Raw genomic sequence first — 72,089 nt, 5'->3', positions numbered from 1 at the left:
GGTCGGCAACATTTCTTCGCGAAATGAAATGCCCCAGAATGCTATTCAGGTTTGTGAGGTTTTTGATGTTTGGGGCATTGATTTCATGGGACCCTTACCCACTAATGATGCCCGAGTTGTACTCCGTTTTCTCAAGAGCCTTTTTGCTCGTTTTGGTGTCCCGAAGGCGTTGATCAGCGATAGAGGAACTCACTTCTGCAATGCGCAGATGGAGAAGGCATTGCGTCGCTATGGGGTCACCTAGCGGCTTGCAACCGCCTACCACCCACAGACTAGTGGGCAGGTAGAGGTGAGTAACCGGGGGATCAAACGTATTCTTGAGAAAACGGTTGGTTCGAATCATCGGGATTGGTCCGACAAGTTAGATGATGCATTGTGGGCCTTCCATATAGCCTACAAGACTCCGACCGGTTCCACACCGTTTCGGATGATTTATGGGAAGGCCTACCACCTGCCTGTTGAGTTAGAGCACCGTGCTTCTTGGGCCCTACAGAGGGTCAACTTTGATATGTCTGCCGCAGAGAGCACTCGTTTCCATTAGTTGCACGAGTTAGAGGAGCTGAGAGATCACGCTTACGCGCAGTCATTTAGGTATAAGGAGCGGACGAAGGAACTGCACGATAGGAAGTTGAAGGATAGCAAGCAGTTCAAGTGTGGGGATTTGGTTTTATTGTATAACTCCCGGTTGAGATTATTCCCGGGAAAGTTGAGATCCCGATGGTCGGGACCGTTCACGGTCACTGAGGTCTTCCCGTACGGCACCGTCGAGATAGAGGATAAAGGCGGGAAGTTTAAGGTGAACGGTCATAGACTGAAGCACTACATTGGAGAGCCGGTGACTGATCAGACGGTCGAGGTATTCTACCTCGACGCGCTCTCCGAGACTTAGACGCGATGGATGCACACTCGGGAGACTGCCCGAGTTGTAGAGTTTGTATTTATGTATTTGTGTGATGCTATCTGTTTTCTTTGTTTTTTTTTTCTATTTCAGGTTGTTCCAAGATGAAACCGCTCGTACTTAATCTCCATTCGAGTCGGTTGATTTAAGGAGTATCCTATATAAAAAAAATAAAAAAAATAATAAAAAAAAAGAAAACTATGTTTATTTCTTTATGTTTTTGTTTTCCGTATTGTACGCCGCTACATGCAAGCGATTTTGAGTTTTGCAGGTTATATTATGCGCATGGTAGCTATGGTGGCGTTTTGGAACAGGTTCTCCCGAGGTTGCGGCCGCGAATGAAATGCTATACGGTCGTTTGGACACTACTCAGCTATTGAATATTCTGCACACAAACCAGGGGAGTAACCCGTTCTTTGTTTTTACTCTTGTATATTATCTTTTTATTTTATGTTTTTATTTTTATTTTATTTCTTTTCCTTATCCTCATCGAGGACGATTTCGTTCTAAGTGTGGGGATGGGGTTTATTTTACTTAGTTGTAGGAAAATTTTTGAAAAAAAAAATAAAAAATAATAATAATAATAATTTTTGAAAAATTGTCCCTTGAAATATGTTTACTCTACGTTAAACAGGAAATGATATTATTACCGAGTAGTGTTTGTTTCATAATCTCTTGGTGTCTTTTAATATATATATATATAATAAATAAAAACAGTGCCCGTTAAACCCGCACGTAATGTATGGTAACCGAACGGTTTAGACTCAGTAATCGTGTGTCGGTAGGCTCAGCCTTTAAGAATGAAAGGGCGGTTTGGTTGTTGACCTAATTGAACCTTTTAAATGGCCTGACTATAGTGGGAAACATCTTAGGGGTTTTGTTTGTTTAACTAAGATCGTGACAGGACTGGAATGAAAAGTCGGGTCATAGTCAAGCCTCAAGTCGCATGATCGTCTGTATATTATAATCTTTTGTATATGTGTCTATTCCTGTGAAGCTCCGTACTTTGTTGCGCGGTGGCGCAGACCTGAACGTTGATGCTAGCAGAAGACAGTTTTGCTCGGCCCTCTGTTGCGCGGTGGCGCAGACCTGAGCCTTGATGTATTTCTGTAGTTTCGTCCAACATGGTACAAAAAAAAAATGCAAAAAGCCAAAAGGCAGAGAAAAAAAAATATTTTAAATCAAAACCACCATGAAGGAAACCACTGTCGGTCGATCTTGACCAAGCTAGAGTTTATAGGTTGTATTTGAGTCGAAATGTTTTAATCATGTGGCGATAGGTTTAAGTCAAGTTGGGGTGGCTCGGCCCGGTAAAACCATAATGGAATTGGTGGAGTGGCAGCAGGGCTTTTAGGTGTGGGTTCCACTTAGTCATACAAATTAATAGAATCGTCACGCCTTATCTGTCTCGGTAAGTATTAGGGGCATGGGTTTAAAGTGGACAACAATACCGGCAATCGACCTGATCTGGCTTATTAGGTGAAAGTTGGAAGGGGTAACAGGGTACTTGTTATAATACTTTAAAAAGAAAAAAATATATATTAATAATAATAATAATAAATAAATAAAACCAAGAGTTGTCGGTTGAACTTGGGTATGATCCTGTGTAGTATTCTTTTTCAGGGACGAAAAAGTCTTAAGTGTGGGGATATTTGATGTGTTGTAAAACACTCGTATTTTCTGCACGTTTTATCTACGTATTATATTATATTTTATATGTTTTAACTCGTTTTAGATAGGTTTTACATACATTTATTAATCTTGTAGGTTTTGGGTAAAAGAAAGGAAGAAACCGGGACTTTTCGAGCATTTTACGCATACGTTTTCAAGTAAACAACTCAAGGCCCGACCCGTATGCATCATGGAGGCCTAAGACCATATTATATTATATTATATAAAAAAAATAAAACCCTAATCAGCCCACATAGCTGCTGATCGGAATTTCCATCAACAGCAGCACAACAACATCAACAGCAGCACAACAGCAGCCAACAGCAGCCAACAGCTGCTGATCAGAATTTCCAGCAAGAAAAAAGAAAGAAAAAGATTTTGTGTGCTAGGGTTTAGAACTTGTGGCGGCTAGGGAAGGAAGAAGACACAAGAACCAAGCCTCGGGATCATTCATCATTGATTTTTACAGCAAAGAGCAGCCCGGAAACACCCAATATCCTTACATCTTTTTCATTGTTCATACACTTTTAGTTTCTTGCTTAATTGTTGATTTTTTTTGCAATTACTTGAGAGATTGAATTGTTTATGATTAGGATTGATTATTGGACAATTGTTAAGATGATTGGTATGAGTTTTATGGTGTTTTTATTGAGTGTTTGCTGCTGTCCAAAAATTATGCTCGGCTAATCTTGTTAGTTCTACCTAGGAATGATGATTTTTGTTAGGTTTTGATAGGTTTCATGGATTGTTTGATTGATAGACTTGAATTGCTATTGTAAAGTTTGATTTAGACATGAAATAGGTTGTGTTTAAGGGCTGGAAATTTTGGTTATTCATTGCTTGAACCCCGTGTGTCGGTTAATTAGTTGTGTGTTGATTGATCGGTGCATTGTTTGATTCTAGACTTTGTGTTTAGGGTTTGTTTGCGGTAGGAACAACCGTAGGGTTTTGTTGCATGATTTATTGAATTAAGTACAGCGGTTAAACACCTTCTTTGAGACCGAGAGGTGATAGGAAGTTAGGGTTGTCTCATTGTCTTTGCATGCTAGAATAAGGATTGCGCGAGAGCGAGTTCGTTTCTTGTCAGGTTTAGGTGTTTGAGCGACGAGTTGATCTATTTTGGTTTAAGTTGAATTGTTCCTCTATCCTTGGTTGTGTAGTATTCATTGCCATTAGGGTCGAGTGTTGGTGAGACCGAGAGGTGATCCTTCATTAGAACACTTTAGCAATTGTTTCCCGGTTTGGTCGTTTTAGGCGATTTTGAGTAGTTTAGGCTTGTTGAGTGAGACCGAGAGGTAATCCAGTGAGCCCGAGCGATCCTTAGTTGTGTCATCTTTAGGGACCGGTGTCTATATATCATTCAATCCATTAGCTTGTTAGACCTACAATTTGATTCAGACCTAGGTAGACGTTTTTCTCCATCCAAAGTCAGTTCAGTTAGTTTTCCGTTAAGTTTTCTATTTTTGGTAAGTTTTGTTAGTTAATCCAGTTAGTTCAGTTAAGTTAAAAGAAATCAATAATCAATATAATATTATTTTAAGGTAGGTCTTGTCTAGGGTTAGTGATCTTTAGCATTCTAACGTGTCCACGTGTTCGATACTCGAACTTCCTACACTTGCCGGTTGTGTGTGGTTTTAGGATTTTCGTTTTAATATTAAAGCTTAGTTGTGAGGGTCATTATTATAGGGTTATTAGACACACATCATGTTTGGACACCCGCCGCATCGCGCAGGCACCCGCCTAGTATATATATATAGGGGGGGATAATTTGATAACCTTTTTGAGTTTTAAGAACTTTAAGAATTTCATTTTTAACCACACATTTAATTAAATATGTTAAATTATGTGGTTGAGATTAAATTTGATTAAAAAATTAACATAATCATCAGTTCTTGACTAATACATGAAAGGTAAGTGTCTTGATGTTTATTTATATGTTATTTTTTCTTTTTATATATTAACTTCATGTTTATCCGTAACTAGTAAAATGAAACAATTTAGTTACAGAAAAAGAACATGTCAAATAGGATTGAAGTGACCGGAATTTGGAAAGCTAGAATAATAAAGTATTTTCACTAGCATATACATAACTTAACACATAATATTTTTTTATTATTAAATATTTTAAATTAACACACAATTTCAATTTCTATAATTAAAGATATGCTCATTAATAATGGAGTTTTTTACTAGAGTGGTGTAGTTAGAAAAAATAATTACCAAATTGGGGTATTTATAAAAGTATTTACCTAAATGAGTATATTTTGATGGGACCCACCACTCACCCACTTCAACTCTTCAACCATAACCACCTTTTCCTTCTTCCCCACACCAGAACACTCGTTGAGGGTTTAGAAGAGCAATTCAAGATCTACGGTCCAAAAGGACAAATTGAAGATTGATTTGGGAGGCCATATGTTGGCATATGTTCGAAGTCCATTTCATGAATTTTAGACGACATGATTTGGCTAGAATTTCAGTCATGAACTTGATAGAATAATAATATATAAGTGAGACTTGATTATAGAAACAAGTGAAAATCTGTATCATTTTTTCACGCTCATGATGTGATAAAATGATTATTTAAGATTAAACCTTTTTGGATTCTTTAAACCCAATTCAATGATGAATTATAAGAATTCAAAATTTCGAATATTTTTTAAAATTAGAAATAAAGGGATCGAAGATAAGGGTGAGATGCTTCTTGAAAATAGAAATCACATACCTAATTCACTTAGATGGTGTTTGTTTTTGCTTAAAACATCTGCAGGAGGCTTATGTCTGCGGGCGCGCAGACATAAGCTTCTGAAGACTGTTTGTTTTTTTTTTAAATAAGATCTGCAAACTGCTTTTATGGTCTTAAAAAAGAAGCTATTGTTTAACGTTTTTACACATCTTCACACTTCTTAACATCCTACCAACACCTAATGTCCAACACCACCACCCATCATGCCCGCCACCACCACCACCGTTCACCACCACCACCCACCGTCGGCCACCACCACCGTTCATCACCGCCACCACCCACCACCATCCACCACCACCCACCCGTCGGCCACAACCATCGTCCACTACCACCACCCACCGTCCGCCACCACCACCTACCATCCGCCACCAACACCATCCACCACCCACCACCACCGTCCATCACTACCACCACCATCCATCACCACCACCACCCACCCGTCGGCCACAACCGTCGTCCACTACCACCAACCACCGTCCGCCACCACCACCCGCCACCACCACCTACCATTCGCCACCAACACTATCCACCACCCACCACCACCGTCCATTACCACCACCCACCACAACCACCATCCATCACTACCACCACCCACCCGTCGGCCACAACCTTCGTCCACTACCACCAACCACCGTCCGCCACCACCACCTGCCATCCGCTGCCAACACCGTCCACCACCCACCACCATCACCATCCATCACCACCACCACCCACCGCCCGCCACCACCGTTCACCGCCCACTAGAGGTGTACAAAAAAACCGGTTTGGGACCGGTTTTAGGCAAACCGAACCGAACCGGTTTCACCCAAACCGGTTCTCAAACCGACCAAAACCGCCAGTTTCAGGATCGGTTCTCAAACCGACCAAAATCGCCAATTTCAGGACCAGTTTCCCTTAAGATCTACCAAACCGGTTTTAAAACCGAATCGGTTTGAGAAAAACCAGTTCAAAACCGGCTAAAACCGGTTTATAAACCGAACCGAACCGACGTGACTAGGTCGGCCTATCTTGTGTCTAAACCGGTTTATAAACCGAACCGGTTTGAGTCAAACCGGTTTTGACCAGCCGTTAACGAAACCGGTTCCGTTTATAAACCGGTTCAGTGTGGGTTTAAAACCGGTTTTGTACACCTCTACCGCCCGCCACCAACTATTTTACTAGTCTACAAACGTTAAATGACTTCTATCTACTGTGATATGTACGATAGGTAACTAATTTCCAGCTTATGCAGACGATACCCAGTTTATAAAACAAATAGTATTATATTTTCAGATTGCAGACATTCAGACCACATATTCAGTTGCAGACATAAAATCAGATGAAATCAGATTGCAGACAGTTTTTGTCTTAAAAAACTAGAGGTGCACAAACCGGTTTTTTTAAAAAAACCGGTTCGGTTATTAACCGGACCGGTTTTTTTTGGCCCGGAAAAAAACCAGTTCGGTTAATAACCGGACCGGTTAATAACCGGTTTTTTTCTGTCAAAACCCTAACCGGTCTAACCGGTTAGGACCGGTTTAGAAACCGGTTAGAACCGGTTAATTAACCGGTTTTTTTATTAACCGGTTTTTTAATAACCGGTTTTTAGGTTAACCGGTTTTTTTTTTTTAAAAAATTTCGCGGTTTCAAATACGAGTATTTGTTTTTTATATTTTGTACTTAATGAAGACCATTATTTTTTCACAGTATAAACAAACCGGTAACTACAAGGCAAACCGGTAACTACAAGGCAAAACGGAATGACCGAAGCCATTCTTTGCTTTCGTTGTTAGGGTTCTTTGCTTGGAAGATGAGTATGAGTGTGTGTTGGTGAATGTGTTTTCAACAAACCAAAGATTAAAAACACATAACTTTCATTTATAGTTTTTACATTAAAAATACAAACATTAAATCGTTATCGCATATTCGTAACTCAAAAATACAAACATTAAATCATTAACACTGAAGAAATCTCTGCCAAGAACTGTTGTTCATGATTTAACTCAAAAATACAAACATTAAATCGTGAACTAGCAGATGCTCCTGTTGTTCCCAATCGCAGTTTGTTCATGATTTGCCTCCATGTTTGCTGTTTCTTTAACTAAATTAGAAAAATCCAAATCAACAAGTAAATAAGAGCACATATTAGGAAAAAGAATGCTTAGACACGATTACATGAACAACTTGCTGTTTCTTACTCATGATTTGCCTCCATGTTTGCTGTTTCTTTAACTAATTTTCTTCGCTACCCGATCCCGAGCTATTTCTTAGGTAATCGTCGTACGCGGCTTCTTCATCGGTCATTGGTTGAGTGTGTCCTTCATTGACCTCGTCTTCATACAAGCCCGCTTCATACTCCATTTCCCCCTCGAGTGAGCGTTGATGTTGTGCCCTATCTAAAGAGTCCAAGTAATCCTTGTAGCAAATCGACATCTCTATAGCTGGTGCAGTGAGTCGAGTCCTCCTAATCGATATAACCCTTCCAGAAACAGAAAAAGCAGACTCCGAAGCTACCGTGGAAGCTTGGACCGTTAGTAAATCTTTGGCCATGGCGGCGAGGATCGGAAACTCATCCTCCTTACCTCTCCACCAAGCCAGCAAATCAAGACTTCTAAATTCATCCGGAGTCATGTGTTTCACAAAGTTGGTACCACCATACCTTCCAAGTTCACTGCTTGAGGTGTTTACCTTTTGACGTTTACCGGCGTCTTCCCAAATCATGTAGTACATCCCCATTTCAAGGTCGGTTTGGGATTGGGATTGGGCAACAGCTCTTAACGAGTCATGAATTTGGGAAGACGACCCGTATTTTGTAAGGTAGACATCATACATGTTTGACAAGGTGGTGTTGAAAGCATTCTTTAAAGTTTGGCTATAATAGGGGTTTTGATCGTCGTTTAACCCTAGCTCATCACAAATTTTTTCTATTAAAGCTTCAACACCACCAACATTGATGCAAGGGTTTAACGCAGCAGCACATGTCAAAACAGCGGGTAGTTCTTGAAAATATTTTCTAAATTTTTCTTTCATTTTTACACCCATATCAAAATAAGGTGCACCCCTACAATCAAGTTCACTCAACTTTGTTCAAAAACCGTTTTTAACCGTTATACAACGTTCAAAAACCGGTTTTTGAACCGGTTAACCGGTTATGGAGAAACCGGTTAACCGGTTTTTCCACAACGGTCAAAAACCGGTTTTTTTTATAAACCGGTTTTTCCATAACCGGTTAATAAAAAAAACCGGTTTTTTCCATTAACCGGTTCGTTAACCGGTTTTGGATCTAGAACTTGTAACCGAAAGACGAACCGGCGGTTTGTAAACCGGTCAAACCGGTTTTTAAAAAACCGGTTTTCGTAAAAACCGGTAAACCGGTTCCCCAACCGGTTTTTTTGGCCATCTCTATAAAAAACAAAGAGCACCTTATTCATTTACCTTTTGGTCTCTCTCGGTAAGAACTTGCAGAAATTTGAAAGTGAATGATAGGTTGGTGATAATTTTAGTGTTTCGAAGATATAAAGAGGTAACTCTGGATCTTTATGGAGCTTCAGGTGGTCGCCGGAAACAGTTACACTCGTCGGAGAAGATGGGGTAGCCAGAAGAAAGATAAAGTGTGCATAGGTTGAAGAGATGAAGTGGATGGGTGGTGTGTCCCATCAAAATATACCCATTTAAGTAAATACTTTTATAACTACACCAATTTAGTAATTATTTTTCCTAACTACACCACTTGGTAAAAAAACTCTCAATAATGTATCTATATTTTTTAATTTTCCAAATTTCCTTAAATATGTGTTAATTTCAATCTTCCTTAAATATATACTAATCACACCCATCTGTTATTATTTAAAATTTAAAGTTTTTTTTATCAATAAATAAATAGTTTTAGCTATTATGATAACATATCCGAAATTTTATATCAAAAATGGTTTGTTTATTTGGAAAGCTACAATCAAGTTTATTAGTTTTTTCAATAATTATAGATATATCAAAACAATTAAATATTGTAACAACTTTCTAATATTAACTAATCAGACGGATTTTTATACAAATCTTGAAAATTCCTTATCTAATACATTAAACTAATATATATATATATATATATATAACCTCACTACATCTTTTGGTATTAACCGATATCCCGAACTCAAAGTAATCAATATTTTCTGAACAATGACAAACATGTTAGCATATCTAGAAATATATTTCTCGCAATTGCATTCTTTATTTACTTTAACTTTGTTGTAGATTAAGTCAATACTTTTTCAAACATAAATAGGTTGGTTACAGCAAACTTATCATGCTCAATCAACTTCTAAATTCTAAGGATGACAGTATCATCAAAGTTTGTGTAATCTAGTTTTGGGATAAACCTAAACAAATTATCTTAGAGGACATGATATTAATTGATCAATATGTATAAAAAAATTTATATACAGATTTGAGACATACATACATACATACATATATATATATATATAGGATCAGGATCATGTGAGAACTTTTTGAGAATTGAGAACTATGAGAACCATTTTAGACCACAAAAAACCCAAAAATAAAAAAAATCATAAAACAAAAAAAACACAAAAATAAAAAAGTAAAAAAACCAAAGTTCTTATTTATCATCCCGGTTTCTAAAAAAACGTAAAAAAAATTCTCGGTTTAGCTAAATTATACATATACATATATGTATAATATGTACATATATGTACACACACGTTTTTTTCCTATACACATATGTATAATTTAAGGTAAATGATAATGTACATATGTGTACATTACATAACTAGAGATTAAATGAAAGTATACATATGTGTATAGGTATAATACGAATTAAAAAGGAAAAAAAATCGGTTATTTTTATTATACATATATGTATAATATGTACACACATGTTTTTTTCTATACACATATGTATAATTTAAGGTAAATGATAATGCACATATGTGTATATTACGTAACTAGAGATTAAATGAAAGTATACATATGTGTATAGGTATAATACGAATTAAAAAGAAAAAAAAATTTCGTTTTTTTTTAATGAAACAGGAATGAAATATAAGAATTTTGGTTTTTTTTACTTTTTTTAAATTTTCGGTTTTGTTTGTTTTATAATTTTTTTTAATATTTTTTTAGAGGGTTTTTTAGTGGTCCAAAATGGTTCTCAAAGTTCTCAATTTGCCAATGGTTCTCTTAGGATCCTTACCCTATATATATATATACATATAAGTTTCATTTAAGAACTCAAAAAATGTTAAGAAATTTTAGAAACTCTTAAAAACCATTTTTTATATAATAACATTATTTGAGAGTAGTTTTATCATATTTGATATATAAAATATTGATTTACATATATATATCAATAGTTTACATATGTGTAAAATTTATGTAATAAAAAAACTTACATATGTGTAAAATTTATGTATATGTGTAAAAGAAAATTAGATATGTGTAAAAATTAATTTATATAATTGTAATCATAAATATATTATAAAAAGTCATAAAACTAGACTCAAATAATGTTAACATACAAAAAATTTTATATAAAAAGGTTAGTTAATAAGAGTTCCTTAGAATTCTTAAAATAATTTAAGCGTTCTGTAATGATATCCATTATATATATATATGTGTGTGTGTGTGTGTGTGTGTGTGTGTGTGTGTGTGTGTGTGTGTGAAGATATGTGTTACATTATAAAGAATGTTTTTGTTGGTGATTACGATCCTAAGTGTAAATATGTGGATAATGAAAAAAACAGCATTTATATTTCAAAGACACCAGTTTCTCCTTGCAGTATGCTTTGCAATGACTATAAACATACGTCAAGGTTAATCGCTATCTAAGGTTGGTTTATACTTGAAAGAACATGTGTTCTCACATGGGCAACTATGAGAGCTACAAGCAAACATGGGTTAAATATTTTGATTCTGGACTAAATATTTTAATTCTTTATAAACAAGGTATATTTACCAATACAATCACAAATGCAATGTACAAGGAAATTTTTACTTCTTTGTAAAATATTTGTGTAATGTTTGTTTTGTAATTCTTGTAATTCTAATGTAAATTGTTTTGTATTAACAATATATGATAATTGTGTTGTTGATTGTATTTAGCTTAATATTTAAAGTTTTAAATTTTCATCAATTCTCGTGTAATACACTAGACTCAAACTAGTATATATATATATATATAATGCATCCTCCAAGTGTTGACTGTGAGAGATACAATAATATTAAGGATATTGAACTTTTGGGTTTTATTTGCCTTCCTAGGATACAATTATTTGGGTTCGATCTCTAAATTAAAGTGCTTGGTGGATTTCTTATAAATTTTAATTATCTTTGTCTCCGCGGGACTGTGGTTGCGAAGGTGGTGACGGTGATCAGTGATGATGGTGGTGGCGACACCATAGATAATGACGGTCATGATGGCGCTGTGTACTGTCGTTACCGCCGCAAGGACAACTATACCTGCGACCACACCCATCATTACCGCCACCATGAGTGTTGACCCAACAGTTGCTGTCGAACAGGCCCGGCCCATGGTTCGCTTTACGCCTCCACGAATAATGAGACGGCTCTACCGTCGAAGCCACTATTTGAAACGTGCGTGACTAATACAGTTCAGTCACAGGTGCTCTATAAATTTGACCTCTAAACAAAAAAATAGATTATATTGTATAAACCACCATGGTTATCAGCATCATGATGCCAAAATTTTAGTCATTTTCCAATATTTGTAAAAGTTATTATTTGTTTTGAGAATTTATTATTATACTACTAATATTTGTTGGTCACTAATATTGTGTTTATAACTTTATATGGATTTTAGTTTCATGGATCAGTTGAAATAATTTTATTTTTTTAAACTGCCAATCATTTAAAATAACAAATATAAATTGGATGTTGCTTAATGGTAAAGCATTTATTTTACTAGTGAGATGTTGAGGGTTCAAACCTCACTATCACCAATTTATATGGGAGATATGAGGGATGACTCTGGCTTGCCAGGGTTCGAGTCCGCTGTTTGGCGGGCGTGGGGGTCGGGTTTTATCCGGGAAATCCCTCAATAGGTGTACCGCTAGGGCTCCGTCCGTCTGGACTCGTGGCCGGCTCGGGCTACCTTTAACCAATGAAAACCACGTACGGAGTACCCGACGTTACTTAGTTGGTCGTTCAAAAAAAAAAACAGTTAAAACAATAAATGTGGTCCACACTGATGAATGATATCTTTTCTTCTTGTAAACACTTACATTTTAAACATTAAGCCATGGTCGATATTAACTTTTGAACCCATCCAATATTATGTGGCTCAAATTAAATTTTCGGTATTATATCTGGAAATTAAAATATGTTCAACGTGTGTATATATTGTATTTATATTTATTAACAGTGGGCCAAGTATAAACATCAATGCCGGTTCATATATATGTTGACAGCGACTCTGTACTAATAAATAAAAATCTCAGAGGACATATGACACGTTTTTAGTCCTCTTCAATTGTGTTTTCCCATCCCTAACTTTTATTAATAATGATACCGAAAGAAAATCTTTTTACATATTAATTATAAATAGTTATTATTTAATTATGTACTCGTTATATCACATCTTTTTTGAACAGCCAATTTGAATCACTAACCGACCATTAATCCATCCGATCATCCCTTTTTCTTTTATCTATTTTTTCTCGTCACGGTGGGAACCCAACTTGAGCCCCGCATTGTTATATAATTAATCAAGTGATTTTGATATGAAAGTAATAATGAATATTTATAATTTTGGACTTAAATATGGAATTGATTGTTTTGAGTTCAAAATTTTGTTTATTATTAAGGGTATGTTTGACAAAACTAGCTGGTAACTGTAGTTTGAAGCTGGTGGCTGGCCCCTGGTGGCTTGAAGCTAGTAGCTGATAGCTGTAGCTGGTAGCTGTAGTTTTTTAGATATATTTAGATGTTTGACAGAGTAGCTGGAGCTTTTAACAAAATGTATAAACTGACCAAAATGGGCATAACTAAAAAAATAATATTAAATATATTTATTTTGGAAGGTTATTTAAGTAATTAAAATATTAAAAGCTTGTAGCTTTTTTTAAACGCTACTAGTAGGAGCTTCAAGTTTTAAGTTTTTTTCTCATGACCTAAAAACTTCAAGCTACTTCAACCAAACAAGACTTTTAATTGAGTGTGAGTTTTTTCTTAAAAGCTTGAAACTTGAAGCCTAAAAGCTCATTGCTAAATACACCCTAAGAGAATCATATTTTTATGAATTCTACAAAGTATTTTTTTTTTCCTAAAATTATTTTTTTTTTGAAAAATAAATTTCATTCAACAAAACAAACCACATGCCAGTTCTTAAATCAAGAACCGCATGGAAAGCCAGAAATTACAACAATATAAGAGGGGAATCGTACCAATCCTTCCATTCTATACATTTGAATTTAGATATATTTCTAATCCAAAAAACGAACTAGCTTTAATCTTCACGATAACATTTACCACTTTAACTTTTGAAAACAATTTCATTTCTGGCAATCCAAATACACCATAAAGTCGTTAACACAATCTCGTGAACCGTCCTCGTCTCATGTTTCTGCAACTTCAACCCTTTTGTTAATGAGAGTAAATCTCTAACCTCAAACGCATAGAGAGGAGTTAACCCACACCAGCTCGCAACCCGATCCCACACCTCCAATGCAAAAATACAAGAAGTAAATAAATGGCCCGATGATTCTGGCAATTTCATTTATGGCAATCCACAATCCCGTGAACCGTCCTCGTTTCATGTTTCTGCAACTTCAACCCTTTTGTTAATGAGAGTAAATCTCTAACCTCAAACGCATAGAGAGGAGTTAACCCACACCAGCTCGCAACCGATCCCACACCTCCAATGCAAAAATACAAGAAGTAAAGAAATGGCCCGATGATTCTGTATAATCGCCACACAACGGGCAATTTATATCTTGTAAAATCATACCTCTCTTCGTCAATTCCGCCCTAGTTGGGAGTCTATCTAATTCCGCTCGCCATGCCAAGACATTGCACTTCAAAGGGATCCATCCATTCCATCTCATTTTATAAAAATCGCTATAATTCTGATCCGAAATAAATAGTTGTTTAACCGCATATACCGTAAAATTAGCTGGGCCACCACCTACCCATTTCCACGAATCCACTCCCTGAGCCCAACTGTAATCATGGATTTACTCCAACAGCCCAAAAAGTTCTCCAACCTCCTCAGTTGTCATTGGTTCTTTTTTCTAATTCCATTTCAAATTTTTAACGGTGCTTCCAAGGGTGATTCTGCTTTCAACCTTACAATCTTTATATTTTTCTAATCTAAATAGATTAGGACATGATTCTCGAAGAGGCGTTTCCCCAATCCACAAATCGCACCTGAACCTTATAGACTTGCCATCTCCAACTGAACCATAGAAAAAAGAATTCAGCTTCCTACCATCTGAAATACATCTTTCTCCCACCTTCACAACCTCTTTCCAACATCCAGAAGAATTGGAGGCAAGAGGAAGCGACGACCAATTGTTTTTACTCTCGTGACATTCTACAATGACCTGCTTCCACAAACTGTTTGCTTCTTTCTTGAATCTCCAATGCCATTTAAGAAGCAAGGCTTCGTTAATATCTTTAAGACGGCTAATTCCCAAACCATCCACCTTTTTAGGTCTCGCAACTCTATCCCACGCAACCCAATTATTTGAAGATGCGTATGTTTTTTTTATTTTCTAAAATTACTTGAAGATGCGTTAAAACTATCACGACAGAGTTTAATTTTTTAAAGACATATCTTGACGACTACATGTGTTAACAAATTACGCTATATTTTATTTAGCATGTGAAATACACAAGATTAATCTAACCTAGTAATAAATATATTGAAAAAAAAGGATTTAAATAAAAAGGAGCAAAATCTTTAAGAAACCTACGAAGGCTTTTAACATGACACATGTCATGTCTAAAACAACAATCTAGAGGTAGGATTATCTTTTGTTATTCAAGGTTTCAATTTCAAATTTATCACGTAGTATTTTAAATAATGGTTACTCGATATTTTATTTTAAATATTTTAAGTTTTAATTCTTTTAACTTCTTTTATTTTATTTTAATTTTGATTAGCTTTAATACTTGACCTTTTCTATTACAAAGGTTAGGTTTTCTGGTGTGTATTTGTTTTTATGGTTTCAATCAATGTAAATTATGTGTCAATGTTCTTTTGATCAGATAATGTCTTTCTTTATTAGATTTTTTCTTTTGGTTTGTGATGAATCGAACCGCCACCCCCCCCCCCAATTCCCGACTTGCTCGAATGTGCATTTGATCTTGTTGGTAAGAGCTTGCCTAAAATTTGATTTACTTTATCGGTTTTGATTCACGAATTATTGCAATTAGATGATGCATTCAAGTTGTTCTTGTTGTCACAAAGATTATATTAATTAGTGTTTCTTCAGGGCCGTATCTGAGAATTTTTATGCCTCGGCCGAGCCGAAATAAAAAGGCCCGTAGACCCTAACAAGTAACGAAATAATATAAACGGAAAAAAAGTTTAGGCCTTATGTAAATGGTTTTTTTGTTTATTTTAAACAGTTAAATTTTTAAATGGGCCTACTTGGTAAAATTTTGTATAAAATAAGCTTAAAAATGTCTAAAGTGAGACTAGAGCCTATAATCTTTTGATTGGGAGTCACACCCTTTGCTACTAGATCAAGCTAGTTATTGTATAATTAGGGAAAAATATTAAATATACATATTTTTTTCATATATATATATATATATATATATAGGGGAAAGTTAACGTACAAATGAAATTAACGTGCTAAACATGAGAATAAAGTAGTAATTATATATACAAGTAGAGTAATTATGTAATTACATCATAGAGTAATTACGTAATTACTCTATGATGTAATTATATAATTACTCTACTTGTATATATAATTACCCTACTTGATTCTCACGTTTAGCACGTTAATTTCATTTGTATTTGATCCAAACCCTATATATATATATATATATATATATATATATATAATTTGTGCCCTCGAAAATTAAGTGCCCCGGTCGGTCGCCCATGTTGCCCTATGTCCGAGCCGGTCCTGTGCTTCTTTAGAAACATTCGAGATTAGGTAATGTTTTTTTATTAAAGTTTGTTAAATTCTGTAACCACATAGATCGTATATTGTTGAAGATTTACGTATGTCATTATAGGGGGTGTTTAAAACCCATTGTTGAAGATAGCTGCTAACAATTGACCATTGTTGTTTAACACTTTGCCTTGCTCATTTCATTATAGATAACTACCTAGCATGATAACGTTAATTACGCATTATTTACCTAACAGAATGAAACTTGTCTTGTTATACCAATTAAACCCAAAACAAAGCCATTTAAACGCGTAATTTGATCAATTGGGATCTAAGAGTATGATAAAGAACACCTAATAATTAATATGCCCATCTTTCCATTAGTGATAGGAAGATGCTTTAATTACAAAATTAAGAACGTTAGTGCCTAAAATGTAACTAAGAAGTTCTGTAATTATTGGAACTATAAACGAAGCGATATGTTTGTTGGTGAAACATTGCCGGAGATATATTGGCGCTTACAAAGAGGCTTCGCCGGATCTCATTTGAAACATCATAATCAAAATCATATTTATATATATACAATATCGGGAGGACTGGTGCATCACAGGTTGTGCTTTCTGCTTCTTAAGTTGTACAACCTCCATTCATATTTGGATGCTCCACGTGTTTATGTAAAGTTTACACATGTCCTCCACTTTCTCATATCACCTTTCCAATGTGCCATCTCCCCCTCTATTTCACTGGTAGATTTCTCTCTATTGTTTGAGAGGTCACCAGCCAATTCCTCTATTGTCAGGTTCCAAAAGTATGACGGTGGTGTTGTGCCACTTTTATGGCTCTGATTTCTTCTATTGTCGGGTTTGATTTTATAAACCTTAGGCGAGGGGATGCTATAACTGTTGTTGGTTTCCATTTTGGAACCCTTGGCGATGGTGGCGGCAGAGACCTGCGACTTTTGGTTGCCTATGGTTGTCGCATAAGTAAGAGGGTGATTTATCCGCATTTTGTGCTCCGATTACGACTGTTGTCGGGTTCTGTTTTGAAATCCTAGGTGGTGGCCATGCCGATGGAGATAAGATGGTGATGATGTGTATCTGAGCCTATGTTACATTCATGCATACAAACTGTTGTACTTATGGCTTCTTATGTTGTACAATTTTCATTTATATATGGATGTTCTACTAGTTAATTTGAAGTTTTGTTTGTTGAAAAGCCTGGACCTACGAGTGTGTTGTTTTCTCTGTATGTGATTCAGTGCTATGATGATTGTTACACTGATATGAGCACATAATTTTCACATTTGGAGCATATGGTTTTCACATTTGGGGTTTTCAATTTGACTTATATTTTGCACTTAAGGGTTTTTACTGAAACGACAACAATTTGGTTGAAATCGGTGGCTGGTACTTTAGGTAGTCGTTGGTTTGTCACTTTTATCATCAATATAGGCTATAATGGTGCTCTGCTATTTGGTGAGGCAACCAATGTTGCAGCCATAGCGAAACCTAAGCCTCAAGTAATTTGTTTCACATTTTGAAATTTTTTCTAAAGTTTGAATTTGGTGTATGCTTTTGACAAAATTGAGAAGGTATTAGGATTTATTATGAAATAATATCAAGTGGTTTTGTTCCCGAAACGAGTATTATGGTCTGCTTATTAGTGAGTTTGCTCAAGCCGGAATGATGAGTTAAACATATAACTTATTGGTTGTAGTTTACTTTCTTGGTTAAATTGCATGATGCCATGAAATTGGTGAACTGTTATGTAGCAGCGATATTATCGGCCCCAGAAATGGCCAGGTGATCAAGTTAGTTGACAAAGTAAGACACATGTCTTTCTACAATAAACTCAGTTGTTTGGTGTTTATGTGTGTTAGGTGATATGTTATGTTATTACAGCGATAAGTTAAGCAAGAGAAATGGTAGCTCTTTATAACAATTAAGGGATATGTTATGTTATTACAGCGATAAGCTAAGCAAGAGAAACGGTAGCTCTTTATAACAATTAAGGTTTGTATAATTCTTTATGATAATATGAGCATTTTATGTTTCTTTTTGGATTTTTTTTAGTCTTTGTGTAACATCCTTCAAATTTCTAAACCGAAAACCCGACCTGTTACTCATTTTATTTTATTACTCGGATTATTGTTACTTAATCAAATCTATTAGTTCATTATTTTATTTAGTCTTTATTCGTTACGCGTTACACAAATTCATTTTTATTCATTAAACGGATATTAGCTATTAAACAAATCCACCCCCAACCCATGTCTTGAACCAACTCGACTAACCAAGCTAACCCGGGGGACCAAATTGCAAAACCCTTAAAACTTCTCTTCCCTCTCCCTCTCTTTCTCTCGTCACCGACGGCTACACCCACCCCCTTGTTTCTTGACCCGTAATTCACGTCGGAAACCACGGAATTGATATCCCAATATGCTAATTGATCAAAAACACGTCCAAACCATACCTTATATCTGTTAATTGACATCTAATTGACTTCGTTATTGCTATATCAAAACCGCGGCTAATGTCGATCTAATTTACCTATAAATACTTGTTAATAATTCAATTAACTCACCCAACACCATCCTCATAGCATTCCGAACCTAAGCCATACACCAATTTTTGCATACGAAGTTGTTTCAGATTGTTTTTGCTCAAGTTCAGGCCGCAACCCTAGCCCCATCGATCTCATTCAATTCATCATCAATCGAGGTATTAGTTATATGTGTTAGGATCGGCTTTTGATGTAACATCCTAAAATTTATAATGTTGAATAAAGGAAGTTATGTTTAGTGATTTCGCGTAATTAATTAATATCGGGTAAGGAGCGGATCATGGACTTGGAATAATTGAGATGGGTTAAATGAGAATGGGCCTTAGGTCCATGGGATTTAAGGGATATAAATACCCCCTAAACCCAAAAATATCTTTCATTCTATCACTTTTCTAACACACTCCAAAACACACACACACCACACAACTTCGCCGCCGGCCGAGGGAAGAACCGGGCAGATCCGGGAGAGAGAGAGAGAGAGCGTTGGTTGTGATTAAACAAGTAAACGAGATCCAAACGAGCTCAAAAAGGTATGATTCTTGATCTTTGAAGTTTAAAGATCCGAGCTTTATAGCGTATATACGACCGGAAACGGTTGGGGAGCGTAGGGGGTGATGTCGAACCATAGCAAGGGTGTTAAAATCGCTCGAAATGCTGGTCAGAAACTAAAACAGCGGCTGATCTGGGCAACTTCGCCTGCATCTGGGCAACTTCGCCTTCAAAGCGATAACTTCGCCTTCAAAGCGATAACTTCGCTTACGGCTAAGTTCGCCTAACTGGTAACTTCGCCTAAAGCCAAGTTCGCCTGATAACTTTGCCTAGAGCTAAGTTCGCCTGAGGTTTAACTTCGCCTAAAGCCAAGTTCGCCTGGTAACTTCGCCTAAAGCCAAGTTCGCCTGATAACTTCGCCTGGAGCTAAGTCGCCTAGGTTTAACTTCGCCTAAAGCCAAGTTCGCCTGATAACTTCGCCTAAAGCTAAGTTCGCCTAAGGTTTAACTTCGCTTAAAGTCAAGTTCGTTTAGAAAATAAATTAAAAATGTAATGAAAAATGTGTTAAGACAGTTAATGGAAATAAAATTTTTCCAAGCTGACCTGGCAGCTCGACCCCAGCCAGGGGCTCTGCCCCTTGGACCCTGCTAGGGGCTGTCGCCCCTAGACCCCGCTGCCGCCGGACCCCCGTTCGTTGTGGGTCATATAAAGATAGAAATACATTATGAGAAGTGATAGTTAATTGATACGTATACTTGTTATACAGTCAGCCGTGCACAACTGAAGAAAGGGATTACGATTAACGGTGAACGTAACCGTGTTCAGGTGAGTTTCTAGCCCCATTTATGTGTTATGTTTTTGGGGCTGTGTGCATACTCAATATGTTTGTAAATACGCTTATCCTAAGAGATAAGTGTATGCCTTATGTGAATAATATGATATGTATGAATGATGGCTTGATGGTACGTGAACGATCTTCGGATATTGCACGTACCGTCAGGTTGTAACGCTATGTATAAGGTAAGTATGATATGTATGCTTATGTGTATGAACGTGATAAAGTTAATAAAAGAAGGAAATGACGGTTGCATGGTTGTATGGTTACGAAAAGGGTACCGAGCCCTAATAATACTCGAGGTATGATGTATGGTTGTATGGTAACGAAGAGGGAATCGAACCCTACTAATATTCGAGAACTAGGGAACCGAACCCTACTAATATTCGAGGAAAGAGGGAAACCGAGCCCTAATAATACTCGTGGAAAGAGGGAAACCGAGCCCTAATAATACTCGTGGAAGGAGGGTACCGAGCCCTAATAATACTCGAGGAAGGAGGGTACCGAGCCCTAATAATACTCGGGGAAGGAGGGTAACGAGCCCTAATAATACTCGAGGAATGTAGGGCGTAATGCTCTTTATAACGTAAGATATGAAGGTAAGTTAATACAAAAGAAAGAATGAAAGTATGAAAGTATGAAAGTATGAATGAAAGAATATAAGTTTATGTGTATTGTATAGTGTATGATTAACTAGAACTCACTCAGCGTAGCTGACTTTTAGTATGCACGCAGGTGAGTAGGATGAGGCAGCTCGCTTGAGGAGACACGTGGCATTGAACAAGAGCCTGGCATCTGAAGACTTATGATGTTTTAATTTTAATGCTTTAATGTTGAAAGACAAAGGATGTTTTGAGACAAGTTATGAATTATGTAATGTTTTATGAAAGTTTTATATTCCGCGTAAATGTTTTAATTAACTCTGATGTTTAGAACTGTGTTTATGAATAAATCCAACACGAAAGTTGGGCTACCGGTAACAGAGCCTTACATTTGAGCTAGTTAAAACCCCTCTGCCAATTTTAATTGGCAAAAGGTATGAGACTTTCAATTGGGATTTAACAAAATTAGGGTTTATTAAGAATTGGGGGTAATATGATAATGTGTTTATATTGATTTGTTTTCATCATTTACACAAGTAAGTCACCAGCCCAGTTGATTAGTGCACCATTATTAAACTCGTGAACCGGCCTGGAGAGCAGGTTCGAGTCCTTTCAGGCCCGGTTTTATAAGTTTCTTTTATTTATTATTTTTGAATGCTTTAATTACATATTAATATAATTAAACTACTTTTTTTAAAACACTAACAACGATTTCACCCGTATACCAAATCGAACCCCGTTAAATCTCAAAATAATTTATCATGTAAACTTTTCATGTATATATATATAACATGTGTATATATATAGTTATATTTATAGATTTTTTACATTTTAGCTTAATATAATTCGTAAATAAATAATTAATTAAGTTAACTAAAATGGTTTTATCCGTTTCAACGAACCGATCATCTTGAAGCTTTCAAAACAAGTTTTCATTTATTGATTTTATTTGATCAATGGTCATTACTCAAAATTGCACTATTGTAATTTATTTTCTCCATTTTAATTAACTTTAATATCAAAATGGCATGCTAGTAATTTTTATGCACCATCATTAAAAACAATTGTGTAACTCATAATTACTTAACTAGTTAATTAAATCTTCCCATTAAAGCCACAACTAATTTTTTCTTTTGAAAATCATTTAATATTTTTGGTTTACTATCATTTTGAAGGCTTACAAATGTTTTATCTAATCTTATGGATAATGAATATCTTATTATTTGCAGGTGTATAATGAAGAAACTAGTAAAAACCTCTTGTATCCATATGAAGTGTAGGTACGTACGTACGTACACACATACATACGTAGGTACGTACGTACCTACGTCCCTACGTGTGTACGCTCCTAAGTACGTACATACACACATACATACATAGGTGCGTACCTACCTACGTCCCTATGTGCGGATATACCTACATGCCTACATACGTACGTCCCTACGTGCGTATGTACCTACGTGCCTACGTATGTATATTCCTATGTAATTATGTAAATACATACATTCATAAAGTGTATGGCGTACCTATGAGTTTCATATAATTGGAATATACATGATAATTTCGATAATTTTGTAATAGTTATTAAAAATTCATGTAAGATATATGTGTCATCTAACAAACAAAATAAAATAAATACATGTTAATATTCAAATAAAATTTAAGTTACAATATTTTGTTTTGTAACTTACTAATAGTAATTAATAGTTACCACAAAAAGAAAAGTGTTCACTTGACTAACATGCCCTTATAATTAATAATTAAATAAATAAGAATAAAAATTATGATTGGTTCTGATCACTTCTCGCACTTCTCGACATAAAAATACTTCTGAAAAGAACCAAATCATATATATATATACATATGTGTGTGTGTGTGTGTATAGTATATCATTGGTTAAAAATTAAAAAGCAATAATTTTAATCGCTTACGCTTTTAATTTGATTTTAATAAAACACGTTAGCGATCCCAAATCCGTTATAAGCCTATGAGATCGAGTCGTGTTCATTTATATTGTTAGAATATTTATTTTAGTTATACCTTTAAACTTAGGACATATCGTGAAGACTTCTCGTGAAACTAACTAGCCCGCTTTACCCGTCTTCTCGTTATCGCCTTTATTTTGAGGTGAGTAATCAACCCCCCTTTTTCTCTATTTTTGTTTTGGGGGCATTATGCGTACTAGAAACTATTATTATAATATTATTTCGCTCAAACACAATTCTATTATAAATTGCGTGGTTGTGATGATGCTCGATTAATTGTTGATTGCTATATGAATTAAGTGTTTACTACTTTATGGTTGGTTGGTATCTCATCCTCATCCTCATAGTATGATCATACGCCGTCCAAGTAGACATGTCCGAATCTAGTGGCATGTTCGAAATGACACTTTTGTTACTTTTACTTTATGTTGTTATTGGTTGCGAATTCGTCCGAGTAGACATGTCCGTATTCTAGTGGCATGATTGAAAAGACACTTATACTTGTTTAAATTAATTGATGCTATTCACATACGCAATGAATTGTTTATTTCTCATTATTATTATTTTATATTTACACTAAACTGTGGTTACTCACTCAACATGTGTTGTTGACAAATTATTTTAACGTATAATGCAGGTTGTTATAAGAAGTTATTTGAAGTGAAGACGTAGATTTTGACTTTAGGTTAAAAATTATAAAGTTTAAATGTTGTATTAAATTCTTTTCATTTGAGTTTTTTGTGTAAGATTGTTGTGAATAAATAAATTTAGATATTGACACTTATTATTATTATTAGTGTCTTTGAGTTATGATATAAATATGTCGCGTCCCGGCATATTCCGCCGTAGGTTAGGGTGTGACACTTTGTAATTCTTATTTTGCTATATTTACATGATCAATACCAATTTAACGTACTTAAAAAATTTCCTATTGTCATATGTAGCAGTATTGATTCAGCTATCTGATGAATGCATCCCCATCATCATTTCATATGCACCAGCCAATTTTGATTGGTAAAATGGTTAGTTGCTGATGCCATGCTTCATGGTTAAATTATTAATGCGGGCCATGTGGGTCAAACAGGTTATACGGGTCAGAAATGTTTTTGTGGGTCATAACTGTTAAATGTAATCTAGGTTAAAAACTTTTTAACTGGTTGGACCTAATTTAACTGCATATGCTAAAATTGTTTGGGTCAAAAAATAAAATCCGGATAAGATCTGTTTAATAGGTCGGATTTATTTTTCGGATCTAATATGTTTTATGGAACAACTATGTTATAAGGTCTGGAATTGTTTTGCCAATAAATTCATTGATGTTGTAAGCAACTATCAATGAAGTTGGATTCTTTTGTGCACTAAGTTGTATGCAATTAAATTGAGAAATAACTTTTTAGCATGGCTTATGGAACCTGTGGTCGACTTACATTTGTTGAGTTTTGATCGTGATATTAGAATTGGGATTTATTTTCATTTGGACTCATTTTCGCGGTTTTACGCTGTTGTTATTTGTTGTAGAATGATGCTAGATTGCAGAGTATGGCTTGGTCAACGGTATTGAAGTGTTTTGTATTAGCAAGATTTTTAATAAGAAGCAACGGGAATGATGGAACCTGTGAATTCAAAAGATTTTTACCCTAGACACTCTAAGATTCTTTTTCAAACCTGCTCCCATTTCGAGTCAAGAGATAGATAAATAGGCACGTCCCATTTAATTTCAGCTTTCTCCAGACCTTGGGGAAAAGCATGAAAAAAAAGGCCTCATCTAGGAGAAACAAAATTACAAGATAGCTTAATTATGAGTTTGAAGATGACTAAGGCTGATACAACAATGGGTGATCAAATAGGGGCCTTGATCAAAGAATTTTTAGTGAAGGTTAGAGGCCAACACTTTTAGGTATCTTACAAAGATTAGCAGCGCACGGGTCCTCTATTTAGAGGCTCAAACTGACTTATTCTCATTTGTGTTTATATTAGCGTTTTGATTTTCAGATGTTGACGATGCCTTCTTTTAAACCCAACGCAACTTGCGGGGTGCTAAATACTAGTTATCAATAAAATCATCCCCTTTGCATTATATTTGTTTTTAATTAGAATTCGTTTATATCAATCCAATATTTCATCATTGGATGTGCATATGCCATATGAAAAGAGTCTATAGGGTCACTTGACTCTGGACCACAATGACATGGTCCACCCTTGTCACTAGGCCGGTGCTTCGCCCCCTTAGTAGGTGTTAAAATTACAATAGTTTTGAACATGGGTGTATGTTGATGACACCGACAATAGACAACTTTGCCATTAAAACTATTTAATGGTATTTTAAATGTTCAAAGACTTAAAAAAAATTTCATTGGAAGAAAACCCAATGACATGGATTAATATCTGGGGGAAATTATACATAAATTTGTACGAAGCCCTCCAAAGAAAGAATTTCAAATTGAGAGTTTTCTTATGAAAATGAATTATCCATATAACCTGCTACATTGATCAAGTCCCATGCAACACATGTGCTATATATGTTGTTGAAGAGACGTGGATCGACTCACTGGTAGACGATCTACTTTCCTCGGGTGTGATTATACTATTTCACCGATGGTTTTCTTGGATCTGGGTTCTTCCACCTACAAAATGAACAGCACCGTCAACTTACCCCTCAGAAAGGGACAGAGGGGTCCTCTTTGGGGTAACCCTCCGGTGTGAGAATAAGTATTTGTGGGAGAAGATAATAATATCAGAGTAAGGAAATCTGGAGAGTATTGCTTAATAGCTGAATACTCTGTGTGATTGTGTTACTGGATGTAACTGTCTGATTGAATGTAATTGAATATGATTGAATGTCTCTCCTTGTGGAGTTGATGCTGTATTTATAGTGCTAGGGTTTCCACTGATTGGGCTCAGCCTTGTTGGCCTCCTCCAATTGCTCTGCGCCACGTGTCCTCTGGGACACCTGGTGCTTTCTCATTGGTTATAATCACGTGGTAGCACATGGGTTATGCTGAGTTGTCCACCTTTCATTTGGCAGCTGTCAACATCAGCATATTCTTATTCCTTAAAAAGATACCTTCTGGAAGGTTGTCTGACGTGCACAATCAAGGTTGCCCTAATCCTGATTTGGATAAGGGCGAGGTTGATTATGTGCATGTATGATATGCGCCTATCCTGAGGATGCGCGAGGTCTTCTCTTTATTCTCACGCGCAGATGTTTCATGCGCAGATGTGATATGCACAAGCATGTGATATGCGCCACGCGCGGATGCGCCACGCGCAGATGTGGTGTGCGTGAGCATATGTGATGCGTGAGCATATGTGATGCCTGAGCATGTGATGCATGAGCATATGTGATGCCTGAGCATGTGATGCATGAGCATATGTGATGCATGAGCATGTGATGCATGCGCCATGCGCATAGGTTTTGGCTTTGTGCCTTCATAAAGTCTTGATTTCAAGCCTCTTGTCTATATCTTGTGGGTTGACCCGCCTCGCTCGGTGTTGAGGCGGGTACATACCTCTTCAAGCCCCCCCAGTCTAATGTGTGTCTTGTCTCGCGCGAGCGAGGTAAGATAGATGTTAGACTAAATAGTTTGCTCTTTTAGTAGGGGTTTTGTCTTTTTCTTCTTATTATTCATCGTTGCGCGAAATTCTATCCTTTTAGTTGAAAACGAATCGTCCCTGTACGTGGTTGGTTGTTGCTGACATGCGTCAGTGATGGAGACGTGTCAGACCTTTCGTGTGCTCGAGGTGCTACAGTTGCCTTTCGTGTCCCCTCAAATAGTGTCAGGGACACGTGTCGCGCTCGCGTTGGTCTGTTGGTGCGAGTGGTGGCGCGTGAACTCTGGCAGCAGCTGTACAGTTTCTTTTCGTGTCCCCTCACACAGTGTCATGTACACGTGTCGCGCTCCCGTTGGCTTACACCTGCGAGTGGGGGCGCGTGAAGTCCGATCAGCACCAATTCTTCTCTCTCCTGGGCCTATAAAAGCCAGCCCTTTGAGTTTTTTATCCTTCATCTTCTTGTTTATTATTCAGAGCTCTTTTCTTTCTTTCCTTGTCTTCTGATTACCTTTGTTCTGCTTCCAGGTCTCTGTTCTTCAGATCATCCTTTGTTCGTTGTCACAGTTGTATGTCTGATAGCTCAGACAACACAATCTCCCCCATTCATTGCCGTAGAAAATCGTTAGTAATGTCTACATTGAAGAAGACCGGCAAGGGGAAGAAGGCTGCTGAGGGCTCATCGGAGGAGGTAGGGAGGACCAAGGCCGTGAAGAGGTGGAATGAAATCCCCTGCAAACTGAGGCAGGCTGATCTTGACAGCCTTATCGCCTCTCAGGGTTTTCTCCCTGTGTTTGGCTGCATGTTGCCTGGGGCCGGGCAAACGGCGGCGGACCCGCCCACCGGCTATATATCCCTTTATAGCCATTTTTTCACCCACTGCAACCTTCGTCTCCCGATGACAAGGTTTGTGGGTGCACTGCTTAAGTTTTATGGGATTCATATATCCCAAGTCCATCCGTTTGGACTTGTGCGCATGACTCACTTTGAGTTCATGTGCAAATCCCAGCGCGAGGAGCCCACCCCTCGGCGCTTTCAGTTTTTTTATAAGCCCAAGATCCAAGATTCTTGGTTCTCCTTTATTCCTCGCAGTCAGAAGGTCAAGTGCTCCACTGTTTCATTCAAGAGCCTTCATGACTGGTCTGAGAGGTTTTTTTACATCAGGGCTGGTGTGATCCCCATCCGTATGACCATGCGCGCGATATCTTCTGCGCCTGCGGATGTGGGTGTCCTCAAGAACCCAACTGGCGCCTGGGTTAATAAGTTGACCGCTGAACCATCCCCCGCCAAGAACATTTGTGAGGAGGCGCTGGTGGGGGTTGGTATGAGCAGGAGGTGGGCGGACAGCGCGACTGAGCCCGTTATCCAAGTCGACGGCTTGTGTAAGTTTATCTCATTGCTTTACTTCTGCGCGAATATAATTCTTTTTGCTGATATCATTTGACTTGTTTTGTGCAGTCACCAAGGAGTATATCCACGCCGCATATGATGAGCATATGGAGGGTGGCTCCGTCGCGCTCGGCGCTGGGGAGGTTGGTTTCCCCGATCGCTTCGATGACATGTTCATCCCTGTTGATCTGGGATTTGTCTTCGACAGCGATGCGCCTGGTAAGCCTTTGTACTTATGCATTTTCCTTTATAATACCAAATTTTGCTAACACTTCTGTTGCGTGTATTTTAGATGCGCTCGAAAACTACGAGCTGGAGCTCGCGGAAGAGGAGGAGGAGGAGGAGGCGCCCCAACTAAAGCGTAAAGCTAAGGGGAAAACTGGCGCGGGGGCCAGTAAGAAACAGAAGAAAGATGTTGCCCCTGTTGTTCAGGATCCTCCTACTCAGGCGGGGGGATTTGGGAAAACCCAGGAGTTTACCACCAAGGTTTCCTTGTCTTCCCTGCCTCAAAAAGTGGGCAGACCTCCTGTCCACCTGAGGTATGGTGCCACTACCTCCTCCCTTCGCGCGGCGGAAAAGGGAAGCGGTGTTGCGCCTTCGACATGTATACTTTGCTTATCCTTTGCTTATCTTTTATGGTTCTATGAGCGCGATTCTGATAGAATTACTAATGAATCTTTGCTCACTCAAATGTTTGTAGAGCCGGCGACAGCGCAACAAGATGCCGAGGCTGCGCCGGAGGTCGCTTCGAAGTCCCCTGTTTTACCCTCAAAGAAGGGTAGAATGGACTTCATGGCGATGTTTGCTTCGCGAACGGAGTTGCGCCAAGGTACGTATTGCGCTCTTTTTTTTCTGACTTTCTTTTAGATCAAGTCATGAACCATTTCTTGTTGTTGATTTTTTCATAGAAGCCGTAGCTGGCGTACATGCTGCTGGCGGCACTCCTGGCGCCGGTGCCAGCGCCGTTGGCTCTGCTCCTGCTCCTGCAAGCGATGAATCTCCCCTTATTGGGATTACTAAGGAGCAGGAGGCCGTTTTGCGCGCCGACCTGGCGGCGTCGAGACCTCCCTCACCTCCTCCTGCGCACAGCCCTCCTCGCGAGACCGATTTTGGCTCTAGGTCGCAGGAGAAAAGGCCTGTTTCCGAGGAGGAAGAGGAGTTTGAAGTTGAAGACTCCGACCGCGGTCGCGCCAGTCCTGCAGCGCCACGAGGCTTCGCGGCTGAGCCTTCTCGTGGGGCTGGCGCTGACTTTTCTGCTTCATCCCCGCAAGTATATGTTATTTTTTGCTCCGCTACGCGGACTTCCATCTTAATGTTTTGATGACTTAGATAATTACTTTGTTTTTGCAGGAAGCCGATCACATTTACCGCCCGAGATGGAATATTACTGAAGACAGCACATTTCAGTCCATGGGTGTGTGTGCGGAATTCTGGGCTCATGCTGTGCCTCCATCTGAAAGGAGGTTCCAGGAGGACCGCGCTCGCGACGACTTGCTCAACGATCATATGTTTGCTGGGTCGGCCTTCTTTGCTGCCTCCCAAGAGCTTCGCTATGATTACGTAAAAGTACGTGATGCTCTTGCGGAAGCCAAGCAAGAGGCTAAGGTGTCTGCTTGGCATCTTTCTGATGCTCGCGAGAGAGCTGAGAAGCTCCAAGCAGAGCTCAGTGAGAACAGAGCAAGTGCCAACAGCGCCTTCGTGAAGCGCGGTCATGAGCTTCAGGCTGCGCGGGAGAAGCTGCAGGCGGCGGAGGCGGACGCGGCCAAGTACGCGCGCAGAGCGCGCGACTTGGAGCTGGAGGCGGAGGCGCTTGACCAAGCTCTTGTCCAGTCTATCACTGAAAAATCATCACTGGAGAGTGAGGTTGCGCGCCTGAAGAAGGAACTGGCGTCCGCGCAGGCCGAGAAGGATGAAGCCCTGGCGATGGCAGCGTCTAGCCAGGAAGCACTTGATTCTGCGCGGGCGGAAAAGGAAGAAGCTTTGGCGGCAGCAGCGTCCGACAAAGAGGAGCTAAAAAAGACTAAGGAAACTGTTGAGTTGTTAAACTCTCAGGTTCCTGCCCTCGAGACGACTGTTTCTTCTCTCGCGCAGGATCGCCAATGGCTAGTCTCACAGGGCATGACTCGTTGCGCTTATGCGATGAAATATTCAGACGAGTTTCAGGCCCTTGTGATGGATTGCAACGCTGCCGCGCGCTTGGTGGGTCGAGCTGAAGGGTTTAAGGATGGCTATGAATATGGGATGCTGAAGAAGAACCCATCCGAATACCCTTATCAGAGCGACGTTGCCTGCGCGGACATGGCCGCGATGGGGGAGAAGTATTTGAATACTCCCATTCCCATCCTTGGGCAGGTATTTTAACTTTAATGAGATTACTTTGATTTATTTTCCAAGTATTTTTTCTCATATTTTTCCTTATGATTTGCAGATATCCGCGCTTGCTGACCAGCCCGATCTTGGCGTGCTAAAGAATTTACTTGACGAGTGCGAAGGGGCTGGCGGCGGCGATGATGGCGAGGGGAATACTGCTCCTGCTAGCGGCTCTGGCGTGGCCAAAGGATCCGCTCCTGACACTGTTGTGCTAGAAGACTCCATTCAAGATGAACAACTTGACTATGGTCAGTTTGGAGATGATGAGGAGCAGGCTGCGCCAGATGCTGAGGGCGATGATGAGGATGATGAAGAGGCTGATGTCAATGTGGAGACTTGAGAAGCCCTTCATGTTTTTTATTTTTATTTGTAGTTTGTATCTCATCTTGTAAACTTGTAAATTTCAATGCTTTGGAATGAAATTTTGTTTTTCCCTTCTTCGCATCTTGCGCATTCCCATTCATCTCTTTATATCGCATGTTTGCTTGTTGAATATAAGATATGCTTGCACGTTGGAATAAGAACAAGGTTGTAAGGAATTTATTATACTTAACCCTTGTCATATTGTAAGTGATTTTGCCATATCTTGATTATGTTGACTCGTGTGTTGGCGTTTTCATTATTCCTCTTTTGCGCGACGTTATCGCGTATGGAATTATGAGTTTTTTAGCCTTTACGTGTCAATATGTGTTACTCAGATATCCATTACAATTTCATGCGCGACCTCGACCTGAGACCTTAACAACTATGTTTTGGCATTCGCTTTGCCTTAGTTGTGCTTAGGTATTTTTATGGTCAGTCTGCGCAGCATGTAGGATGGATGTTGTGAGTGATTTGAGCTAAGGCTCACATTATTGGGCTAAGGCCCTGAGCTAAGGCTCATATTATTGGGCTAAGGCCCTGACGTTTTAGAGTTAAGACTCATTAACGCGTTTGAGCTTGAAGCTCGCGCATGTATGTTTTACTTCGTTTTATTTCGTTTTGATGTCAATACAATGTTATCATATTGCTCAAAATTAATAAAGGGAAGTGTGAAACATGTATGCAAAAGGTAATAGAATTGGGCTAAGGCCCTTACGTTTTAGAGTTAAGACTCGTTAACGCGTTTGAGCTTGAAGCTCGCGCATGTATGTTTTACTTCGTTTTTATTTCGTTTTGATGTCAATACAATGTTGTCATATTGCTCAAAATTAATAAAGGGAAGTGTGAAACATGTATGCCAAAGGTAATAGAATCCACATTAAGAGAAGATAGCGCGTATCATTATTCATAATGGCTTAAAAAGCCTTGATTACAAACTTGACAATTTTTACGTGAAACATTTTCTGAGCTGTGCCGCGTTCCATGCGCGCGGGATCTTCTTTCCATTCAAATCTTTTAAGGCGTATGCGCCTTTTCCCAATTCTTCCGAGACTTGATAAGGTCCCTCCCAATTGGGGGACATTTTTCCCGGGGGTATCGCGCGGCTTGCTTCATTGTTTCGAAGTACAAAATCATTTTTCTTGAAGTGGCATTCTTTCACGCGCTGGTTGTAATATTTTTCCAGTTTTTTCTTGTATTTGGCTTCACTGATGATAGCCGCCTCTCTGCGCCCTTCAAGTAAGTTGAGATCCAACCTTCTTTCGCGCTCGTTATCAATCTTGCTCATCATGAGCACTCTATGGGATGGGCATCCAACTTCTGCTGGAATCATTGCCTCTGTTCCATAGGTTAGGCTGAACGGGGATTCGCCATTGCTGGTTTTGCTTAATGTCCTGTGTGCCCACAGGACATTAGGTAGCTCTTCGACCCAAGAATGGGATTCTCCCTCTAACCTTTTCTTCAGCCCATTTAACAAGCTTTGGTTCGCGCGTTCCACTTGTCCATTCCCCTGAGGGTGATAAACTGAAGTGAAAATTTGGCTGATGCGCAATTCCTTGAGCCAGCTGGATATCTTCTTGTCAGTGAATTGCTTGCCATTATCGCTCACAATTTCCATGGGCAAGCCAAAACGGCATATGATGTGGCTCCAGATAAACTGCTTCATCGCTTCGGCTGTTATTTTTGCTAGTGGCTTGGCTTCAACCCATTTTGTAAAATAATCTACTGCCACTACCAAAAATTTTACTCGCCCAGGCGCTTGCGGTAGGGGACCCACAATGTCGATTGCCCATTTGTGGAAAGGCCATGCTGAGGTTACTGGAATCAAGTTGTTCTTTGGCCGCATGGTGTTTGGCGCATAGCTCTGACATGCTTTGCATTTTTGGATCTCCTTTAGAGCGTCCAAGTACATGCCTGGCCAATAGTAACCTGCGTTCATTGCCTTGGCAACCACCATGCGCGGGCCAGCATGTATTCCACAGATTACTTCGTGTATCTCTCTGATCACATAGCTTGCTTCCTCAGCATCTAGGCATTTCATGAGCGGCCCAAGATAAGAGCGTCGATAAAGTGTACCATCAAGCAGTTCATAGTTTTGCGACTTGTGTCTTATCTTCCTCGCCTGTGCGCGATCGTCTGGTACTCTTCCCTCCTTCAAGAATTCCATTATTGGAGTTATCCATGATGAAGGGGTTGTATGAGTTACAAGGACAGACTTCGCCCCCACCGACGGGTTGCTCATTACTTCTACTCTGACATCTTTGCCAAAGTGATCGAAGCTGGTTGATGCCATCTTACTCAGCGCGTCTGCAGATTTGTTTTCACTGCGCGGAATATGAATGATTCTGAAGCAGTCAAATTGCTCGATGAGCTTTTTCGCCTGCTCTAGATACAGAGGCATGGTGTTCTCCTTGGCATCATAAAGGCCATTGACCTGTGCTGCTACCAAGTATGAATCAACATGGGCCTCTAGCTTTTTAACCCCGAATTTGTGCGCGATGCGCAGGCCAGCCAGCAGGGCTTCATACTCAGCCTCATTGTTGGTGCTCTTGAAATCCAACCTGATGGCGTAAGTATATTCATGATTCTCTGGATCCACCAGTTTGAGGCCTGCGCCGGACCCTTCATTGTTTGAGGCTCCGTCAGTGAACAATCTCCAAACATTTTCTTCCTCATTGGCTCGCGGAGGGTCAACCCACAAGATATAGACAAGAGGCTTGAAATCAAGACTTTATGAAGGCACAAAGCCAAAACCTATGCGCATGGCGCATGCATCACATGCTCATGCATCACATATGCTCATGCATCACATGCTCAGGCATCACATATGCTCACGCATCACATATGCTCACGCACACCACATCTGCGCGTGGCGCATCCGCGCGTGGCGCATATCACATGCTTGTGCATATCACATCTGTGCATGAAACATCTGCGCGTGAGAATAAAGAGAAGACCTCGCGCATCCCACGGATGGCGCCAATGAAGAGACGTGGATCGACTCACTGGTAGACGATCTACTTTCCTCGGGTGTGATTATACTATTTCACCGATGGTTTTCTTGGATCTGGGTTCTTCCACCTACAAAATGAACAGCACCGTCAACTTACCCCTCAGAAAGGGACAGAGGGGTCCTCTTTGGGGTAACCCTCCGGTGTGAGAATAAGTATTTGTGGGAGAAGATAATAATATCAGAGTAAGGAAATCTGGAGAGTATTGCTTAATAGCTGAATACTCTGTGTGATTGTGTTACTGGATGTAACTGTCTGATTGAATGTAATTGAATATGATTGAATGTCTCTCCTTGTGGAGTTGATGCTGTATTTATAGTGCTAGGGTTTCCACTGATTGGGCTCAGCCTTGTTGGCCTCCTCCAATTGCTCTGCGCCACGTGTCCTCTGGGACACCTGGTGCTTTCTCATTGGTTATAATCACGTGGTAGCACATGGGTTATGCTGAGTTGTCCACCTTTCATTTGGCAGCTGTCAACATCAGCATATTCTTATTCCTTAAAAAGATACCTTCTGGAAGGTTGTCTGACGTGCACAATCAAGGTTGCCCTAATCCTGATTTGGATAAGGGCGAGGTTGATTATGTGCATGTATGATATGCGCCTATCCTGAGGATGCGCGAGGTCTTCTCTTTATTCTCACGCGCAGATGTTTCATGCGCAGATGTGATATGCACAAGCATGTGATATGCGCCAAGCGCGGATGCGCCATGCGCAGATGTGGTGTGCGTGAGCATATGTGATGCGTGAGCATATGTGATGCCTGAGCATGTGATGCATGAGCATATGTGATGCATGAGCATGTGATGCATGCGCCATGCGCATAGGTTTTGGCTTTGTGCCTTCATAAAGTCTTGATTTCAAGCCTCTTGTCTATATCTTGTGGGTTGACCCGCCTCGCTCGGTGTTGAGACGGGTACATACCTCTTCAGTTGTCATGTCATGTCACATTCATCTATGAAATTATTTTTCTATATATAAAGCAATACTAGAATTTGTCCTTTCACCACACTGAATTCTCATTTGTAGCATTAACATAGTATATTCAGAAATATATGGATTCTCCACAACTATTGCCACAAAGCCATGTGAGTGTGCAAGAGCTTGCGAAAGAACTCAAACTGAATCATGTCCCTCAACGCTACGTTCAGGATCATCAAGAACCGACCTTTGTTTGTAACCACTCGTCGCCTTTGCCCTCAATCCCAGTCATTGACATGAATGATTTCAACGATATACTAGAACCTGACAAAGATCCACTGATAAACCTTCGCGCCGTGTGCCAAGAATGGGGGATATTTCAAGTTAAGTATCTTTATGTTATCAATATAACATATGTTCTATGTCCAATATATTATATTCCATGTCATAAATTGAATTAATTTGTAGCTGGTGAACCATGGAGTTGACAAATTGTTGATAAAGAAAATGAAAGAATAAGTGGTAAATTTTTTCAACATGCCTGTGGAAGAGAAGCTGAGGTACAAGCTAGTGGCAGGTGATTATCAAGGGTATGGTCAAACCATACTTCATACTCAAGATCAGAAAGTTGACTGGGCTGATCGGTTCTATATGATCACCAATCCTGTTCATAGAAGAAAATCACACTTACTTCCAGAATTCCCTCCAGTTCTAAGGTCTTTCTGTTCTTATCTATAATCTTGATTATAAACCTATTTTTAAAAGATATAGCACACTCACTAGAACCTGACTTATTATCCGCCTTGCCCACAACCGGATCTAGTTATTGGTCTAACTCCTCACTCGGACGCTGCTGGAATTACCATTCTTCTCCAAGTAACCGATGTCGAAGGTTTGCAAGTTAAGAAAGACGGCGTTTGGATCCCAGTCAGTTTTCTTCCAGATTCCCTTGTTGTTAATATTGGAGATATTCTTGAGGTTAGACTTATCTTAAATTCAAGAACAGTATTTGCTAAAATGAAGTTAAAAACATAAGGAAATAAAACACATGAATTCATTAATTAGTTTTTTAGTATGCAAACCTAAAACGTGGCTGTACTTTTTGATTGGTTTATTAGAGATCAGATTATATTACACCTACTACTTTATATATGGTTATGTGTCATTCTCAAACATGTTTATAAATTATCAATATTTATTTGTACTGGAGCATCTCTATCCGGGGTGTGGTTGGCCGACACTAGAAGTGTTCTTGTCGTCCATGTTTGACCAAAACACATAGAAAGGTTTGTTATGAAATTTTGTTGTGAATTTGAAAGTAAAGGCCATCTTTATGAATCGTTCGACCACTCTCAGATTAATTTTAATTTGTTACTCGAAATCACAATCAGATATTCAAAAGTGTATTTATTTTCCTGTTAGTCTCGAATCCCAAGCTGTGGATTTTATGTAGGGAACGCTCAAACTGTTTAGTTGAAATGACAGACTAAACAGTGCATCTGCTTGACAAGTAATTTGATTGGCTTGAGCTGTTTCGTCGGCTAAGTTAACTTTGGTGTGTGTTCAAAGGAATCATATTTCGCTTCGATTTTAAGTAAATCCTAATTAATAAAGATCATAAATTGATTATATTAAACGAACAAAAACAGTAATGTGGTTCAATCAAATTTATGGGTAAAGTTAAAATACAAATGGAGACAAAAATGAGAGATGAGAGAAGGATTTGTGACCACATAAAAAAACTCTTAAAGATAAATTCAAAAAAATAATAAAAAAATCATAACTTAAATAAAAAAATAAAAAAATTTAAAAAACTAAAATGTTTCCCCTTCCCGTTCAAAAAAAAATCGATGAAAAGAGACAATGCTGAGATCAAAGACGCAATTAAGAAAATGTACAAAAGACACAATTATAACTAAAAAAAGAAACAATAAATCACAAAATATAACACAATGTCGAATAAAATATAACACAATATTGAGTAATATAACACAATATCAAGAAAAAAAGACACAATGTTAAGGAAAAAAGACACAATCAATGACGATAAAAAAAAACCACAAAACACAATGATACAAAAAAAGATACAATGATGTTTTTCGCTCAACATTGTGTGTGTTTTTTTTAGAAACGAGAAAGACGGTGGAAACATTTTTGTGTTTTTAATTTTTTCGTTTTTTTATTAAATTTTGAGTTATGGTTTTTTTTTATTAATTTTTTTTATATTTTTTGGAGGTTTTTCTATTTATTATTATTGTTATTATTTTTACTATAAATTCTTCTCATCCTTCTCATTTTTTACCCTATTTGTAAAATAACTTAGACCCTCAAATTTATTACCACAAACTTATGGTAAGTTGACCATCATATCAGGCAAGCTTTTAGAACCAAGCCATTTTAGACACCACCACTATATTCGGCCACATAACCTCCTTGGGCTCTACAAGGCGTCAAGGAAGCCCTGCAGGTATTACAGACAAAACGACTTGGCACATCCGGTTAGTGACATGCGTCCTAGACATGTTACAAAACCTCGCATGTGCCTTGATGGGTCATTGAAGCTTTAGGTCCAACCCAGTCATCCATGTTCTATGGTAGTAATGTATCTGTATATCCTTTTTACAAGCTCAAACCGCTCCTAAAAAACTTCTATGTACGTGCGTGCCATGTATGTCTATATTGCACAAAATCTTGCTAATTTTATAAAATATCGAACCCATAAATCCAGATGTATCACTAAAAGCACAAAGAGCATTTCTTATGCTTGATAATTTGAAACTTGTAGTAATTAATTGATGGGCTTGCAGATAATGAGTAATGGTGCATACAATAGCATTGAGCATAGGGCGACGGTTAATGCAACGAAAGAAAGGATTTCATTAGCCATGTTCTTCAATCCAAAGCTTGAAGCCGATGTCGGTCCTGCAAAGAGCCTCACAACAAACACAGGTGACTCGCCATTGTATAAAACACTCGTAATGGAACAGTACCTCAAGGAATTCTTCTCGCGCAAGCTCAACGGAAAGACATTTCTCGAGAGAATGAAGATCAGATATGGTGAAGCCAGTGAGACTTGATCAAATATCCTAGCCTTCAGATGATCATATTACTAATACAAAATAAATTGGTATACCGTGTACGTATATATAATTTGTATAGTAGTTAATTAGCATCTTTGTGTTTACCAGGCCATTGGTTTAGGTAGCTCATATACTTAAATATTAATTAATGTGGGTTATATTGACGTTCTAGTTGAAGAAACGGGCAAATAAAACAACTTGGTTACAAACTGATATTGTTCAGGCGTTATTGTAAAGAAGCTCAAGCTGGTTTAACTTTAGAATATTAGGCCATGTATTAGGGAAATTCCAAAACTAGCCATTTTTAACCAAGCCTTTTCAGTTATAGCCCAAGACCAACACAAATTCTCAAAATAGCCAAATTATTCCATCGGATCCGACGGAATATTAACACCCTCCGACTGAATTTTTGAACCTTTAAAATCACAACACGTATCAACGTATTAATGGACCCGACGGAATTTCTTAAATTTCCGTCGGATTCGACGGAATTTTAGTGGGTCCGACGGAATTCTTCATCTTCTACCTCTCAAACCCTAAGCCTCCATAACCAACCTCCATCTCTATTTTTCTTATTTCTCCACAAAATCAAGAAAATCAATGGTGCAAATCGCTTAGTTTTTCGGGGAGAACACAACCATAGTGTTCAATTTCATTCTAGAACTCAAAATAAAAAACCCTTGAATTGGAAATCTAAGGTTCGTCGGACAAATTAAACAGTCGGATCCGACGGAAGCATGAACTGAACCGTTAGATCCGACTGTTTATTAATATGTCGGTTTGTTTCATTAATCTGTCGGACAAAACGGAAATCCGACGAAAAGTATGCTTTGTGGCGCGTCATGACAGTTCCGTCGGATCAGAAGCGGTTTTCTTCGGATTAGTTTGGCTATTTTTAGAATTTGTTTTGGTCTTAGGGCTAAAACTGGAAAAAGTGGGTGAAAAATGGCTAGTTTGGGGATTTTCCCCATGTATTATACTTGTGGGCTTCCCCGCTTCACCACATGCAGTAGCAGCGTGGTTTTCCGCCTTCTCCACGTTTGCTTCTTTCCCCACCACATCTCCAAATACTTGTTTTAACGTGATGAGTGGGACGACAATCATCTCCACACACTTTTTGCTCCCTTCGTCCTCCACATTGGCATCTCGCGCTGTGGAACGCTCATTAATTGATCATGAATTCTTTAGCAGGAAGTTCGTTTATATTCTTTATTATTTAATAATTGACGAACATGAACAACTATATATACATGCATATAAAAACATTTGTCACGTTAAATAAATAAATAAATAAAAGATACTATAAGATTAGATTTCAACATTGTTGAATAAATTAGTAAGCACAATCAATGGGGGCTTCTTCAAGCCCACCTCTACTTTAATTAACTCGTAACCATTTGATGTGCTACTATTTTCTTCTCTTTTAACACGTTCTTCGCGCTCTTATTTTAAATCTAAGCAAACACATGTCTAGAACGTTTCCATGATCAAGGTTCCCAACACTCCATTGTTTAATTTGCTTTATTTCAACATGGTTGAATAAAGTCTAGATTATTTAGTTTAATTTCAACATTGTTGAATATAGTAGTTTCCATGATCAAGGTTCCCAACACTCCATTGTTGAATTTGCTTTATTTCAACATGGTTGAATAAAGTCTAGATTATTTAGTTTAATTTCAACATTGTTGAATATAGTAAGCTCATTCAATGGGGCTTCTTCAAACCCACATCTAATAATTAAGTACCCGCGCGTTTGGTGTGCCACTATTTTCTTATCATTTAACACTTTCTCCTGTCATGCTCTTGTTTTAAATCTAAGCAACACATTGTCTTGAACGTTTCCATTATCCAAGTGGACCAAGTGCCCAACCGTGCATCATAAAATTTAAAGCACCGACCCGTAATAGTTACAGGTCGAAGAATTTCATGAAAAATGCGATAGTGATATGTATAAGAAGATGCTTTAGATTTCTATGTTTCACTATTTCCTAATGTTTTTATTATTAAAAGAACTTAGATTCATGCTTTATATCATTTTTTGATGAATTCTTTCCTTAGTGTTATCTTTCAAATACGTAATCCCTCTCGTGATTATGATGTATAAACCTATCATTGGATGCATTAAACTTTAAAGAAATAGGTCCACCCCTATAACTTTTAAATAAACCAATGAACTCTTCGTACTATTATAAATTAAAATCAATAAAAATCTAAAGTTGGTAACTACACGGGACCGCAAGAGCCCATCCAAACACATTGAGAAGTTTTCTAGGATAAAAGTATTATAAGTATTATATACAGTTGAAATACATGATTTTCTTTAAGAATTTATTATTTTTAAAGCACCATGTTAACCTTGATCCAATAAATTTTTTTTTTTTTTTTTTTTTTAGATGAAATTTTTTTTTTTTCATACGATAATTTTTTTTTTTTAAATAATCAAAGTTTTATATAATTTACTATAAAACGATTACAATAAAGTTCCAATAAATATATATTTCACGAGCCGAAATGTATCAAGTTCAGACATCAATATCCCATCATAAGTTCCTTCAAAATAAGCCATCAACCAAAGATGGAGAAATATTTTAATGAAATCGTATCTCCCAATCTGACATATATAGAGGAATGTAATATTCGCTTATCCAAAAAAAGAAATCTTTATTTATTTTATCTTATTTGTTTATCATTTTTATCTTATTAATTAGCAGAGACAAATTAATACAGCATAAATATTATTTAACTAAAAACAGTCTGACAAATTGAGATTTTCAAAATAGATGTGCAAACTTTAAAGCATATTTTTTAAATACCGTAAAGTTTTTATCTAGTATATGAAGATAGTGAGACATAGAAATGGTTGCAAACTTGCAGATAATAGCTCATCCTCGAGTAAGTTATTGAATAGTAATCAGATCACATCCTGGTATTTTCGTCTTAGGTTGGGGTGTGACAATTATGAACCTGACTTATCAGATTGTTACACCTACATGTGGTCTGTTGTTGGCACTTTTTTCGATGCTGTCAGTCAGTCGTGTTATCGAGTTTGTCAGTCTTTAGTATCAAGTCTGTCTGTTTAGTTGTGTTTTAGTGTGTATTGTTGAGTCGGTCTGTTTAGTTGTTAAATTAAGTCATCTGGGATAAATTGTTAGTTTGAGCATTAGCGAGTATAGATGTAGTCACCCGTACTCAATCTCCATTCGGGCGGGACGATCTGGATTTATAAAAATATGTATAGGGTATCCCCGAATTTTTCATCTTCGTTTATTTTTAAACTTAACTTAGTTTATTATTTTATTATTATTTTATTGTTGTGGGACGACCGCGACTGAAATGCTATACAGTCGTCGCCACATTTTTCTGTAGACATATCTCTTACATGCTTTATTTTGAAAATATGTCCAACGTTCCTGGATCTTCAAGCGCCGCCTAGTGCAAGAGGCAACGTCAGAGACCAACACGGGCAGGCCATCGTGGTCCAGTTGCTGCTGCTTGGGGTGCCCTAGAGGTCCCAGTTTTATTGAGCAATAGCCACAACTGCCCCGTGTGATACGTTATGACAGGGACGAGGTGCCGCTAACACTCGAGACTGATCGAGCTATGATTGCTGGAGATGGTGTTCGGATTCCGCACATGGTGCTCCATTTCGCACCATTATCGGAGGAGCAGACTGTGTACCAGCAGATTCGTGCTATGCAGCTGCTCAGATACAAGAGCTTTGACAGGAAATTAATCAGGACATTTGGTCAGGAGGACATGATTCGAGAGTTGTTGACCGATCGATGGGTTTCTGTGCTTGGCGTGTGACTCGATTCAGTATGTCGAGCTCACACGTGAGTTTTATTCCACATTCAGACATACTCCTACTAATTTTGAGAGCCACACGCTATGTCATTTTCCCTTGGTCGGCACACATGAGATGCCATCATCAAATTTTGTTGTGGCCACCGGATTTTACATACAGCCGGAGGTTTAGACTCCGGCCTTCACTCAGAGCATCTGGGGTTATTAGTAGTGGGCACAGCAGGATCGGGAGTTTTGGATACCCGAGTTTCATTTGAATCAGTTCTGGGAGCAGTTTTCTTATGAGGCCCACTCTAGTTCTGTGATGGAGTCATCTATACGGGATCCTATAGACAGGTACCTACACAGAGTTATTGCCTGCACTCTCGTTGGCCGTCGTTTTGGCCACGAGAAGTGCAACAACATGGATTTGTTGTGTTTATTTTCGATGATCGGCCGCTGAGAGGCCAATATAGCTATGATATTACTTACTGCGTTTGCCCGGGATCGACGCTTGGAGGGAGCATCGGCTCGTTTATCCCTGGGACCCTATATTATGCGTCTGGCAGAGCGTTTGGGGGTGTTTGATCATTATCCTAAGGAGTACTTTACTGAGGGGCTAGCTACCGAGGTTATTAGATTAAAGGATACCCCGTAAGGGCCAAGATATGCGAGTTATGGGACCCACCGTAGTTGGTCCCAGTCATACGAGGCCCACAGGCTCCACCACCTCTAGGGACAGATGATACGATTGCTTTACAAATGGGAGTACCTATGCACAGGCAGCACGTTATGGCCCAGCATATGCAGAGACCACAACAACAGTTTCCTTTGAGGCAGCTGCCACGAAAGCCAGCACGATCTCTCATGCTCGAGGGGCTGCAGCAGGAGATGCGGGGTTATTTCCGTATTTTGTTTAATCATATGCAAGTACCGCTTCTTGATACATTCAGAGACCTTGCTAAGCAAGCCGGGGGTCAGGCTGGAGGAAATGGCGCAGATGCTGAGCAGGTAGGTGACCAGCTGGTAGCTGGTGGTGATGTTCAAATGGAGTAGCTAGTCATTTGTGATGCAGCAGACAGCCGATTACATTTTGGTTTTATTTTCCCTCTATTTTGTTTTTGCTATCATGGTATGTATTAAATTAATATTATATTTGGAAAAATGTGTATGTGATAACCGATTTGGTAATACACACACACACATCTTTGCTTTGATGCCTGCTGCTTTGTTGATCCTATATTGTGTTGTATTTGGAACTTTGTGGGTATACTTCACTATAAACCCTCACAACACCTTACTCGTCCACCTGTGCTACCGAGGGGTTTAAAGGGCTTGTTGCATAAGCTAAATGAAACCATGATTCCTACGAGAGTGAGTTAGGTCTTTTAACATTTTAACTCGTTTAACAAAATTTATTATGAAAGTAAATAATTTGGCTCAATAATTAGTTTTTATAAAATTAATTAAAAATTTATTTTTGCAAAATTATTAAAATACCTACCTCTTAGACATGGTGAGAAGCTCGCTTCGGCGCGTCTTGAGATTTTGCAGATTCAGTTTTAGTTTTTGGAGAAGACGAGTTTTGCCCGAGCCACGTTTAGCGCTGCATATTATTTATGTCAGGTGATTTAGGTTTCATAGTTTATTTTGTTATTTTAGTTTAAGTGTTAAAAGTGTAATTGTAGATTTAAGTATCAGAACCATCACATTAGAGCCCAGGTTTTTAAATTGTTAAGCATTCAATTTTAACCCTGCCCTTTAAATGTTCTTTAAACGTTTTAAATTTTTAACATTGAGGACAATGTCAACCTCGAATATGGGGATGGAGAAAAAATTTAAAATTTTTAGCCCGATAGTACCTTGAGGGTGTTCGGTAACCAATTAATTGTTAATTATTGTTATTAATGTCAAGTTAGAGGTTTCTGGTCATGGTTGGTTTTTGAACTACTCGATAGTTTTCGTACAATTTTTTTTCAAAAATGAGTTAAAAATCGGGTCGCTTAGACAGGGATAATGAGTCAAGGGGACTTGTTTACATGTTTCATATCGGCATGCCTAATATCCATTCATATTGTGAGATATAGCCCATATACTTAATACACATATTAAATACATATATAAGAGGGTTCAAATAAAAAACAATTGTGTTTGGGAGAAGTGTGAGAAGGTTTTAAAATAAAGCACACCATCAAAATAGGACACTATACCATGTAAATATTAATCTCAACCATTTGATCTTAAATCCAAGGGCCTAGATCTATTCTTATATTTTTCACAAAACTTTAGTTTTATATATATATTAGGTTTTATCTTCCGTATTACGGGGGTGGTTTTCATTTTCTGTTTCTAATATTTATATATCTTTTATTGAAAGGGAGTTAATAATATAGTTTGGGTTTGATAATGAAAGGGTTTCACAAATAAATTAGATGCTATAACCCGTGTAAAACTTATCTAAGTTTGGTGAGACCAATGACTCGCTTATTTTTTTTACCATAAAATTGTTTTTTAATTATTAATAATATCTTCTTTAAGAAAATTGGATATTAATTTTAGTATATTCCTATTTTATAGGATTTTAATATCAAATATTTTGTAAGACTAATTTTTAATATAATGAGATGTTTTAACCCGTTTAAGGTTTATCTGGGTTTGGTGAGACCTATACCCATGAATTCGGGTCAAATGTATAAGAAGTCTTTATTTACAAATAAAACAATCTGGTGGATTGAGAAAATGTAGGAATCAACCAGAGGGCTTTTAAATGTTTCATTTATTACGGGGTTGTTTTACATTATTCGTGTATAATATTTATATATTTTTTATTTCAATTTTATTCATTGTAAGGAAGTTAATAATATACTTAGGGTTTGATGATAAAATGGTTTCACAAATAAGTTAGATGTTATAACCCGATTTAAAAGCTATCTCGGTTTGGTAAGACCCAAGGCCCGCTTATTTATTTTTACAATAAAATTGTTTCTTAATTATAAATAATATTATTTTTTTAAAAAATCAGATATTGATTTTTAGTATATCCCTATTTTTTAGGATTTTCACATCAAATATTTGGTGAGATTAATTTTTAATTTATGAGATGTTATAACCCGTTTAAGGGCTATCTGGGTTTGGTGAGACCCATACCTGTAAATTCGGGTCAAATGCATGAGAAGCCTCCATTTACAATTATATCAATCTGGTGGCTTGAGAAATAGTAGGGAGCAACCAGAGAGCTTTTAAAGGTTTCGTTTATATATATATTTAAGATATATATATATATATATATATGTGTGTGTGTGTGTGTGTGTGTGTGTTTGTGTGTGTATCAAAACATGCCAGATGATGATTTGAGTGTAGCCGATATGTTTCACATAATTAAATATTGCTTGTCATATGCACGGAGATTAAGACTTTAGAAAACCCGTAAATATATATAGTAGCACATCTTTTGCTAGTCTAGATATTAAACCAAGAGGAGTGTATATAGTGTGAGGGGTGAGGGGTATGAACATGCATGCTTTAACCGGAAACAAAGTACACTCGTTTATGTGGCTCTGTTGTTTTTATAGCATCACCAAATGTATTTGTTGGGTTGTCAATCTAGAATGTGTCAGTTTTGGAAACTGAGTATGGCCTTAAACCTTAATAGTATGGTGATAATTGACATACCTATGATGGAGGTTGATGTTTACCTTTGAGTTTGCTTGAGGGCAAGCAAAATATATGTATTTGAGTGTTAGTTTAATTGCTTATTGCACGTACTTTGATACTTCATAAGTGTTTGTTGTATTTCAGGTCGCAAGTGATTAAAGAAGTTGATTTGGACCTGTACGAGCAGGAAACGAAGACCCGGGATGACCAGGACGTGAAACGAGGCATAAAACAAAGTTGGCTGGTGAGAAGACCAGTCACGCTACGTGACGAGTGTGAAGACAATCCAACGCGTAACGCGATGGACTTAATTTAAAGAATGTTGACTTTTTGATCCATCAAACTGTGTGATGGACCTGGTAAGACCTTATCGCGATATGCGATGGGTGCCAAAGTCGTGAAAATTAGGTTTTTGATATAATGTGATATTTGGACGACCTTAGACTCATTCTTGATGTTCTAGAGCAATTTCCAAAGCTCAAGAGACCATTTCCATCCTTCCGAATGATTGAGAGATCATCCCGTATGGTTTATATCACCACAATTGAATCATACCCGAGATGTAGAGTATTATATTTTATAGTTTTCTTATGTGTTAAGAACGAACTATTTGTGATTGTTTATGATTAATCTTTGAGTATTGATGTTTGGCATTATTATGCATTCAGTCAGTTTAGGTTTATTTCAATTAGAACGATTAGTTTGTAATTGATGTGATAGTTGCTTATAGGGTTGTTTTGATTAGTTTGAATATGATGAAGCATAGAATTGCCTTTAGTTGAAGCATACAATTGCCCTTAGTTGAGTCACACTTGCTTATAGGGTTGTTTTGCTTAGTTTGATAACCAGTGCCGCGTGTTAGTGATTGTTGATGCCTAAGGTTTAACTAGTTAGCCAACATAATTTGATCATTGACGATTAATTTGTTAGATGAACATGAGATTACCGCTTTATTGCATGCTTGAACCGCGGGTGTGGTTTGTCTTTGTTAATTTCTTGAACTTTACTTAACTTGCATGTTTGAATTTAAAACCAATTCTTTGCTTTGTGATCTGCACTCTTGATTGTTACTTCATAAAGTTAGAAATTGATTGCATATTACACTAACTACATACTCCTTGTGGATACGATACCTGATTTACCCTAGCTACTTAGGTTAATTAGGTTTTTGCATGACTTGAACGATGGTCATTATTAAGTTAATGTAATTAAAGAATATATAATATCATTTAATTATTAAAATAACTTTTGAAATGTAACTTATGTTGAATGCTTACCAAAAATAAAAATTTATCATTTTATTATAACACCCTTATATTTAAATAATACAAAAATAAAAAGAAATAATATGATTGGTTAGAACATCTTCTCGCACTTCTCGCATTAACAATTGCTTCTGAATTAATGAACCTAATCATATATGTGTGTGTGTGTGTGTGTGTATGGAGAGAGAGAGAGAGACACTAGTAGAGTGCCCGCGTGATGCAGCGATAAACAACACTTAAAGGTTACAAAAATATATTGCCTAATTATTATATAAGGTGTGTAATTATTTTTTTCATGTGCATGTTACAAATATAGATTGCGTAATTATCATATAAATTGCGTGAATATGTGAGTGTCAAAACGAGATGGTGTTATTTTTCAAACGGATATAATGAGGTAGCGCTATTTTCTAAACTTGTTGTAGCGCGACATTGTAACGCCCGTTAATTTCCGACAAAAGGTTTAATCTTGTAGTGTTATGTACACCTTTCGGGCTTGACCCGGCATTCTCCCGGGAGCTTCTTGCAAACCTCGCAAACGTTCTCACTTAACTTTCCACCCAAGTTGCTACATACTTCAATTTGGAGGGATTTGGATGTAACTATTTTATATCATAAAACAAAAGAAAACTCAAACCCTAACTCATAACCCTAGGTGCAGCCGATCGCAGCTAAGAACCCCCCCCCCCCTGCTCTTTTTTCTTCTGCCCCGCCATGTTTCCTCCGTGAAAACTTCAATTCAAGGTCGGTTTTATGATTCCCCATGTCTTTTACACCTTAATTGATCATATTAATGCGTTTATTGGTCGTTAAGATTGAGTTTTGATGATAACAGCTTGCTGACAAATTAGTATACGTTTATTGTAGGGTCTGTAACGCAATGTTAATCCACTGTTTTTGATCGATTCTTGATTCCATGATGTTCTACTTTGAGTCTAGTTTTCAGAAAGGTATAATACGTAATTTTTGGACGAGATTTGAATGGTTTTTATGAATTTATAAAATCGAATATCAAAGCTGATGCGAGATGACGGATTCTGGTCTGTCTTCCCGACGTCATAACTTTTTTTCGACAGGTCCAAATTGGTTGGTTCCACTTCTGGAAGTTAGTATTTTGAGTTAGGAACCAAACCTAATTGGAATCGTTTAATTTGGTTCGGTAATGAATTTTATAAAAATAAAACCATTTTGTTGCGCGCTGAAATAGCTGCACATACCTTTCTGTGTTGGAGGAATTTTTATGATTTTTGTGTCCAATATAAAAATATAATAAAAATATTTTTATAAACCTAAGACATTTATTAAAGTCTGGTAAAAATTTAATAATTTATTTCAAAGGTTATCCTATGTAATTAAATGCATCTTCGCATGCTAAAATCTACACGTTTTACTCGTTATTGATCGATAAGTTCGTTTTAGGCTTAACTGGTGGCTGCCCTTTCTCGCATCTTTCGGGGCTATTATAATTGAAGTTCGTACTCCATCATATTCTTAGGTATGTCACTTACAATATACTAAAATTTCATGGCCAATGGAGGTGTTTAGGTCAGTCAATCGATTTTAGTTCGAAAACTAGGGTTTATCGGGTGTAGGATTGGCAATTGTTGAGGTTGATGCGTTAAACGATCGGATGACCGATCGAATCAGTTTGTACAGCCCTAGGGGGGTTTAAGGGCTGTGGGAAAATTATATTTTTGATGCACGGGGCTGTTGGGGTTAGTGCTTCGTCAATCGAGTCAGCGGTACGTGAATTTTGGTTTAAACGTTAAAGTAAGAGTTGTAAAAAGGAACCGTCAACCCTATCAACTCGGGTGACATAATCTTGATGAATGAAAAGATTTAAAATGGAATTTGGTTCATTCGGGGCTGATTCGTTTAACAAATGGTTTTAAGGTTTATTTCGCGCGCATTCGACCCGATTTGATTATCATTGGGCCTTAGGCCAAGTTGTTGGGCCTTGGGCCAAGTGTTGGGCCTTGGGACAAGTTGTTGGGCCTTGGGCCAAAGTGTTGGGCCTTGGGCCAAGTTGTTGGGCCTTGGGCCAAGTTGTTGGGCCTTGGGCCAAAGTGTTGGGCCTTGGGCCAAGTGGTTGGGCCTTAGGCCAAAGTGTTGGGCCTTGGGCCAAGTGGTTGGGCCTTGGGCCAAAGTATTGGGCCTTGGGCCAAGTTGTTGGGCCTTGGGCCAAGTTGTTGGGCTTGAACGGCCCATTAGGCTAGAGTGTTCTTACAGTCTAGTTTAGTAACGCGTTGTGTATAATTTACAAGCCCTTGCTTGTGATTGTGCACTTAGGGATTTCCTAGCTCATTGCAGGTGTTTGGTTGATTCAGGTGAGTTCATGATGCCCTTTTTACTTTTTTACGTTTTGGGCTAGCATACACACCGAAATACAATTTTAAACGATTTTACTCGTTACAGTGAATTGAATAGTTTTACATGGTCTTACTCGTGATGGTGCATTTTGAAAGCTATATTTGAATTATTTTATATGCCTTAGGATATTTTAGACTCGTTCATGGTCTTGTGTCCTTAAGGTTACATACATTATTGATGGTCTAGACTCGAGGATGTTAGTGGACTTGGCAGTAATTGAATATGAGTAGACCTATTTGTGTTTGCATGCACTGATGTTACGTGTTGGGTTGTACGTGTGCTCGACCTTGATGTTATTACTTGGATGAGATGTTACGTGTTTGGGTTGTACGTGTGCTCGACCCTGATGTTATTACTTGGATGAGATGTTACCTGTTTGGGTTGTACGTGTGCTCGACCCTGATGCTATTATTTGGACGGTATTTATAGGGATATAAATATATGGATGTATATAGATGTCTAAGTATGAATACTTAGTGTTGATGATGGCCTAACTGTTTGTATCCCGTATTATATTTAAACTCTTAGAATGTTTTATAATCCCGTTTTTATATTTAAACTCTGGGAATGTTTTATAATCCCGTTTTTATATTTAAACTCTTAGAATGTTTTATAATCCCGTTTTTATATTTAAACTCTGGGAATGTTTTATAATCCCATTTTTATATTTAAACTCATAGAATGTTTTATAATCCCGTTTTTATATGTAAACTCTTGGAATGTTTTATAATCCCTTTTTTATATTTAAACTCTGTGAATGTTTTATAATCCTATTTTTATATTTAAACTCTTAGAATGTTTTATAATCCCGTTTTTTTTATATTTAAACTCTTGGAATGTCTTATAATCTCGTTTTTATATTTAAACTCTTGGAATGTTTTATAATCCCGTTTTGATATTTAAACTCTTGAAATGTTTTTAAACGAATTTATATAGGCTTGCTAGGAATGGTAGGCCTTGGGATGTTAAATATATATATATGTATATACATTATTGCTTAGCATATATTTGGCGATGTTGTAGTCGTTTCGACTACTGATGTTGTGTATGCCTACTTTGTGTTTGCATGCACTGATGTTACGTGTTTGGGTTGTACGTTTGCTCGACCCTGATGTTGAGCCGTGATCGGGTCAAATATATTACTTGGGGAAGACCCGGGGTGAGGAGGCCCGTATCACGTGCTTGGATGTATGAGCCGGGATCGGGTCAAATATATTACTTGGAGAGACCCGGGGTGAGGAGGCCCGTATCTCGTGCTTGGATGTATAAGCTGTGATCGAGTCAAATATATTACTCGGGTTTGACTCGTGGTGGGGAGGCTCGTGTCACATGCTTAGGTCTTACCGCGTCCGGGTCAAATATATTACTCGAGTCTTGACTCGGGGTGGGGAGGCCCGTGTACGTGTGTTCGACGATGATTGTATTACTTGATGAATTATATATAATTTATTTTATTTATACCTTCTCTATTGTGTATAACTATAGCTTTGAAATAAAGTATGAATTATTGTTTATGAAAACTTGAACTCACTCAGCCCAAGCTGATTTTGTGTGTATGTTAGATGGACTTTCAGGTTGAGGATTAGAGATTTTGGACACATGTACCCGTGTTTTGGGATTTTTAATACTTAAACTTTTCCGTTGTCATTTACTCTGAACTTGTTTTAAATACAAAGAATCGTTTGGTTTTAAATTTTTGTGAATTTGTGGATGTGATTACCAACTGTAGGATTCCCGGGATTCGGGGTCTTACAGACATTGAACGCTTAATTAGCCCGCTATGCGCGTAACAGGCCCGCTACCCGCATAAGCTAACATTGGAATGCACAAAAAACCACATCATTTGCGTAAAACTGTCATCAAACTTGTAACCGATGTCGATAAACATGCAACGTGAAATCGGCCGCATAACCGGTACCGATACGAGTGTAACCTGATGACGACACACACATAACGCATCATCGGACGCGCAATCAAAGTCGGTACGCAGGTAACCTGCGCTTGCACACGCGAAATTTAACTTTAGCACACTTGTAACTTGAAATCTGATGCGTAACCGATGTTGGTGCGCATGCAACCTGACATCGAACACACTTAACCAGTGTCAGTGTAACCCGACAACGTTACAAACCGGGCAAGAACCCGGTTGTCAGTCCTAACTCGTATTCGTGTAACCTGTGAGTTTTTTAAAATCACAAATTATAACAATACTATACTCAAATTAAAGAGAATAAAATTCTTGTTTTTATGGTGTAGTTTGTTAAAAAAAATATTGATGTATAAAATAGTTATAGAATCTTAAAAATTGTGAGGGGTAGTTGGTTTAAATTAAGGGACCAAATATATAATTTTTGTTTAAGTTGAGGGACTAAGAATGTAAGTACTGTTAAAAAGACATTTTTACCCTAAAAAATAATTTAAGACATGCATTAAGACTTGCAAATTTAGCAATATTTCTTGGACCTCTTAAAATGTAAGAGATCCTTCATTTTCACATTATATATATATATATATATATATATATATATATATATGGTTGAGTTATTCTATAGATACCAACAAAAATAAGAAGTATGAGAAGCCATAATTAATTTACGTGTGTTAAGTAGGAACCAAATGAAAAAAAGGTATAAAATAATAGGGCACATTTTCTCTTTCCACATTCAAGTCACATGTTAATTATTCCATCATTTTAAAGCGTCTATAAATTTTTCATATGATATTTAAAAAAAATTCACTATAATAACAAGTGTTTTTTTACCTTTAATATGAGTATCATTTTGTTATATAAAAATTAAAACAAAAATTACGTCATTTTGTCTTTTTGCTTACCGTTGTGTCTTTTTTCCGTTATTGTGACTTTCTGTTTGTCATTGTGTCTTTCAACTCATTATCGTGTTTTTTTCTAATACTAAGAACACCATTTTGTAATAATAATATGTAAATATAATGAAAATTACCAACAAATTATCTAATACATAAAATACAATGATAAATACATATTACACAATAACCTGAAACGTAAAACAAAATGATGAATGCATATAATACAATAACTTAAAACGTAAAATACAATGAAAAGTACATATTACACAATGACTACGTAATCCACAATGAACATAATACTATTTTTCTCAAAATTAAGGGAATGCCATATGTCAATTTCGAACAAAAGACAGTGAACGTATTACACAATGACTGAAACACAATGATAAGTAGAAAGATAGATGTTGAGCACAAAGGCACAATGTTGAACAAAAAGACACAATGACGTAATCTTTGTTTTAATTTTTATCTTTAATATGAGTACCAATTGAAAAACACAATGAACAAAATCTATTACACAATGCGCAGAAAAACTCAATAAAAAACACCATGAACAACCAAATAATACAATATAAAAAAACTCAATAATTTTTTTCATATAACAATATATTATTCATATTAAAGATAAAAAAACGTTTGTTATTATTGTTAATTTTTTTTAAATGCCGTAAGAAAAAGTTATTGGCGTTTTAAAATGATGTGGGAATTGACATATGTTTTGCATATGGAGAGAGAAAATCATCATAAATGAGTATTTACCTTAATGCACTTCTCATCAATTTTCATTCTTAAATTAATCTCCACCATCCAATTATAAGATCAATGAATTAGATTCTTCTCAAATTTCTTAATTTTGTTGTATTTTATATTTTAACCTTATCCTCTCTATATAATATATATAAACGAAACCCCTAAAATCCTATGTGTCGCGATGTGGTCGCTCATTCTTTTATTGAAGCCACCAGATTGCTTGATTTTTAAATAGAGGTCTCTTATTGATTTAACCCAAATTCATGGGTATGAGTCTTACCAAAACCAGATAGCTCTTAAATGGGTTATAACATCTCATTAAATTAAAAATTAATCTTACCAATTATTTAATATGAAAATCCTATAAAATAGGGATATACTAAAATTTAATATCCAATTTAAAAAGAAAAAGATATTATTTATAATTAATAAACAATTTTATAGTAAAAAAAACATAAGCGGGTCATGGGTCACCAAATCTAGATAGCTTTTAAACGGGTTATAACATATCATTTATTTATGAAACCCTTACATCATCAAACCCTAAGTCCCTAAGTATATTATTAACTTTCTTACAATAAAGAAAATTAAAGCTCTTAAACGGTTATAACATCTCATTATATTAAAAATTAATCTTATAAAATATTTGATATGAAAATCTTATAAAATAGGGATATACTAAAAATTAATATCCTATTTTATTTAAAAAAAAGATCTTATTTATAATTAAGAAATAATTTTATAATAAAGAAAATAAACGGGTAATGGGTATCATCAAACCCAGATAGCTTTTAAACCGGATTATAACATATCATTTATTTGTGAAACAATTTTATCATCAATTCTCAAGTATATTATTAACTTTCTTACAATAAATAAAATTAAAATTCAAATATACATATATAAATATTAAAAACGAATAATGTAAAACAACACTTGTAATACAGGGGATAAAATCTAGTATAGATACATAGATATTGATATTTAGTGTGTACATACGTGTATGTTATTTTTTTTCGTATTATCTATCACAATTTAACAATTTAACGGCATTTACCATTTTACATGCCATTATACATTATACTTAATATAACAAGGGGTATAAATGTCATTATACACTATACTTAATATAACAAGCGGTATAAATGCCATTTACATTAATATAACTAACCTTTTAGTCAATACTAGAAGTCAAACTTGATACAAAATCATATAATCCAGCACTACAACTTTTTTAAACCTAGTCTTAGACATTAAATGTTTGGTTAATATTAAACCACATGAACAATTTGTATAAATAAGATAAAAATTAAATTAAGTTCTGAAAACTGAAAATTTAGCCCGTTAAGTTTTAAGATATTTAGATTTTAGACATTTATCATTTCATAAATTATATATAAGCCATTTTCTTCTTGTTTAATATAACACGTATTATTCCGAAAGTTATAAATAATAAAAATAGTTTACCTATAAATAACTAAATTTATCTAGATAACGCATGCATGTTAGTTTTCTGAAGATTGATAAAGAGCACACAAAAATGCTCTCATGAAAGGAAAAGACAAGTTAAGATGACCAAATGAATGAAAATACTTTCAACAAAATTCAGATGCCGTTTTTGTTTATAAGTCTATGGTGTATTTAAGTTAAACTTTATCTATAATCTCACATATTACATGTATACTTTCAGAAGATTAAATGCATAATAAAGCTATGCGCATGTAATGGGTTAGGCGCTCTTTGCCACATCACCCTAAAAGGGCACGCAACACCCATCCCTTGGCGCGTTGGGCGAAGGGGCGTGGCAAACGAGTGGGCGGCGGATTTTCTGTTTATTTAATTTCTTTAATCATTCACAGTCACACACCTCATAATTTATTTTAAAAAACAAGTAAAAGAGAAAACAATAAACCCAAGTTAAATCATTATATACTTTAGTGAATGTGGCTAATGAAATTACTTCTGTCTATGTGACAAAATGTTTTTCACTTTTTAGCGAAACCATTCCACTATCATTAATTAAGGGCAGCAACATGCTATTATACGTAGAAAGTTATCACATCCCTTTGTAGATGAATTTTGACTTGCTTAGTGAATAGTGATAAACTTGCTTTAGTGTAGTGCATATTACTTTGTTAAGTCTAAGTCACTTATTGGGAAACTTGAGCGGCAATTGCAAATTATATAATGATTTATGAGAAATAGGTTGTAATATTTGTTGACTAAAACTAAAATATAAAAGATAAATTAGGGCGATAACATATGGAAGTTAGATGGCTTGATCTGGGTGTTAGACCTGCTAGTAAACGAGTTAACAGGTTGTAAAAAGTGGTCTTTGTTTGCTCAATGGAATATAATCATCCATGATTACATATGGAATCTTATTTCATCAAAACCATTCATTTTCACTCCCTTTTTTTTTATTCCATTCCTACTGCACCCTACTTTCTCAACAACACCGTCACCTAACAACAACCACCACCACCACCACTACCATCGGCACCACTACCATCGGCATCACCACCACTTTACCACCGCCACCGATGCCAACAACGTCACCGTGACCACCACAATCATTGTCACTGCCGCTGCCTGACCATCACAGCCACCACCACTGTCGTTGCCTGATCACCACCACCGTCTCATTGTCATCACTAACAATGATACCAACGCTTGGCCACTGCCACCCCTGCCGTCGCCGCCACCGCCACCGCCACCACCACCACCATTTTCGTCGCCGGAGTTACCGTTGCCATTGTAGCTTTTTTTATTATTATTTTTTATTTTTTTTTGTAAAAAGTATTTTGGGATAGGAGTGTTTTTATTATTTCTATTTCATTTCTACAATTTTTTTTGGATGTCAAACAACATAAAGTAATAAATTATTTTATTCTCATAGGTTAACCAAACAATACAAAGGAATGGTATGATCCATTTCATTATTCTCTTGTTAATTCCATTTCATTCCCCCCTTCATTCCATTACCTTTAATCAAACATACCCTAAGAGTATGTGTAGTGGAAGGGCTTTTTCATTACAAATTAAAAGTATTTTTACAACACTGCCACGTAGACAGATGGCATTCGCTAACTAAACTTTTCGAAGATTTCACAAGCAAACCCCGTTAAAGGGAGATGTGTTTCCCAAGGACTTCAAGCCCGGCATCCTTTTATTTTTGCTCCGTAAAAACGAGTAGTCGGTTGATTTTCAAGTAATTTTTAAGTTTCTCCTTGTCCTGAATATGGAGTCCAAACTTTCAAAAGGCAAAAATGATGGCCTAGTATTTATAAAAGATAATAAGAAAAACTATTTTTTAAAGCATGGCTCTTTCTTAATGGGAACATCCCCACACCAACGGCTCTTTCCCCTCTCTACCGAAGTACCGCCTATCATTTAATTCATCCCCATGGCATCCCTTCCTTCTCTTCATTACTACAGAGAGTTAACGCTTACTACACATGATTCTAGTGTTTACTTGTCGTGATTTACCCCATTTCACCTTTCCATAATGCTTCATAGATAGCCTTAGTTGTACATAAAGTGCCCAACTTCTTGAATTTGTTTTTAAGTCCTAACTTCTTATTTATTTATTTATTTATTAATTTATTTCATCTCCTCGTTTCAAATTAATATTTAGTATCAAACAACTACGTACTAGCTAACGCATATGTGGTATTTCTTACGTCAGATGCTTCAAACTGAGAAACACCTTTTTCTATTTAAAGCAGCAATTTAGGGTTGTGTTTCGTACCCCCAAACACCATTGCAAATACCTGAATTATTGCAACAAATATACCCTGAAATGGCTTCTTTGCAAATCAGCCATGAGAGTTTTCAAGAGCTTGCAAAAGAACTCAAGCTTGTGGTTCCTGACCGCTACATGCAGGAACCACAAGACCAATCCATGTTTGTCTCTAACAACTCTTTGCCTTTACCCTCTATCCCAGTTATAGACATGATCAAGATGCAAGGATCCGATATTGATATCGAGCAGCGGAATAATCTGCGCTCCATATGCCATGAATGGGGAATCTTTCAAGTAAATCATTGCATATATAATTTGCATGTGTACATACTACCCTAAATTAATTAATTTATTTTACAGCTGGTGAATCATGGAGTTGACAAACTGTTGGTGGAGAATATGAAGAAGGAGATGGTAGAATTTTTTAACTTGCCGGTGGAAGAGAAGCTGAGGTATAAGTTGAAGGCAGGTGAATATGAAGGCTATGGTCAGACCATACTCAACACTCAAGATCAGAAAGTTGACTGGGCTGATCGGTTCTTTATGATCACTAATCCTGTTCATAGAAGAAGATCACACTTGCTACCACAACTCCCTCCAACATTAAGGTGACTCTCTTTGATCCTATTTAGTTTGATTAGATTTAAACTATCAATAGTAAACGGTGAATTTGGATCAAATAAATCTCAATAAAAATATCTAAAACCGATTATAGACTCATCTAACCATAATCACAACTTTGATCAGGTTATATAGATTATTGATTTGTATATTTAGAGATGTACTCGAACTCCTAAATAAACAATAAATAAACCTCATCTTTATCTACTAGTAGATTAACAATAAATAAACCTCATCTTTATCTACTAGTAGATTTTATCTACTAGTAGATAAAGAAAAATCTACTAGTAGATAAAGATGAGGTTTATTTATTGTTTATTTAGTAGTTCGAGTCCGGTTAAAAAAAAAAGCTATCCTCATAAGTTAAATACAACTCATTTGACTTAACTCTAATCAATTTAATTAATTAACCTAATTTTCATAACTTGGAAATTACGTCCAACAACCTAGTCACGTATTGCAATTCATATTATCATAGTTGCACTCTAGAAATACAACTCAGTAATGGCCTTTTGTATGGAAAAACACAAAAAATATAGTGCAAAACAACCGTTCCATGTGATCGACCTGCAAGAAAGGATACACATGTCTTTGTTTTATGGCCTTCATGGAACCCTATACCCATAAAACCTAGTTACAACCAAGACAAATTAAGGTACAAAACAAAGTCGACCTCCAGAGACTGAAAAAAACTGATTTGAAATTCTAGTTGAGCTACGTCATGCTCCCAATTAATATTCTTGTCTGGTCAAGTGGGAATTCATCTAGAATGCCTGCATATTCAAGTCAAGACTTCACATATTTGATTTATGATAATATTAATTTGATGCAATCCTTGATAGAGCAAAGCAAGTAATAAAGGGAGCAGTCTTAGAAGATTATTCAACCATAAAATGATAGTATCTTATTTTAGGAAACACAAATTAAAAGTGTAAAGATTTACATGGAAACAAACCTTTTGTGTTTATTAATTTACAACTATGTTACAATTATTTGTATTATACATGTTAAATAAATGTTTTTAAAAAATATTTATTTTAATCTTTAAATAAGATATTATATATATATTTCTCAAAAACGTTTTATGAAAAGTTGAACAATATGACTTATGATATAACCATATTATATTTCAAATTAAAGAAAATCATTGTTATATAACAGGAGCGGCAAAAAATCATAATCAAGACTTCATCAGAGTTAACATGTGACATCTAATATTTCAAAGTAAAGAAAGACGGGAAAATTAACTTTTATATAACAATCAAAGTTGATAGGTGTCCCCCATTGTTTTTATTTATTAGATATGAAAGATAGAAGATTGGTTTCCTTCCCATGTATGTCTTCTTCACAAGGAAAATAATACACCCGGCCGTAAACACAAATATTATTATTAATTATAAATTATAGGAGTAGAATGAAAATAAATACACCAAGAATAAATACAAAGAAAACTTAACTTAATCATAACTCCTAATTACAATGAACATATATAATATATTTACATGATTATAGACCTAACAAATCTTAACATATTTTATCTAATCCTAACTAATACATAGAATTCCATGTGATGCTTCAACTTTTCTTCAACGTACAGAAATACCATGGAGAACTACTTGCAAAAACTGCAAAAACTTGCCATGACTTTGTTCAGTATAATCAGCCAAGCCATAAACATCGACACGAAAGAGATGATCGATGTTTTTGAAGACGGGTTGCAATCGGTGAGGATGACTTACTATCCTCCTTGCCCACAACCCGATCGGGTTGTCGGGCTAGTTCCTCACTCTGATGCTAGTGGAATAACCATTCTTCTCCAAGTCAATGATGTGCAAGGTTTACAAGTTAAAAAAGATGGTGTGTGGATCCCCGTTGATTTCCTTCCAGATGCTTTCGTGGTAAATATAGGCGACGTTCTTGAGGTGAGGGCGACAGCATTTATTATTTTAATTAGAAGTGTTTTTTAAACGTGGGTTGCATGAATGAATCCAATTATTTTAGACATTAAGTCACCATCTTTAAACGGGTAGCTGTCCCATTTAATTAAGCATGCCTAGGACTTCCATGTTTGACTAAACCACATGTCGAATATTTTATGATTTTATCTTGATCTTTCACGTGCATTAATGACCAAGTCGTATGCAGACGTGGTCCAATTTGCATGGTTTCAAACTTGTTTATAGGCTACATCTTTGACAACACTTTTTTTCTAAACTTATATTATTTAGGAGTATTTGACTCCATACCAGTTAATCATTAAACCAAGTGTTATGGATGGCCATGGATGGCGCCAACCATGTGGCTTTTTTTAGTGGCTAACCCCCTCCTTTTTAACGCCCGTCAAAGGAGTGGCGTCTCTATCTTTAGCACTCTTTGCATCCATAGGTAATGATGTTTAACCCTCTTTGATGCCCCGAAAGATGCTGGCATGGCTATGAGTGACACCCCCATGGCCTTCCACAACACTTGGTCAAAACAAATTATGATCCTCCCAATAGACATCTAGTTAAAATTATTTGTATTTTTATGCTTTTTTCCATATTTACGTATTGAATTGAATGCTGAAACAAATAAGAACTTAATGTTTTAGAATAGCTAATAAACTAATCTATATTTCTTTTATCCAAACATGCATGTCTAGGAATTCATGATTTTATATCTTCTTGCTAAACTAAATCATAAATAATTAAAGTCGCACTTTTATATTTTGTAAATTATTTGTGTTCAAGTGGGTATATCAGTATATGTACATGTTGTATCAAAGAATATTATCTACATCTTGGAATTGTGAAACCCAAATTAACTCACGGGCAATGGTTTAAATCAATTTACAGATAATGAGCAATGGTGTATACAACAGTATTGAGCATAAGGCGACTGTAAATGCAACGAGTGAAAGGATTTCATTAGCCACGTTCTTCAATCCGAAGCTTGAAGCAGACGTTGGACCTGCAAAGAGCCTCCTAATGAACACCGGAAACCAACCGTTGTATAGAACACTCGTAATGGAGCAGTACCTCAAGGACTTCTTCTCGTACAAGCTCAATGGAAAGACACATCTTGAGAAAATGAAAATTAGAGATGAAGCCCATGAAACTTGATCAAATATCCAAGTCTTCTATTAATCATATATATATTACTCATTTAAAATAAGTCGCACGGTTGTCCTATATATAATATGTATAATAATAGTGCTATGAAATCATCCTGTATAAAATTTGTGCAATATAAGTCACTTTAAGTCTGTTGCAGCTTATCTGACGTCGTTGATATTGGCACGGTAACCATATGTCAGTAATTCATCGATGATTCATTCCATCAATGATCCCGTACAAATGTTCCTCGATAATCCTTCTGAAAAGTATTTATCTGTAACAAACCAATTAGAAACAAATTTATCATATCTCAAAGATTTATTTAAGTAATTCCGTTTGGTGGGTAGATATATTATAAACTGTAACTTTTGGGTGAATAAGGTAAGTTAATTATACAATAAGGAATTAAGGACCGTCAAAGTGATATTACTCTAATTAGTTGAAACATCCTTATCCTTAGGGTATGTTTGGTTGGAGGTAATGAAATGAAGGGAGAATGGAATGGAAGAAGGAATTGAATGGACAAGGGAATGAAATGAATCATTCCATTCCTTTGTCTTATTTAGTTAACCTATGGGAATGAAATGAATTATTACTTTATGTTGTTTGGTATAATGGTATTCTAAAAAATTGTATGATTGAAATAGAAATAATAAAAACACTCATATCTCAAAATATTTTTTTTACAAAAAAAATAATTAAAAAAATCGCAATGGCAATGGTGGTGGTGTTAGCTCTGGCGACGAAAATGGTGGTGGCAGTGGCGACAGTGAAGTGGGGGTGGCGGTGGTCAAGCGATGGTAGCATTGGTAGTGATGGCGATGGTAGGGTGGCGGTGATGGTCAGGCTGCGACGGTGACAATGTTTTCGGTGGTTACAACGACAATGGTGGCGGTGGTTGCGCTGTTGGTAAGGTGGTGGTGGCGGAGGCGGTGGTGGTGGCGATGGTGGCGGTAAGGTGTCGATGATGGCGATGGTAGTGGTAGTTGTTGTTGTTAGGTGGTGATTGTGTTGTTGAGAAAGTAGGGTGAATGGGGAATGAAATGAAAAAAAAGAGGGGGGTAGGAAGGAATGGTTTTTTATAATGGATGATTCCATTCCATTGAGCAACCAAACACCACTTTTTTCATTCCTACGTAATGAATCATTTCATTCCCCCTATCATTCATGCATACCAAACGCTACCTTAGATTTGATGAAATCCGGATGTTTTAAGACTTAAATTACGCTTACTTCAAGAAGAAGAAGAAAATAAAGAAAGAAAGAAAAACTTGACCCTTATGCGGCTATGTGTAATGACGGGCTACAAAATGAGAGAGTTTGACACTTGATGCCACGTCAACATAGTGACTATATATTTTCATTTTAGTGGTGTACTGGTTTGTAGCCCAACCCCTCCCCCCCCCCCCCCCCCTCTCTCTACTTATCACCCAAAAACCGCCTGGGTAGTACTACACATCAAAATCGACAAAAAATCCCTTTCTTATGTCGGCCGCTACACATAGCCTTGACAGGTGTTATGGTGGTTAAAGCTTTGCAATAACATAGAGCTACCGGGTTTAGACCTCTTCCCTTGCATTTTTTTTTAATTTTAAAAAATTTAGTTTCTTTTTATATTTTTATTTTTTTACAGTTTTAAAATATTAGGATTTTCCTTTGTTCATTTGTTTAAAAAGCTATACTACAGACGCCACCTTTTGTGCCTCAGTCCCCAACGAAATCATAAGTCCAGACCTGAACTCCACCACCACTCATCGGACTCCCTCACTCTCACCGCCTCACCATCATGTACCGTCCATGTAACCCGACAAGTGACACCTCGTTTGCTAAAAGATGTTTGTTGCTTTAATGTTGAAGAAACACTAAGTGACCCCGGGCAGATTACGGATAATCTGGGGGTTAAATAGATGTTTCCCACGAGGGGTTAGGTCCGGCAAAGATGGTTCTTCTGATGACCTGCAAAACAGACACCGTGAGCTCGTCACTGAGAAGGGGGGGTACCTCCTTGTGACCACCCTCCGGCGTGAGAATCAGACTAGATTGCTCTTGAATATAAGTGTATATTAAGAGATTGCTAGAGAAGATAAGATAATGAGATATCAGATAATGTAAGGTAATGTAATGTGTCCATACCATTCCAAGGTGTTGGAGTATTTATAGCCGAAGGTAGGTTTCCAAGAAGGTACAGCCAGCTGAATAGTATTCCTGTTCTGCCATCTGTGGGCTACGCACATGCCATGCTGGTAGTTGGTGGGTAGGCAGCGGCTGATAGTGACCAGGCCGGCTGTGTACTATTCTTTTCCACCAACTGCAGGCTATGCACGTGCTACGACAGGTTGGTGAGTAGGCAGCGGCTAATAGTGACAGGGGTTGGTGAGTAGGCAGCGGCTGATAGTGACCAGGCCGGCTGTGTACTATTCCTTTGTCACAGTGAGCTGTCGCTGCTTTGGTCAGACCTTTTGTCCATACCTCGTCAGGTACAGTACAAAAGGTCCTCCAGTAGCGTACGGACTGGCTCATTTGGGCGGGAGTATTCCCGGCTTTGGGCGGGAGTGTTCCCGGCTTGCTCACTCCTTCTTCAGGTGACATTACTGAATTATTTAAGAGTTAAGTGCCTTGTGCGTGTAGCCTTGCTGCGCGGGTAGCCTTCCCTGATGTCTAGTATCCGTTACTGCGGGAACAGGCGGAGTACGTCAACCATTGGGAGGCTTTTCCTGCAGGAACAGCTTGCGTACTGCGTGTAAGGACGTCACGTCGCTGAGCATGGTGGATCCTGCGGATCCAGTTGGTTTCTGTGCAGACGTCTCTCTTCAAGGTGAGTCTTGCGAGTTTAGCCTTTGCGCAGACGTCCTTGTTGAAGGTGAGTCTTGCGGTTTCAACTGTGCAGACGTCCCTCTTTGAGGTGAGTCTTGCAGGTCCAACTGGGCTCTGCTGGGACCTACCTCTTCAAGTCCCTCCTGTCCAATGTTCTTCTCATGAATTGTTAATAAGTGAGGTGAACTTTTGGACTTAAGCAAAGGGTTTAGTTTTAAGGTTTTCCATGGGGATTCTTCCCGCGGAAGTCCTAATGTCACATGCAGAAATTCCCGACTTTTCTGCTTGATCTTTGGGTATGATGCGGGTAGGTCTGTAACCTCCTCGCAAGTCAGGAGCGTTGAGTTCCACTTGTGTAGATTCTCCATGAGGTTTTGGTAGTTTTGAACATAGTGATCAATTATGTTTAAACAACCAATTCCATCTTGGAGCTTCAAACAATCTAGTTCTCGACGTTCCCGCTATGCGGGGATGTTATTCCCGTTTCCGCAAGCATGGCCCAGAAGATCCTTCTTGGTTTCAATTCCCTGCGGAGTGCTAGGTATGTGAAGGGTTTCGCCTTGACACTGTACCCGCACTCGTCTTATAGTTACTTTACTTCCAAGGTATTCCTGGCTTCAATTCCCTGCGGGTGCTAAGTATGTGAAGGGTTTTGCCTTGACACTGTACCCGCACCCGTCTTATAGTTACTTGGTTGCCGAGGTATTCTTGGCTTCAATTCCCTGCAGGTGCTAAGTATGTGAAGGGTTTTGCCTTAACACTGTACTCGCACCTGTCTTATAGTTACTTGGTTGCCAAGGTAAGGGGTATAGTCCCGCTTACTTTTGAATCTTTTTGAAATTTGAAGAGTTGGTGAAAGGATAAGAACAGTCCAAACTGTTGAAACGTCGTCCGACGGTTTCTTCTGACAGTGTCAGGACGTGCAGGAAGTTATGGCGACGTGACAGTATATGGTCATTCCAGACGCTTTTTCAGGCGCGTGGGCGCGAGTTTTCGGGCGCGTGGCCGCGAAGTTTACGGCACGCGTCCTGTCAACAGTTGTTGCCAGCTTGCATATTCCACGTGTCATAGTTTCATTACACCTGCGTTTTCCTCTCTCTTCCGCATTAAATTCATCGCATTCATTGCGATGAGTATATAAAGGGAGGAGAGGATGCATCTCAACTCACAGTTTCACCTCTCTTCTTCTTCTAAACGATTTCCGGCGAATACTCTAACTTTTCTGTCGAGCATTCTCCTGAAATCGTTCTTTACATTCAAAACATGTCTTCTCATGATCTTGAAGTTACTGCTGAAGAGTCGGACGTGTATTCCGAGAACCCGACGTCCACTTCTGATAGGGACGATAAGAGTACTGCTGGCGAGTGCCAGTGTGCTCTTCCCGTCGACCAGTATCAGTACATCGTCAGGAAGTTCATGCTCGAGCCTTTCGAGCCTGTGTTTCCTGAGCCACACCAGACGGTGTACGATGCCCCCAAGGGCAAAATAGGGGTGTATGCTGCATTCTTCATCTATGGGAATCTCAGGTTCCCATTGACGAAGTTTGTGTACCGTGTTTTGGAGAGACACGGTGTACATTTGACGGAGGTACACCCAATGGCGATCGCCAAGATTCGCCATTTTGAATGGGTGTGCGTCATTCTGGGCGTGGAGCCCCATGTCGACCGCCTGATGACCTTCTATTCCTGAAGGTGCATCCAGGGGTGGTATACCTTGGTCACTCGGATCAAGGGTTTGAAGATCTGCGCTACCGAGCGCAGTCTTCGGTCTTGGAAGCGGGAGTTCTTCTATATCTCCGTTCGCGTCGTCCCCATAGCGATGACGTTCAAGAACGGGAGAGCTCTCCCGAACCTTCACGCCTTCAACTACGAGGAGGCGGAATGGTTCTCCAAGATTTCCCGGGTCCAGTCTCCGGTTTACCGCTTTGCGGAGTCCGGGATGGTGATGCTCGGGATGAGCCGGGTGTGGAAGGATGCTGGGGCGGAGGCGCCACAGATTCCCATCGTCCTTGAATACGGTTTGAACTCTATCCCTTACGGTATGCTCTGTCTTCTTTGCTGATTTAGGGTTTTTCTTCTAACTGTTTCTCTTTTTGTTTCAGAGGGAAACGACCTACAATCGCTCCTGCATCCGCGGGAAGCTGGTGGTCCCGCTCGGATGGGTACCCGTGCTCTTGATGAGAACGAGTTGCCCATCTTGGAGCAAACGGCGGATCGGTTTGTGGAGGTCTACCCGCCGGGCCACCCGATTCTGAGCGCCACGCGGCCAGGTAAGGAGTTATTTAACCCTCGCCCTGTCAATGCTCAAACCTCTGCTGGAATTCCTCTAATTTTGTCATCTTCTGATGAGGAATCCGCAGATGGTCCTTTCTTCACGCGGAAGAAGAAGGCTGCTGGCGGGAAGGGTAAGGCGAAGGTTGCCTCTACTGTCGATCAGGGGAATCGGTCAAAGTCAGAGACCGAGAGTGAAGAGGTGGCAGGGAACCCTGGTGGTGATGAGACCACTGTTCCGGAGGTTGAGACAGCTGTCACCTCCGGGCAGCCTAGTACGACGGTGACCGGCATGAAGAGGCCGGCTCCATCGGGTTCGTCCCCGCCTATTCGCACCTTCAAGCTCAAGAGGACTCGTAAGTATAATTTTCATTTACTTTAACTGCATATCCTTCCGCCATTATATTTAACTATCTTGTCTTCATGCAGGCGTGGATGTCATTGCATTCCAAGGTGATGCGGGGAGGAGCAGTTCTGGACCCATGACGGTAGGTTTGGTCAACCTACCCGAGGCGACGACCCAGGCGGCTGCGCCTGTTTGCAGTATTGGTTCAGTTGCTCATCCTGTTGAGGCAACTGTTCCAACTGTAACGTCATCTCCGCCGGCTGTCAGTGCCATATTCACGGCGTCCTTCACTGAGCCGGCGGTGAGTTTTTCTGCGGGTTCTTCCGCAGCGGCGACCACGGTTGTGAGTTCACCTCCGGTGAGTTCACCTCCGATGGTCTCTACCGCAGCGGCTTCGACCGTGCCTCCGGTGCCGACGACTACCTCGTCCCCGGCCAGTTCAGCAGGTATGTTCGGGGCTTCTAGCCAATCTCTGCCTCCTTCCCATCTGCCTGACCTCTTGGATGGATATCCGTTAGGTTCGGGTGATGGGTTTGGCGGCTACAGGCCTGTCATCGACCCTACAGGTGCGTAGGGTTATTTTGGACTGTTATCTTTTTTTTTTTTTTTTTTTTTATATCTCATCTTTTCCTAACTGTTTCTTGTTTTTACAGTGTCGGATTCCAATGAAGTGTATGTTCCACGTTGGAACATCCGCCGAGGAACAACCCTTCGGACGGCTGTGGACTGCGTCGAGTGGGCTCGCCACGCCGCCCCAAGTGGAGCGCTGGGGGAAGCTATGTCAAGCTACCGGGAGGGTAGGCTGACAAACGAGCTTCGAATTCTCCTTGCCCGGATGCAGCCGCGCGTCGAGCTGCTTTGTCGTGAAAACGACAAGTTAAAGGCGGCTCATATCCAAGAAGTAGCTCAGGCGCGGGCTATCCGGGAGGAGAACAGGAGACTCTCTGCCGTTGCTGCGGAGAAGGAAAAGGCCTTCAAGGCCCTTGAGGTTGAAGTTCAGGCCCGTCTCGAGGCTCGTTCCAAGGCTACCCAAGCTGTTAACGAACAGCTTCGGTTGGCTAAGGAAACTGCGCGGAACGCAACCGAGAGGGCCACCAAGGCTGAAGCTGTTGCGGAGCCTCTGCGCGCCGAGAATGAGGAGCTCAAAGCCAAACTAGAGAGGCTCCAGCAGGCTCATGACGCCTTGGCCATGGAAGATGCCAAGAAGCTCCAAGAGATCTTGGACCAGAGGGGGGTGCTTGACCACACTGAGCGTAAGCTAAAGGGCGTCGAAGAGGCTGCAGCCAAAGATGTGTTGCTTGCCAACCTTACAAAGAACGAAGCCGAACGCGCCCGTAATGAAGCTCAAGCTGCCCTCCAGGAGGCTCTGGTTACCAAGGAATGGCTTCTACGAGAAGCGTTGTCGCAGGTATGCATAGCTTCATAACGTCTTTACGCTTTCCTTTGTACTTAGAAAAGGTTTTGATACTTGGTATTTTTTCTTGTTGTAGGTTGTGCATCGAGTCTTCACGGACACATCATATGACGATGCCATGAGCGCAGCGCTCAACGCTTCTCATGAGGATGGGGAAAAGGCTGGCTTCCTGCTTGGTCTAGGGTTCGTTGAGAAGGGCATCCCGCCTTCAAACTTCCCTTTATATGATGTGGATACTGAAGCTGTATATGACCAAGCAGTGAACCAGTATGCCGCCTTCCCGCACCCGGTGGTGGAGAAGGTGAACGAAGTTGCTGCTGCTGATGATGGGCTAACCATTCTCAAGACCTTCCTTGAACCGCCACAGCCAACTGATGGTGCGGGTACAAGTGGGTTTGGAGGGAGTGGCCCTGAAGCTTGATCTTTTAAATCCCTTCCCACTGTGTGACAATCGTCAATTTCAGGTTAACTCCGTTAACGCAACTCCGTCAATTCAAACTTTAGATTATTCAATCTAAGCGCAAACCTCATTACATTTAAACTAGGGTTTAAATGACGCTTAACACTTACTACATGTGTAGTAGTCTTTCGGGATTTGCACCGAAACGCAAACGATTGATGAATAAACGAAAAACACTAAAACACTAATTATGTGATAATTATGTGTTAGGATTATGTGTTATGTGATAATATTATTGTCATGTTAATTTAATGTGCAAGTTATGATAGAATGTTCTAGAAAAAGTAATACTTAATGTTAACTTAATGTGCAAGTTATGATAGAATGTTCTAGAAAAAGTAATACTTAGGAGTTGAGGGGCCAAAGTGTAACATATTCCTTTATAAATACATGGTAAACCTAAACCCTAACCTCCTACCTATTCCCCTACAAAAATCGGCAGCCATCCCCTCCCTTTATTTCCTTGAGATCGATTAATACACACACACACACAATCAAGATCTTTCAAGTTTGATTGAAGATTAAGGTGCTAGGAAGGTATACACAACTATTCTATGTATCCTCTATGTTTAATTGTTAGTTTTATTGGGTTAATTGTAAACCTTTATGGCTGATTTCTTGGTATTATGATATTCATGTGATTCTTGATTTAATTGATGATGATTGATAACTAGTTTGATAGTATTGCATGTTAATTGTTGTGTCCTTGATTGTGAGTTCAAATAAAACCCTAATCTTGTATGTATGGTGTGATTGATATGCATGGATAGTAGTTATAGTGTCTAGAGGGTTATATGGATGCATGATAGTTCATAGATTGTTATTATGATGAGTTTTGATGTGAACAGATTCTGGACAGAACGTATATACGATGTTTAACTGACTGTAACGAAGTGTAAACGTGAAAATTGATTGAGATTGTGGGTACTGCAGTAAACTAGGTTGAGTCTAGTTTCTATGAAGTATAAATTCGTAATTTTTGGATAAGTGGAAGTATACTTTTATGATTTTACAAAAACGTGATGCAAAGCTGAGCTGTTAGACCTGCTGTTAGGTTATGTTGTAAATGTTATATCTCATGAACTACGAGACCAATTGGGTTGGTTCCACTTCTGGAGGTTGACTCACTGAGTTAGGAACCAAACCCAAGTGGTCTTGCATTTATTGGATTTTTCGTTTAACGGGAATTGTAAATAACATTCTGTTGCGCATGAATCTGACTGATATGAGTTTGCTGTAATGTTTTGGTCATTATAAGAAAAATATGTGGAATAAAAATAAGATGAAATATGTTCTGGAAACCTAAGATATGTATGCTTCTGTGGTGATTTTTGGTGAATTAATTGAGACGTTATGATCGGTGAACTAGTGCAATCTTTCAAGTAGAAATTCTGTCATAACGAAACTAGCTGCTGAGTTGTATAGGAATGCATGAAATATGATAGTTTTTATAAAATTGTTGTATTTTGACCAAAATACCCTTGCGGGGAATAGTTGTTAGTTGATTGCCATGAATTGACCAAATTGCCCTTATGGGGAATAATGGTTAGTTAGTCTTTGTTTGTTGACCAAAATGCCCTTACGGGAATAATTGCTAGTGATATACATTATTAGTACGTGACACGAAAGTAATTGCTCACTCATGTATCGTATCACAATTTTACTTGTTTAAGTCACACACGATTCACAAACGAAACACGAAACATGTTACGTGCATAGGTATTATGTGCCGAGTCTAGAGACTCGTTAAACATTCCGATACTTAGAAAATCTCTTTGTTATTTTAGAACGCTAGAGAGTTTTCTACGACGCGCATCACTCGGTGATCTAGATCGGATATTCTTCGCAAACAGTGAGTTCACTTACCCCACTCTTAAACTGTTTTCAAACGTTTTTCACTTGGGGGAGATAACATACTCCGATAAACATATTTTCTAAGATAAACGCATATGAAAGATTTTGTTATAAATTATATATCACTTGTAAAGGCTAAGCGGCATACGTAACATTTGAAGTCCCACACATCGGACCGGTTAATATTTGGAATAGCGAGTCACTTTTGGGTAGTACTACTGGGTTTGACAAACCCCACCCGACGCTAAGCTCAACTGGAGGTTGAGTGGGTGTAAATTTTGGCTAACACTTACCATGGTCTGGAGGACCTGGTGACGGGCACTTGATAAACAGTCAGCTTCGGTCGCGAACCACTTAGCGATACTTGTTGTATAGATTAGCTACCTATCGATATATAATTTGACATAACACTATCTGGTAATGCAAAACACTCAAACGCTGTAACGTGGTTACACACTTAAACGCTGTAACGTGGTTACACACTCAAACGCTGTAAAGTGGTTACACACTTAAACGCTGTAACGTGGTTACACACTTAAACGCTGTAACGTGGTTACACACTTAAACGCTGTAACGTGGTTACACACTCAAACGCTGTAACGTGGTTACACACTCAAACGTCGTAACGGGGTTACGCAACACTGAAACGCCGTAACGAGGTTACGCAAAACGCTAAACGATTTATCTTATTTAACTTGTGAACTCACCAACCTTGTGTTGACACTTTTAGTATGTTATTCTCAGGTAGCCGAGGCGGGCGCGCGGTTTAGGAGCATGCTTTAATGAAAACACTTTTATTCTGCAAACTTAATTTTAACAGTTACATTTGGTTTTAAGTCGTCCTGCGTGACGCAACTTTTGAATTAAGGTTTTACGCTTCCGCACTTACTTTCATTTAAACGTTTTTCTTTGGTTTGATTATAACTAATGATTCCGATCCTGCCAGTTCACACCCTCTGACGGTAAAACTCCGTTAGTGGATTTTGAGGGTGTGACAGATTGGTATCAGAGCCATTGGTTATAGCGAACTAGAAGCTGCATGCATACTAGACTATAACCGCGACGACCCATTAGTTATAATGATACGCACTGCATAGGTTTGTGTAGTCTTTGTTGTCTTATCTCTTTACCTCCTTCACTCATACGCGCGCATACACGGCATACCTGTAGAGATGTCGACGCCATCCTCATCATCGTCCGATCTGATGACTCATGCTCACGGGAAGGAACCGCAATTACCTACCGCATTGCCACCCCGAGTAGTCCCGGAACTCGAAACACCCGCACCAAAGAGGTACCGCCTATCCGGAGGCATTTTCGAAAACGACGTTAGCTGGGATTGGTACCCTAACATGATCAGACGTATGTTCTATCGCGAACAAGTTCCCCCGTTACCTCACCCGAACCACCCTGCTTATCCCAACACCCTACCACCCATAACCGAACCTGTGGAGCGAGTTCTCGCAGCTGTCGTTTCTTGTTGGGAGCGTGATGTGGGTTACATGCGCTACACGAGAGAAAATGTTTCCAGACTGTTTAAAGACGGAACCGAGACTCAGGAGGAGATTGCCCGCATGGCAGCGGCAATGAAAGAAATGCAAGAGACTAGTGAGCAACAAACGAAGGTTATGATGAAGACGCAAGCCGAGATGATAGACTTGCAAGAGCAACTCCAAGAAGCAAGGACCCGAACCGAGATAGCACTCGAGCGTTGCGATGACCTACAAATGCAACTTGCTCAGAACGCAGCCGAACCCGAGGCAGAGCCTGAGGCCGAGCCTGAGGCAGATCCTGAAGAAGATCCTGAAGAGGAACCTGAGGAGGACCCCGAGGAAGATCCCGAGGAGGAGCCTGAAGAAGAACCGGCTGAGGAGGAGGCACACTCAGAGGTGTCCTCAGACGATGTGCAAATGTGCAAATTCTTGGATTGGAACTAGCTAACGCTATGAACTGAGAGGAGTTCAAAGACTTGATGCGAGAAGAGTATTGTCCGAGGGAGGAGATTTCAAAGTTGGAGTCGGAATTTTGGTCATTGAAGATGGTGGGTTCGGAAATCGAAGCCTACACTACCCGTTCTCACGAGTTAGCGGTGATGTGTCCACAGATGGTAGATCCGCCGAGTAAGAGGATTGAAATGTACATTGATGGGTTAGCACCGCAGATTCAGGGCATGGTGACGTCTTCCAGACCAGCCACGATACAACAAGCGATCCGGTTAGCTCACAAACTGACGGATCAAGCAGTGGCCCAAGGTGCGTTACCACCCAGGGGTTCAACCACTATGGCCCGTGACAACCCGAGTAATGACAACAACAGCAACAGCAACCCGAGCAGCGGAAAGAGGAAGTTTGACAACACCAGATCCTCATCCTCGAACCTCCCACCGCAACAACACTACCGTAAGCCCGAATTCACTCGGAGCTTTAACAATCAAAGTCACAACAACAATAACAACGGTAGCGGGCAGAGTTCGAGCGGATATGCTGGGAGATATCCAAAGTGCAATAGGTGCAACTATCATCATGTTGGTCAGTGTGACCGTGTCAAGTGTCAAAGATGCGGAAAGATAGGTCACCAAGCGAAGGAATGTAGAGTTGACCTTGCGGCGAAGGGTGCTCCTAAGCCACCGATGACGACTAAGGGATGTTTTGAATGTGGACAGGAAGGTCATTTCCGGAAAGATTGCCCCAAGCTGAAACAGAATGACAATAATAGGGGTAATGGAAGTGGCAGTAACGGTGGAGGAAATGGCAAAGGAAGAGCGTTTGTGATTGGATCAGGTCAAGCCCGAAAAGATCCGCATGTGATGTCTGGTAAGTTCCCTGTAAACGATTGTTTTGCTTCTGTTTTGTTTGACACTGGAGCTGATAGGAGTTTTGTGTCAAAGGCCTTTAGCCAACTTTTAAACCTTACTCCAACCCCGTTAGACGCTAAGTTTCCTGTTGAATTAGCTAACGGTAAAACTGTAGTAACAACTCATATACTTGCGGGATGTAAGTTGAAACTGTCAGGTCATGTCTTTGACATCGACCTTATTCCTTTTACGCTTAGTAGTTTCGATGTCGTTGTCGGCATGGACTGGTTATCCGAGAACCGAGCGGAGATTATATGCCATGATAAGATAGTCCATATTACCACCCCTTCTGGCGAGATCATTTCGGTCCGAGGCGAGAGAAGCGGCATGACCACCAGCGTCATTACCCTTATGAAGGCACAGAAGTATTTACGAAAGGGTCATCCGGCAATTTTGGCGCAGATTGTTGAGAAACCCGCGGAG

General features: G+C 38.4%; 1 protein-coding gene and 1 pseudogene across 2 annotated transcripts; both read left to right on the top strand.

Moving 5' to 3' along the window:
- Positions 1-34,549: 34,549 nt before the first annotated feature.
- Positions 34,550-37,567, top strand: LOC143538533 (oxoglutarate-dependent flavonoid 7-O-demethylase 1-like; annotated as a pseudogene). The gene is made up of 3 exons (XR_013136259.1): positions 34,550-34,848; positions 34,934-35,443; positions 37,273-37,567. The product of XR_013136259.1 is annotated as an oxoglutarate-dependent flavonoid 7-O-demethylase 1-like (transcript).
- Positions 37,568-55,995: 18,428 nt separating this feature from the next.
- LOC143538532 (oxoglutarate-dependent flavonoid 7-O-demethylase 1-like) lies at positions 55,996-59,772 on the top strand. The gene is made up of 4 exons (XM_077032076.1): positions 55,996-56,232; positions 56,299-56,546; positions 58,157-58,481; positions 59,394-59,772. Exons 1-4 carry the CDS (start codon positions 55,996-55,998, stop codon positions 59,658-59,660), a joined length of 1,077 nt encoding a protein of 358 aa, XP_076888191.1. The 3' UTR covers positions 59,661-59,772.
- The last annotated feature ends 12,317 nt before the right edge of the window (positions 59,773-72,089 follow it).

Source organism: Bidens hawaiensis, unplaced genomic scaffold, assembly GCF_021521415.1.
Source record: "Bidens hawaiensis isolate Kalapana, Puna unplaced genomic scaffold, B.hawaiensis_p1.1 tig00011638_1, whole genome shotgun sequence".
Classification (NCBI taxonomy): Eukaryota; Viridiplantae; Streptophyta; class Magnoliopsida; order Asterales; family Asteraceae; genus Bidens; species Bidens hawaiensis.
The sequence above is the reverse complement of the archived record's forward strand: the minus strand, read 5'-3'. Positions and strand labels throughout refer to the sequence as shown.

What these genes read in the sequence shown, in the direction of transcription:
- LOC143538532 (XM_077032076.1), top strand. Translation starts at nt 55,996, where the DNA reads ATGGCTTCTTTGCAAATCAGCCATGAGAGTTTTCAAGAGCTTGCAAAA. An exon ending in CAACTCCCTCCAACATTAAG is followed by an intron (nt 56,547 to 58,156) that starts GTGACTCTCTTT and finishes TTCAACGTACAG; the next exon opens with AAATACCATGGAGAACTACT. An exon ending in ATATAGGCGACGTTCTTGAG is followed by an intron (nt 58,482 to 59,393) that starts GTGAGGGCGACA and finishes ATCAATTTACAG; the next exon opens with ATAATGAGCAATGGTGTATA.